General features: G+C 30.7%; 3 protein-coding genes across 3 annotated transcripts; 2 read left to right on the top strand and 1 right to left on the bottom strand.

The window, feature by feature from the left end:
• Positions 1 to 15,627: 15,627 nt before the first annotated feature.
• On the bottom strand, positions 15,628 to 17,259 carry LOC122849276 (chymotrypsin-1-like). The gene is made up of 5 exons (XM_044147952.1): positions 17,090 to 17,259; positions 16,638 to 16,972; positions 16,300 to 16,548; positions 16,063 to 16,215; positions 15,628 to 15,688 (listed from the first exon to the last, which is right to left on the bottom strand). Exons 1-4 carry the CDS (start codon positions 17,154 to 17,156, stop codon positions 16,078 to 16,080), a joined length of 789 nt encoding a protein of 262 aa, XP_044003887.1. The 5' UTR covers positions 17,157 to 17,259; the 3' UTR covers positions 15,628 to 15,688; positions 16,063 to 16,077.
• A 4,889-nt stretch (positions 17,260 to 22,148) lies between these two features.
• Positions 22,149 to 38,764, top strand: LOC122850490. The gene is made up of 6 exons (XM_044149629.1): positions 22,149 to 22,548; positions 22,747 to 23,138; positions 23,415 to 24,135; positions 24,250 to 25,947; positions 26,125 to 27,031; positions 38,602 to 38,764. The coding sequence occupies exons 1-6, from the start codon at positions 22,149 to 22,151 to the stop codon at positions 38,762 to 38,764; spliced, it is 4,281 nt and encodes a 1,426-aa protein (XP_044005564.1).
• Positions 38,765 to 61,138: 22,374 nt separating this feature from the next.
• Positions 61,139 to 62,170, top strand: LOC122849278. The gene is made up of 2 exons (XM_044147953.1): positions 61,139 to 61,331; positions 61,432 to 62,170. Exon 2 carries the CDS (start codon positions 61,441 to 61,443, stop codon positions 61,780 to 61,782), a length of 342 nt encoding a protein of 113 aa, XP_044003888.1. The 5' UTR covers positions 61,139 to 61,331; positions 61,432 to 61,440; the 3' UTR covers positions 61,783 to 62,170.
• The last annotated feature ends 5,178 nt before the right edge of the window (positions 62,171 to 67,348 follow it).

Raw genomic sequence — 67,348 nt, 5'->3', positions numbered from 1 at the left:
TAGGGTTTACTGTTCTATACAATCCCTTGAGAAAACCCCCAACACCGTTTCCTCGCTGGTTATAAGTAATGTATTGACGTTGATGGGTTGTTACACCACCACCGACTTGATTATCATAATACTTTAAATACATTGACATAATTAATCAATTTTTTGAAAATAAACCATCATGGTCAAAGGGTCATCCCCAAATAAGACTATGTGGTCATTAGAATCTTTTATAATACATGATATTGTTTGAAAAAACTGTTGAATTACTGGTAAATAATAAGGTTGGAAATTCACATTATAATTCCCACCATACTTATACTAACTATATTTATTACTATCAAAAGATACAATTCTTAAAACTTTTTTATTTTTATCACTCATAATATATGGTGAACAAATATCACAATAAACATACAATAAGTTTGGCAATGCTCTTAACAAACTGCTGGTTTTTCACTTACACATAGAACAATTTTTTTGGAAAATAATAATCCACACTCTATGTAATTAAAGCCTAGAATATCTGCCAATTTTTTTGTTAATGTTATTGAATGTGAAGCACAGGTTTCTCCACAAATTTTTTTTATACTGGTAAAACGTGTGTGAGAATTAAATTTCAATTCAAAATGTTGATTCACTATTTTATCTCCATTCAAGGCATTAATTATTGCTTCAGTATTTTGATATACACCATGAGCTGAAAATATCGTAATACCCCCAGACTGTGTTACATCAGCACCTATACAACCTTCTTGAGGATATATATGTAAAAAACCGATAGGTATATTTATATCACAGAGGCCAACAACCCACTCACCCTTCAAATTGATTGCACGCGGTAGTTGTATACTCAATTCTGATGCATTATTATTAGGATAAAATTCAGTACTTTTGTTACTAACAAGTGTGAGGTAAAAATTTCAGTCGATATTCATTGTAGATTACTTGCAAGAATCCAGCTATCAAATTTCAATGGCCAATCCAGTCAGTGTACGAAATATTCTTTTCGCTTGCCTTTACCACGTGTTTTTAGAATTTTATTTGATTTTAAATACACTTTCTTTAATGTTTTTGTTAACTGGAGACAATTCAACTTCATAAAACATACCATCAATAAGTTCAGTTTGTTGAAATTTGTCAAGTCCAAAAAATGGGTGTATACTTAGTTAAAAAATTAGTTTTAATTGGTCAAAAATTAGTTCAAGAGAGGGTAAAAATCTATGTGTAGGTGGAGGGATTTTTAGATATAAAATTGGGCCTTGTGTGTTCCAAAGGGTGGCATAAAAGTACCTCGTGTAAACAAAAAATATAGATTTTACGACTGGAAAGTCCAAGACGTTTTCATGAATTTATTTTATTTTAAATAGTTATAAATTTACTTTTTTATTGTCGATTTTACGATCATTCTGTGTATCGAAAATACGTTAGTGCAGTTGCTTGATAGATGTTAGATTTTCTCTAATTCTTGACAAATAATATGTGTTAGAAAATATGTTATAATATTACCAAAGAGAAACTTGAGTTTATAGTTTTATTTGCTACGTGATTTTTACTCAAAAAATCTATGCATTAGCTGACCATGTGTGGGAATATTCGAGTTTGTTAAAAAGCTATTAAAAAAGTACATAAATTAAATCGTTGTTTAAAGTATTTTAGAAAAAATATAAAACAAAATTGTTAGTCACATGTTATTCTAAATTTTGTCGTTTCACGAAGTAGCCATAAAAAACCGAGTAATATTAAAAAATACTGAATTTTATTGTAGTTTTATTTAAAAATAAAAAGAAGTAAAATCTGGTCAGTCTGGGACTGACAGACATCTGTGGTTCGACCCGGAACAAAATAACTAACTAAAAAACTAACCAGAAACCAACTCTTTTGGGTCACCATTTATGGTTTACTCATACTTTATTTAGGGTTTGTTGGTGGTCGTTGGCGGTTATTTAAACTTAGTTTATTCGTAGATGGTTATCGGTTCATTAACGATAATTATCCGATTATATATTACAGTAAAAAAATGACTGTATAGACTCGTTGACTGTTAAGACTCTCTTAAGGTAGCCAATTGCCTCGTCATCTAATTAGTGACGCGCATGAATGGATTAACGAGATTCCCTCTGTCCCTATCTTTTCGCGGGAACATAATAGTCTCTTTATGCGATACTTATGGGGAGAGAGGAGTCATAAGCAGAAACGCACGAGCGAGTAGGCACTCTCTGATTCCTTGATCTATACACTGCGAGAATATAATTGTCTCATTATGCAGTACCGAGGAAATGGGGAAGGTTTATTCGACCGAGTCTTCGTTTTCGTTGACCGAGTCCGTTAGTTGAGCGCACGATTAGAATGGTGGGCTATCCTCTTCCTACAGAAACTCCGCGGGATCCGAAATGTCTCTATATGCGGTACCTCTGGAGGGAGAGGAGGGCTACAAAGATGTAAAATAATTGAAAACGTCCGCAGATAACCGCACGTGAGAGTTGGAAACTTAGGTCAAACCATTAGGGATTCCTAAGGCTAAAAGTCATATTTTACATCATGTCACTAAAAGAGAACAGCAAGAAAATCAATCTGTTCGAATTACTTGAAGTGACAGAGCATCATAACGCTTTGATGCAAATGCACCGTCATCGTATTAGTGACGAGCATAATATTATGACCAACGAGAATCCCTCTGTTCCTATTCCTCCGCGGGAATTTAATTGTCTCTTATGCGGTACTTATAGTGATAGAGGAACCATAACGGAGGTACACACGAACGAATGGGTGGCTTCCGCTCCTGGTTTTTACACCGCGGGAATTTAATTGTCTCTTGATGCGGTGACAAGGGGTGGCGGGAGAGACCAATTCGAGAAGGTGACTTCGATGACTGAGTCCGTTGGCCTGAGACTACCAACACTGGAAGTTCGTGAAAAGTAATGAAGTACTATAAACCTATAGTATATCATGACGAACACTCCAAGTGCCCGTGGGTAGCCTCTATTTCAATATATAAACACCTCTTGCACGGGCAAGAACAAAAATGTGACCATGCTATGCAGCGCTAGCTTGTGGACCTCTTTGAAAAAGTCCAAGAAACAAGTGAAAACGAGGCAAAATAACAACAAAATAGCATTGCTCACAAGAAAATGAAACTGTTTGCGTACATGCCTGTCATGGATCCTTAATTTAAGACCAAGACAGGTCATGTGTACTCTCGAAATATCACGAATCGGCTCATTAATTGCAATGAACACTGTTTACGCTCGGTTATTATGCACCTGTAAAACTTGATTATACCTACAATGCAGAACACAAATATACGTAAAGCCTCGGATTTGGTAACTCGGCACTTGAGAGTTATCGTAGCGGACTGTACCGCAGATCCCCAAGTGCACCTCGAATATATTAAAAAGGCTAGCCTACAGGACAACTCTTCACCTCAGCATTCTGGGTGGAAGAACCTAGGGCACGTAAACAGAAATCATAACCCAAAACCAAGTACCCTCCGCATTATGCAAATTAATGCTGGCAGGGGAAAAACGGCTATGGAGGAAATTAGAATGGAGCTTGATACTGGACGAGTGGATGTGGCCCTTATTCAAGAACCATACACACTCCGCGGAGAAGTCAAAGGGCTTGGCAATAATATGAGAGTCGTATCACATGGTGGAGGAGGAGAACCCTTCGCTGCCATCGCCATACGACGCAAGGATCTTGATATCCTTGCAATAGGCCAACTATGCTCGGAGAACTTCGCGTGCGCCAGTGTTACCGGTACTTTTGGCTCAATATATTTGATCAGTGCCTATTTTAGATGCTCAAAAGCAGATAAAAAGGAACTGATCGCTCCCCATCTAGACGAATTAGAAAACATTCTAAGGACGCTAGAAGGGAAAAAAGTACTGGTCGCCGCAGATGCCAATGCAAAATCCACCAAATGGTGGAGCAAAGCTACTGACAAACGTGGCGAAGCTCTAGAGGAAGCGATAGCGTCACACAATCTCGAAATTGTGAACAAACCTGGTCAACAGTATACCAGAGTTCACAATGGACAGAAGACGAATATTGATGTAACCCTGGTAACACAGGATCTCAGTAACAATATCGCTTCATGGATGGTTAAAGATGATATAGTGGACAGCGACCATAATGTTTTGGAAACTGTACTAAAATTTGAATCTAAAAAGCCATCCATCCGAAAAGTGCCAAGAAACAAGTCATTAACTCATTCAACCCCAGAAAGGTTTAACCTTGATAAGGCCAATTGGCGCAAGTTCCAACTGAAACTAGCTAATATTAAAGGACCTCTGAGCAATGCAAAAATTATGAGTGCCAAGGATGTGGAAACATATGCAAAGCAGCTCGAAAATATAATACTGCAAGCCGCTGAGAAGTCTATCCCGAGAAGGGGGCAAGTTATCAGAAGGGTACCCTGGTGGAACGTAGAACTCTCTAAACTCAAGAGAAAAACCTACAGAATGAGAAGAATGGCTCAAAACACGAGAGCTCATAACCACGAATCGTTGGAGATCAAGTATAGAGCGCAAAATGCTAACTATAAAAACTTGATCAGAAAAACTAAGCGTGAATGGCAGCAAAAGCTCGCCACGAAACTTGGTAACGAAAACCCGTGGGGAGAGATATACAAAGTTTCAACAAAAAAGGTGAAGACGCAGCAGGTCCTGAGTACAATCAAAAAAGGTGATGAAAGCTCCCTAGATTGGAAAGAGACCGCAAACATCTTATTGAACACTCTCATACCGGACGATTCGAACATGAACGAAACATCCACTCATGAAGCCACTAAAAGGAGAGCAGAGGCAAACATTTCGAATATATTGGCACCTTCTTTTACAGCAAAAGAAATCGCCACCACACTGTTTGACCTCAAAAATAATAAAGCTCCTGGCAGAGACAAGATTGAGACTGAGATGATAAAAAAGTCCTGGGGATGCTTGAGTAAAGAGTTTCACGACTTGTTCAACGGATGTTTAAAATACGCTACGTTTCCTGAAGTCTGGAAGACTGGTCTCCTGGTAGTTCTAAAGAAATCACCAGAAAAAGAGGCGAGTGATCCGAAATCATATCGGCCAATATGTCTCCTACCAATATTAGGAAAATGGCTCGAAAAATTGATTTCGAAGCGTCTCCGACCAGTCCTCGACGACGTCAGATACTCTTCACCAAGGCAGTACGGTTTTAAAGCCGAAAAATGTACTGATGATGCTATAGTTCACTTGAAAAATATAGTGAAAAATAGCAAGGACAAGTATGTCATGGCAATCGCATTTGATATATCAGGAGCGTTTGATAATGTCTGGTGGCCATCAATAATAGCCAACCTTAATATAAGAAAGTGCCCATTGAATATATTGAATCTCGTTAGGAGTTATCTTTCGGAGAGGAAAATCCAAATGCTGGCAAGCCATGGAATAGCCCAGAAGCAAGTCAGCAAAGGCTGCCCACAAGGATCCATACTTGGCCCGGAGTTCTGGGATCTCATATTTGATGAGATTCTCACAACACTGGAAGCCGAAAGTATAAAGTGTCTAGCGTATGCTGACGATCTAGTGATCCTTATAGGAGGCAACTCACGAAAAGCTCTCGAGGAACAAGGACACAAAGCGGTTGGAATATTATCAAATTGGTGTAAAGACCAAAAGATGAGCCTAGCAACACATAAAACAAACCTGATTTTATTAAAAGGCAAACTTGACAAAGAACGTCCGCCAAGAGTCTTCGTTGATAATATAAAAATTCAGTCCAGCACAACGATCCGCTACTTGGGTGTTAATATATCCGAAAAACTCAAAGTAAACGATCACGTGCAAATAACAACTGAGAAAGCCTTATCAATCTTCAAAGGAATCTCTAGAGTTGCAAAAGCTGATTGGGGACTAAAACAGAGGACATTGAATATTCTTTATAGAGGCCTCTACGTCCCCATAGTCACATACGCAGCTGCCAGCTGGCATGACTGCTTAGAATATAAAGACAAGCTAGCTCTCACGAAAAACCAAAGAGAAGTTTTGATATTTATCACCAAAGCATATAAAACGGTATCAACAGATGCCTTGCAGGTGATAGCAGGCCAACTTCCAATTGATCTCCAAGTCACTAAAAAAGCACTCGAATATAATATTCGTAAGAATATAGCTTTTGAATATGAAAATACAATTTTCAATTCACTTAGTGACAAAAAAGATCAAGCCAAAGCCAAAAACATCCTTGAAAATATAGTATTAGATGTTTGGCAGAAGCAATGGGAGAAATCTCAGAACGGACGAATAACGTACAGCTATTTTCCATCTGTGAAAAGCAGGTACTTCTCTAAAGAAGAATATAACCACTATACTGTCCAATTTCTGAGCGGGCATGGAGACTTCCAATGGAAACTTCATAGCAGAGGCCAGACTAAGACAGCAACATGTGGTTGCGGATTTAGAGAAGAAACGCCTGATCACATTTTGAGAAACTGTACTCTATACAACGAAGAAAGAACAACTTTGATAGACAAAGCTCTAGAAAAGGGATTCACTTGGCCAGTACAGCCTTCAGACTTAGTATCTTCTAATCTATCAGGCGCGTTCAATATATTTACAAAAAGCGTCCTGAAAAAGAAACAGTTAGAGAAAAGTCAGAAACTTGGTATAATCTAACGTGAACAGATGGCAACGAACCGGCTCATGGATATTTCCACAGAATAGGCAACGATTTATCACTTGAAAACAGGAATGATTTCTGGAAACGTGATCTCTTAATTCTTTCACAAAACGCACCGCAATAAAATTGAATATTGATAATAAGAACCAAAACTTTAAATATGAATATAGATTATAAGAACCAAAACTTTAAATATGAATATGGATTATAAGAACCAAAACTTTAAATATGAATATGGATTATAAGAACCGAAACTTTAAATACGAATATGGATAAAAAGAACCAAAACTTTAAAATATGAATATGGATTACTGTCTTACACAACTGCAAAATGCAATCATGCAAAGTAGTTCTGTAAGACAGAAAAATACACACAATACCGCGGGAAAGTAATAGTCCCTCTATGCGGTAACCCCGACAAGTACGAGGCAACGAAGGAAGGAGGAGAAGAAGAGAAGCGGCCAGGTCAACAACAACAAGGACAACAGGTCAACAAGGAAGCGAGAGCGAACAGGACATCAACATCTAGGTCAACAGGTTCGGAGAAAATAAGTAAGAACTTATAACTAGAATTAAGCTATTAAACCCTATACTTTCATAAAACTGTGGTTGTAAGGCGTACAACCAAGAGTGTACCTCCCCGTGGTTCCCCGTGGGTGCAAAGTCAAAAAAGGCTTTGTAGCTAAATCACTCTTCCACAGCTCGAGCCAGTGGTCAGCGCTGGATTTTTGCAAGTCTGGGAACTTGGTATGGTTTGGTTAGAGAGACAGATTAACGTACTTGTACGTGCCAATTAAGAACTGGCTTAGTCGCAACTTTGTTGCAGCTTGTAAGGGCCCTTTGTGGCCTAGGTAAAGCACAAAACGACTATCTTCTACTGTATAGACTCGTTTACATTGAAAATAATTTGAAACTATGCATAAATAACAAGGTTTCAATGATAATTTATTGTTTTAGTCATATGAATATGGTCACAACATACAATATTGTATAGAGACGATACAAATAAAAAATACATAGAAAGAACAGAAAAAAATTGAGCAATTGTAAAATTCTATAATTATGGATGTATATATTCAGAATCTCCAGAATCTATTTCAGAATCTTCCATAGATTGATTTCTCAAAGGTTCTTCTTCTTTCCGTCCGCTTCTAACTGGTGATTTACTCACTAGAACTACTTACATGTGGATAACATAAACTTATTCAACTACATGCTGATGTTTTTGACGTTATCTAATCACTAAATGTCAAGCGTTGTACCAATGGAACAAAATGATCTTCAAGATATGCTGGATGGTGTTGACTTGCAATATTACGCGACAATTCAACTGCTTTGTCACGTACAACTAATCCTTCAACAGCTTCCAATGTTTCAAGTGGTAGCTAAAATTTATTATTGGAGTGAAACTTCTTTTCGCAGGGTAGTGAAAAAAAAGTCAGGGTGTCGGCCATGTAACGCTCGAAGCAAGCGACCGCTCGGCGCAAGCGAACGCTCGGACCGAGCAAGCATTTGCCCATATAACTAATAAGAGTGAGTGAGTGAGTGGCTACGAGCGAGAAAAGAGATATGCTTTGAATGAATGTGTGTGTGCGTTGCCAATAGTGTACACTCAGAGAAGGATAAGTTAACAGTTAACATACCAATATGTTTACATTAAACATACAAAAGTTTAATGTTAAGATATATATATTAACAATAAACATAGATATCTTAACTGTTAACATACGTATGTTTATAGTTAACATACGTATCTTTATGCGGCCAAATATTTTGATGCGCCAGTCTACTTCTTGTCATCTTTTTTTTTTGACATTATATTGTGATACTATTCTAATTGTAATATAATATAATATGTACTTGTTTTGTTATAAATTTATTTAAATTTAGTTTTTTTGTAAATTCATTCTTAATTTTACATTCAATTTTCATATTTACATACGTAAATGTCTTCAACTATCAGCCTAACCTTCAAATTGTGTCAATTACGGATATCTTAATAGTTAACATACGCATATTAACTATTAAAATACGTATGTTTAATGTTAATACATATATCTTTGATGTAAACTTATCAGCCACCACCCATTTTAACATGGCATATGTTAACATTAAACAGGATATGTTAACTGTTAACATATCCTTCTCTGTGTGTAGCTGATCGGTTCGCAGCGCTTATGAAAATAATGAATCAAAAAATTATAAATGAATACATATACTCAATTGAAAATTATTATTAGTATATTTATGTTATTGATATTATTATTATAATTATTATTTTATTATTAATATCGATATTATTATTATGGATATAATGAATACCAATGATATTATTACTATTATTAAATTGATATTATTATTCTTCATAATATTATTGAAATTATTATTATTTATAATAATATTATTGATATCTATAACGATAGTATAAATAAAAATAACAACAATAATTTCAATAATATCATTGATATTATTATTATAAATATCATATTGATATCATCATTTATACTATAATAGGGTTCTTTGATTCTTAGAAAAAGAATCGATCTTCAAGAATCGAATTTGCAAGAATCAGGTAGCCGATATATCGCCACAAAAAGTACTCGATTCATAAAGAATCGATTAAAAAATCGTGTTTTTATAATTATTTTTTTATTAATTTTTTTAATCATACATTATTTTTTATGTATACACAATATTAATAGAAAAAATTAGCGTGTTGCGAGTACGCGCGGGGTAAGTGAAACTTCTTTCAGAGTAGTTTTATGTCACGCTGAATATTAATAATAATAATAATAATATTAATCCTGACAATAATATTCGAATATAAATATTATTAGTTAATAATAATTATTAGTATTTATATTTCAAATATTATTATTATAAATTTTATTATTTATATCGTCACATTAATGGAAGAAGGGCGTAAGTGCCATTTTTAGGAATTTTTTTTTTCTAAAAGAAAAAGGGCGTGAGTGCGAATTTATAAATTTTCGGGCTTTGCATCTAATTTTAAGGCTTAAAGAAAAAAAAAAAGTGCGTATGTTCAGGGACTTACGCCTTTTTTCCATTCTCAAAATCATTTTTAATAAAAGATGAAGATTTGTAATTATTTTTATATTTTTTGTATTGATAATAAATTATGTATAATTATCAGTATACAATCAATAATTTAAAAAATCCTGCCATTAAATAAATTTCAAATAAAATTGAAAATATGCCTTTCATCTTTTATCAAAAATTATTTTGATAACGGGAAAAAAGGCGTAAATCCTTGGACATACGCCCTTTATCCTTTATCAAAGGTTGTTACGCCTATTTTCCCTTTTTTTTAAGTATTAAAATTAGATGAATAACCCGAAAATTTATAAATTTGCACTTACGCCCTTTTTCCTTTAAAATTGACGTTTCTGGCACTTCATTCTTTAATGCGACAATATAATTGATACCATCGATATTATTACTAATATTATATTGATATTATTGTAAACATAATATTATTGGAGTTATTATTATTTATAATAATATTATTCATATAGAACCATAGTATCAATGAAATAATAATTTCAAAAATATCATCGATAATAATAATATCAATATAATATTAGTAATAATAACACTAATATTATCGATTTATAATAATATCAGTGATATGATTAGTATAAATAATAACATTGACAATAACATTCATATATAAATATTGATAATTATTAGTATTTATATTCAAAATATTATTATTATAGATATTATTATTAATATCAATACTATTGGTAATATTATCAAAATTATTGTTGTTATAATTATCATTTAAATATATTTATAATCATTTTATTGTTATTATAATAATGATTCTTTAAACCCGCGAGATAACTATTGCTTGATACGTTCAAATGAATTTTTTTCGAAAATCAATTATTTAAGTATTAAACTCAGTTGAACTGTTTAATAATATTTAAATAAATAAACAAACAAAAAGTCGCACACGCATACACACATAGCAGCTGACGCTCCGAGTTTATACGCTATATATAGTGCATGTATAATGCTTGCCGGTATAGCAGAGAGTATAGTAGAAAGTATACGGGAGAGTAAACGCGAGAATAAACGCCAGAGTAAACGCCAAAATAAACGCCAGAATATACGCCAGAGTATACGCGAGCGCGTAACGCTAGCAGGGCCTCAAATTTTTTTGCTACCCTCCGTAAAGAAGTTTCACTTCAAAAAAACGAATGAAATTGAATGAGAAATATGATGTTAAAAAAGAGAATATTACAAATATTAATAATAAATAATCAAATATTATTGTTATTCATTAAATATCAAATATTAAATAATATTCATATTTATATTAATATTTATTATTTAATATTAATATTTATTATTTATATGAGAACTGTCAGAAGCCAATCCCCGATCATCAAGTGTCAACGAACTTTGTTGTTTCTTTCTAATTTTTTTTCTTTTTTTATTTTATATTAAAAAATTATATTTTATATTGTATTGTATTGTATTGTATTGTATTGTATTGTATTGTATTGTATTGTATTGTATTGTATTGTATTGTATTGTATTGTATTGTATTGTATTGTATTGTATTGTATTGTATTGTATTGTATTGTATTGTATTGTATTGTATTGTATTGTATTGTATTGTATTGTATTGTATTGTATTGTATTGTATTGTATTGTATTGTATTGTATTGTATTGTATTGTATTGTATTGTATTGTATTGTGATGTATTGTATTGTATTGTATTGTATTGTATTGTATTGTATTGTGATGTATTATGTATTATATTATGTGTATTATATTATATTATGTGTATTATGTGTATTATGTGTATTATATTATATTATGTATGTGTATTATGTGTAATATATTGTATTATGTGTATTATAATGTATTGTATTATATATTATGTGTATTATATTATATTATATTATATTATTATATTATATTATATGTGTATTGTATTATATTATATTATATTTAATTGTATTATATTATATTATATTATATTATATTATGTGTATTATATTGTATATATTATATTATGTGTATTATGTGTATTATATTATATTATGTATATTATGTGTGTGTATTATTATGTGTATTGTGTGTATATGTGTATTATGTATTGTGTTGTATTATTATATATTATGTGTGTATTGTATATTATGTGTATATTATGTGTATTATATTATGTGTGTGTATTGTATGTGTATTATATTATATTATATTATGTGTATTATATTATGTGTGTATTATGTGTATTATGTATTATGTGTATTATATTATATATTATATTATATTATATTATATTATATTATATTATATTATATTATATATTATGTATATTATATTATATTATATGTATTATATTATATTATATTATATTATATTATATTATATTATATTATATTATATTATATTATATTATTATGTGTATTATATTATATTATGTGTATTATGTATGTGTATTGTATTGTATTGTATTGTATTGTATTGTATTGTATTGTATTGTATTGTATTATGTGTATTGTATTATGTGTATTGTATTGTATTATGTGTATTGTATTGTATTGTATTATGTGTATTATGTGTATTATGTGTATATTATGTGTATTATTGTATTATGTGTATTGTATTATGTGTATGTATGTGTGTATTATGTGTGTGTAATGTATGTGTATTATGTGTATTGTATTGTATTGTATTGTATTATGTGTATTGTATTGTATTGTATTGTATTGTATTGTATTGTATTATGTGTATTATGTATTGTATGTGTGTATTGTATTGTATTGTGTATGTGTATTATGTATTGTATTGTATTGTATTGTATTGTATTATATTGTATTGTATTGTATTGTATTGTATTGTATTGTATTGTATTTATGTGTATTGTATTATATTATGTGTATTGTATTATGTGTATTATGTGTATTATGTGTATTATATGTATATATTATATTATGTGTATTATGTGTATTATGTATTATATTATGTGTATTATATTATATTATATTATATTATATTATATTATTATGTGTATTATATTATATTATATTATATTATATTATGTGTATTATATTGTATTATGTGTATTATATTATATTATGTGTATTATATTATATTATGTGTATTATATTATGTGTATTATATTATGTGTATTATATTATATTATGTGTATTATGTATTATATTATGTGTATTATGTGTATTGTTTTGTATTGTATTGTATTGTATTGTATTGTATTGTATTGTATTGTATTGTATTGTATTGTATTGTATTGTATTGTATTGTATTGTATTGTATTGTATTGTATTGTATTGTATTGTATTGTATTGTATTGTATTGTATTGTATTGTATTGTATTGTATTGTATTGTATTGTATTGTATTTACATCAATCGTAATTGAAAAAAATTTGTGTGTGTTAGCAGTACGCGCGAGGGAAGTGAAACTTCTTTCGCAGTTCGTCAAGATATTTGTAACGACTTCAATACTATTGACAATCAATTAATTAATGATATTATTGTAATTAATGATATTATATTATAATACAATACAATACAATACAATTCAATACAATACAATACAATACAATACAATACAATACAATACAATACAATACAATACAATACAATACAATACAATACAATACAATACAATACAATACAATACAATACAATACAATACAATACAATACAATACAATAATTTAGGCTCAAAAAATGCGTCTTCAAAAACTCTATCGCCCGCATAATGGACTTTTTCTGCTACAAGCAATAGTTTTTGAACCAAAAAAAAAAAACCTCAAAATTAAAAAAAAAAAAAAGATCTTTTTTTTTTTTTTCTCAAAAAGTATGCATCATAGAGCAAACATTTTTTGAAAAGCACTAGATCTTTCGAAGGAGCTACTTTTGAGCCTAATACAAAGTCTCTATGATGATAATAACTCCAAATATGGTGGTCCGAAAAAAAATGAAAAACGGCGCCAACAATAACTCGTTAAAAAATCAAAATAGAGATTTCCTTTTTAGGCTTAAAAAATGCGTTTTTGCAAACTCTATCGCCCGCAACATGGACTTTTCCTTCTCTGAACAATAGTTTTTGTAGCAGAAAATAAAAACCTTGAAATTAGAAAAAAAAAAAGATTTATAAAAGATATATAATAAAAGATATATATACGACCAATGGCTGAAAAAAATATGTGACTGACCTGTAAATTTCTTTGGCTACATTAATTGCTCAGAAATCAACAGGTAAAACACACCGATTTCTTAGCCATTCGCCAGCAGTAATAACTTTCAATTGAGCCTAATACAATGTTTCTATCTTCAGTATCCTGAAAGTTATAGCATTTTTAATCAATTTTGAAAAATTAGGCAATAAATAACTCAACGTAGAATTGGATTAAAAACTTCGTAATCGTCTCTTATTTTGCGTCTCAAAAAACTCTATCGCTATAAACTTATCAATAAACATAAAAATTTATTTTTGAATAATTTTATTATCAATAAACCATAAAATTATTTAAAAACCATAATTTTATTATATCTGAAAAATTAAGATAACCATGGCCCTAGCCGGAGTATTGAAAATTTTTAATTTTCAACGGGTAACGCGGGCAACACGCCCCAACAAACGTTACCAGGTCTTTTTTTTATTTGTTTTTCTATTAAAAATATAAAAAATTTCGTCAATTTTTTATAAAATTAATACACACAGAAAACAGAATAAGTTTATAAAATTTTGTATAAATCCCGAGTGGAAATTTAATCCGGATTGGCCGGATCCTGATCTGAGTCGGATCCAGTATGGCTAAGGTAATCCGGATCCGGGTTTACTGACCCTTTCCGGATCCGTTATGGCTAAGGCTAACCTGATTCAGCTTTCCTTACTCTTTCCTGATCCGAATCGGATCCGGATTGCCGGACTTTAATTGGACTTTATTTTTTTTTTCAAAGTTATCTCCGGGTTCAGTCAGGTTTGGCTGAGGCTAACTGGATCCGGCTTTCCTTACTCTTTCCTGATCCGGATCGGATCCGGAATGCCGGACTTTAATTGAAGTTTGTTTTTTTTTTCCAAGTTAACCTCGGCTTGGCTAAGGTAAGCTGGATCCGGTTTCCCTGATTTGAAACGGATCCAACTTAGAATTATTTGAAAAAAAAAAAAATTTCAGAATGTCATTTTATTTTTTGCTAATATTAAATACATTGTTGGATATATATTGTATTAATTATATCAAGTTTTTCTATTGTAATTTTTAAATAACTTTCTACGCTTGTAAAGGACTTTTGATTTCAGCGATTCCATGTACGCCACCGTGGTCAATTAGATAGAGTTGCCGACTTTGAACAGAATAGCCCAGAGATCGATCCCCGCAATTTCCGGAATTTTAGTTTAGTTTAGGTTGAATTGTCCAAGATAGAATTATATTTAATAATGATTGTTAAAAAAAATAATTAAAAAAAGCATATATTTTTTTTTTTGAATCAACATTTTTTTAAAACAAAATTCGGATCTGGTTTAAATATAAATTTGGATCCAGTTTAAGTATACATTCGGATTTAGTTTATGCATAAAATCGGATCTGGTTCAGATGTAAAATCGGGTCCGGTTTGGATGTAAAATCGAATCCGATCTAAATGTAATTTCGGATACATAATTTGGTATCCGATTTAGCCACGGTGTCCTTATTGTAACCGGACCCGGTTTGCCGGATCCGATCCGGAGCGTAGATGGCGTTACATTTTCAGTCCGAATCGGATCAGGCTGGCCGGATCTGATTCGGATATGTGATCAGGTATACCGGATCCGACCTGGATCCGAATCGGACCAAAATTTCCACTCGGGATTTTGCAAGAACTTGTTAAATTTCTTGCAAAATTTTAATAAAATTTTTCCGTTGAGAATTTTATGATCGTTACACAATTTTTATGAAATATTTCCGTGTGTGATTAATTTGAAAAAAAAATTACATATAAAACAATTCATTCCGTCATTAAACGAAAAAAATCTTCCATCCAACTTGTTTAGCTTCTTTTAATCTGAAAAATGTAAATATACTACACATTAGGGAGGTCACCAAGGCAAGGACATAACACAGTTGCAGCTGTCTCCATAGCTGTAATGAAATTAATTAACTCGAAATAATTTGAATATTTGTATAACCGAAAAAATTTTAATTAATTAATTTTATTTTGAAGTTAATATTTGAATCATCAGAATATTATATCAGAATCAGAATATACCTACTAAGGAAAAATATGAATTGTATCATCCATGGTATTTATTCAATGACTCAATTGTGATAATCTGACAATTTTCAATAATTTCAAATCAATTGTTATAAGTCAAACGAATATTGAAATTGATTTATTATTTATTCTTAACAATAACATAATATTATAAACAGTCTTACATGATGAATTAATGATTATATTCTATTACGAATCCAGTCAATGTATGAGTATACTCTTGTGTAAATATCGGGATGACCTTTACCACAATCAATTGACATTGATACAATACCAATGACTTCACCATTCGACATTAAGGGCCCACCACTGTCACCCTAGAATTATTTAAAGATGTATTGCGTTGAAGTAAAGTTAAAGTTGCGTTCAATATATTGAATGAAGAAAATATTTTAACTTACATCACAGAATCCAACGCCACGCTTATAAATTGCACACAAATGTCCAGATATAATTTTATCGTTTATTTCTGATCGACATTGTGCATTTGATATTACTAACATTGGTGCTTTTTTTAGTAATGGCGATGCTTGTCCATATTCACGTTCTGATCCCCAACCAGCAACGAATGCACTTGCACCAATTTCAGCGTCTCTTTGGGGTAGGGAGATTACTTTTTGAGTTGAATCTTCTACAATGTTTTCCATAAGCTATATAAATAAAATCTGTTAGTTGTTTGACACTAAAAAATTTGATTCGTTTCCACTTATTCACTGATTTAGCTATGCATTGAACTTACTGTAATGATGGCGATGTCACAAGCATTTTCTTCCATATCACCTGTGTAACCATCATGGATATCGAGTTTTTTTACCCTATAAATATTTTTCATTTCTGTGGAAATTTTATTCCCAGTACCAACGGTTATTAATTCAACTGGAGTAATTGTTAATTGGCCAGTCTTTTTGTTTTCATTTGTTAAACAATGTGCTGCTGTTAAAATTTTATTTTTGCTTATTATTGCACCTCCACATATATGGGATTTTTTATATTTTATAGAAGCCATTGCTGGAAATTCTGTTATTTCAGCTTCGAATCCACCAGTAATTTTGTTGGGTGGTTTTGCAACAACATCTAAATTTATCAATAATTGTTATTCATTATTTATACATCATAATATTTTTATTAATTTTCTTTTTCGTACTTGGAAGAAAGCTTTTTTTTTTCAGTAAGAAAACAAAAAAAAATTACCTTTGATATTATTGGTGGTGATAGTAAGTATTACAGATACAACAAACAAAGCAGTTTTGAATGCCATGTCGATTAACACTCATAAGAACACTCAATAAGTGATTATTGTAACAAATTCATTCTTATATATACGACAATATTATTATAATATTACAGTACAGCTGTGTTCATTCTGGTGGATATCCGTTTTCGAGCTGATTTGTTATCGTATATTGGAAAAACAATCCAAACATTCGATTATTGTAATTTTTTTTTGTTTTTTTTTTTGTTTTTTCAATTTTGTAAACAAAGTGAATATATTGTATATTTATCATAAGAAAGTCAATATCATCCGCAATGTCGTGTCGTATTATCAATATATTATGCAAATATGTGTTTTTCGAAAAACTCAATTACCACACATTTCGTTGAATAACATCGATAATCATTCAAGAATTTATTGTTACGAAAATTATTAAATTGAATAGTATAATAACTTGAAAAACTATATTAAATTCTTGTTTTTTTTTTTAGTATGAGAATGTCTGAGATTATTGAGAGCAGGCTGTATAACTGTTCTGAAAAAAGCTGGAGGTAATTGAAAATTATTTGGGGCAATAAGCTGTCTGAACCTCTAATTTCCTCGAAGCGGATGCTTAATCATTCAACGAATCGACTGATCGTTAGTTTTTCCGCGAATAAGAACGATACCACGCCTCTGTAGCTCAAGTCCATTCTCCTTTTTTTCCGTCCTAGGGAGCGTTCGATAGCTGACCGAAGCCAAAAATCTGGCCAAATTTTCATAATGGTTTATTTCAAAGTTCGTAGTGTCTAGAGATGCACACGCCCACACGGAAAAAAAATATATAATTTATATATAAAATTATATATAATAATTATATATAACAATTATATATATATATCTTATAAAATTGGGCGATAACGTGTATATAATTTATATAAAATTTATATATAACGATTATGTATGAGAAATGGTCATACGTTCTGCACTATTCACATGAAAGTATATATACACGAAACTTGTCAATACATATATAAAAGCGATAATCATCGAATAATTCCTGTGATCACTTGTTCTTTTAGTTTGTTTTTGATGAATATCGAGACGGAGTCGATGCAAACAGTAAAAATGCATTAGCAAAATGTGTAAAATTAGATTGGGCAACGAATCCATTTGATATATTGAAAGTAAAACACATTTGTCCTATGGAAACGTGAAAAGTCATTGAAATACTCGATTGAGCATGAATCGGTATTTTCGGTGAAAGTCATCAAAAATGCCAATCGATGCTATACCGGGGAGTTCGGTGACCGAAATAAATATGTAGAGTGGTTATTTTGATAACTTTTATATATCAAATCAAAAAAATATGAGAACCGGTGGTATTGGTGACTGGTCATCAAAATTTTCACTTTATCCTTATTTTCAAATTTTAGATATACTGACTTATACGAATACTAAAACTAAAACTCGAATGAATACATCGTTTTAAAAAAAAAAAATTATGAGTGTTGCGAGTACGCGCGGGGGAAGTGAAACTTCTTTTGGAGTGATTGCGGTGATAAAACTATAAGTTTCTTTCATTGATTTTTCTGTTGGTATTGTCTATTCATATTACGGTCGGTATTCATGCTATTGTTCATTTTATATTAACTAATAAAATTTATATATTAAAATAATGCGGTAATTATGTCAGGAATTCAAGATATTCTTTGTGATAAGTAATTTCTTTATATTATTTTAAATTATACAATAATGAAAAATGAGTATAAAATTCTGTATTTTTATATATTTTTTTGTTATAAATTATTGTTGCCTAGAACGATATTGCTATGAACGTTCAGTACTTCAAACAGGTGAAGATTTTTAAGCTAATAGAGCATCAGGATTTTCCTGTAATTTTTTTGGTTACACTATTAAGAAAACTACCCCGCATCGATTTTAGTTCATTAAGATGACGGTTCTGACATAATAGGAATCAGTGTGTCGATCAAGAAATACACACGTTCTTTGAGACTAATAAACAGTGTGTGAATTTCCAAAATAATGTGTAAATCTTAAATCATCGATAATACAGGGCCCTAAATCTAGTGCTATTGGATGGAAAAAGGAAAAAGTATGGTGAATAGTTTATGTATGTGTATTAGACCTGTCCAAAAAAAAAGAATTTTTTTTTTTGTACCCTCCTGAGGTCTAAATTTGTTCTTTATGATGACACAAAAAAAAAAATGAAAAAATATTTTTTTTAGGATTTTTTTTGAGCCTGCTCATCGGGTTTTTGTATTTCCCATTTGATTAACACGCGCGCGTATGGCTGTATATCTTTGACTTTGCATAACTCAGTCAGCTTTAATCCTAGAAAGTTGATATTAGTTTAATTTTGTTGCTTATGAAAATACCTTCAAATTGTCACTATACATTTTTTTTGTACTGTTTTTTTTTTTCGTCTCAAAAAAAGCTTGAAAATCATGATTTGCAATTTAAGTGCTAAACATATTTTATTTAACATAAAAATTTTTTTCTTTATCAAGCTCAACAATTTTATACTTTCGGATAATAATACTTATCCTACTAATAATATTAATAAAATACGTTTACAAGTTAAATTGCATATACCTATAAAGTCATGGTTTTTGAGGTTTTCTTGAAACAAAACTTTTAACAGTACAAAAAAAATGTACAGTGACAATTTAAAGTTATTTTCATGAGCTAAAAAATGAGACTAATATCAACTCTCTAGGATCAAAACTGACTGAGTTATGCAAAGTCAAAGATATACAACCCAATCAAATGGAAATAAAAACCCGATGAGCAGGCTCAAAAAAATCCCAAAAAAACAATGTCTAAAGATAAATTTAACCTCAGGGAAGAAACCTAAAATTCTTTAAGAGTCTAATGTGTATGCTATTTATATGTGGCTGTGTGTTTTTGACAGCTTATTTATTTATTTCGTGTTGTTCAGTGTTGTTATTCTACTATCACATGATAAATATAAAAACAATATATAGATAATACTCGATTAATAAAGATTAAAAAAGCTTTGAAAACTTCATATATCTTTTACCTAGAAAGTTATAATTAATGTGTACGTTTTTTTTTTTAAATTGTGTTTTCCATTGTTTGTCAGTCGTCATTGATTATTGATTTCAATTTAATTTAATTTGATTTTATATATTGATTATTAATTGAATTAATTTTTTGTTTTTTACGATTTGACTTGTATACTGTTTTATTTTTTATTAAATCAAGTTTAATAATTTATTTTATTATTTTTATTTGTTTTATTATTATTTTTGAAGTGAAACTTCTTTACGGAGGGTAGCAACAAAATTCGAGGCCCTGCTAGTGTAACGCGCTCCCGTATACGCTGACGTATACTCTCGCCTATACTCTCTCGTATACACTCCGTTATACGCTCTACGCTCTACGCTCGGAAAGCCGGCAAGCATTCTACATGTACTATATATAGCGTATAAACTCGGAGCGTCAGATGCTTTGTGTGTATGCGTGTGCGACTTTTTTTTTTTTATTTCACTATTATTAAACAGTTCAACTGAGTTTAATACTTACATAATTGATTTTTAAAAAAAATTAATTTAAACGTAGTAAGCAATAGTTATCTCGCGGATTTAAAGAATCATTATTACTATAAATATATATAAACGATGATAATTATAACAACAATAATTTCGATAATATTATCATTTATCAATTATTCATGATAGTATTGATATTGATAATAATATCTATAATAATAATATTTTGAATATAAATACTAATATTTATCAATATTTATATATGAATGTTATTGTCAATATTATTATTAATATTATGAATATCACTGATATTATTATAAATCGATAATATTATTGTTATTATTATTATCGATGATATATTTTGTTCCGGGTCGAACCACATGTCTGTCGGTCCCAGACTGACCAGATTTTTATTCTTTTTATTTTTTAAACAAAATACAATAAGTTGATAAGTTTTAAACATTACTCTGTTTTTTATGGCTAGATCACGAGATCATACAATTTCAAATAACATATGACTAACAATTTTGGTTTATATTTTTTCTAAAATATTTTAAACAACGATTTAATTTATGTACTTTTTAATAGCTTTTTACAAACTCGAATATTCCCACACATGGTCAACTCATGCATAGATTTTTGAGTAAAAATCACGTAACAAATAAAACCATAAACTCAAGTTTCTCTTTGGTACTATTATAACATATTTTTTAAAACATTATTTGTCAAGAATTAGAGAAAATCTCACATCTGTCAAACAACTGCACTAACGTATTTTCGATACACAGAATGATCGTAAAATCGACAATAAAAAGTAAATTTATAACTTTTTAAAATAAACTAAATTCATGAAAACGTCTTGGACTTTCCGGTCGTAAAATCTATATTTTTTGTTTACACATGGTATTTTTTATGTCACCCTTTGGACCACACAAGGCCCAATTTTATGTCTAAAAATCCCACCACCTACACCTAGTTTTTTACCCTCTCTTGAACTAATTTTTGACCAATTAAAACTAATTTTTTAACTAAGGATACACCCATTTTTGGACTTAACAATTTTCAACAAACTGAGAAATCAGTTGCTCTTCAACACTCGTTTACGTAACATCTCTAATTAATATTGATTCGCGTACAACAGAATTTCTTTATACTTACAATATAAAATAGTAGTGTCTGTCCATGACAACACTTTTTAGAGTCAACTCAATAAACAATATATAATACAATTAATTATAATTTTAGTGAAATAATAAAGTGAATATTAATAGAATTTAAGCCACAGTGTTTGGATTTATTTAAAGTGTTATTCCTATTATTTCAAGTTACAACCTATCCTCCACATCCTTTGATAGCCCTGTATCAAACATAAGGCCTTACAACCCTTGTGAAATTATCGTGGTATATTTGGATACGTGGTGCGATACATTTTTTGGTCCTTCGAGCCGGATTCACCAAGTGAATATTTACCAGTGACTTTAGTGAAGTTAAGTATAGTGAGAGTCACAGCACTCTATTTACAATGGTTGAAACAAGTGACAAAGCGTTACAAGACAAAGTTAAAAATCTTCACAGACAACGTGGGATGTTTAAAAAATCAATTACAGACTTTACAAAAAGAATGGATAGAATCAAACTTAATCAAGATCGATTTGATCCAGACGAGTTTGAAGTAGTGCTCAAAACACTTCGAGAACGTTTTTATGTTTTCGAGGATATACAAGATCAATTAGAAGAAATTGATGAAGAAACAGAAGCTCCAGAGAAGCTTACAATTCAAAACTCGTATTTTTCAGCTGTTGCTGAAGCAACAAAATTGTTACGCAATACTAGCATTGCAAATAATACAAGTTCGACAAATACAAATAATAACATTAACACAATGTTTCCAGTTCCACAAATACATATTCCAAAGTTTGATGGTACACAAGATAAGTTTGACGCATTTTTTAGTTTATTTAAAAATGTAATTCACAACAATAATTCATTGTCCAAGACATTGAAATTATATCACTTGACAAATGTTCTTACAGGCAAGGCCTTAGAACTTATAAAACATTTAGAAATCAATGATAATAATTATGATGCAGCATTGTTAATATTAAAAAACAAATATGAAGATAAACGTCTTTTGACTCACAGACATTGGTCAATAATACGAGATTATCCAAAGTTGAAAAAAGATACACCTGCAGCTCTTGGTGAGTTAGTAGATACATTTAGACAACGTATTAAAGCATTAGAAAATTTACAAGTTAAACATAATGCATGGGACATAGCACTAGTTGATTTTATGTTATTAAAATTAAATCAAGATACAATTTTTGCATGGGAAATGACTCATAATTCTCATGAAATACCAAAATATTCCGACTTGTTAGAATTTTTGGAACAACGAGCAAGATGTGCTAATTTTGCTTTGAAAGAAGAAACAAATACAAATGAAAATAAAAAGGGTGAAAAACCCCAAGTTAAAAAAGGTGGAATATCATTGACAACAACTACTACACGTGTCTGTCCAATATGTTCCGAGACACACTCTGTATATAGTTGTGAGATATTCAAAAAGTTTACACAAGAAGAAAGATATAAGGCTGCAATCAAGGCCTCATTATGCTTGAATTGCCTGAAAAAAGGGCACGGGGTCAAAGATTGCAAGTCAACAGGGTGTCGTACCTGCGACAAAAAACACCATACATTTTTGCATCGGCCAACGACCATTGAGTCTGACCAGGCCAACACAACATCTGTTCCAGTAGCAGATGTAAACAAACAAATATGACTACAGCATAGTAGTATACATCCAGGACGACCTATAGCATTTGTAGTCAACTCAACAACAAGTGTATTAGTCGTCTCAGCACTCATCAATGTATTCAATATTGACGGAGAAAAAATACAATGTCGATGTCTTCTTGATACGTGCTCAACTGCAAATTTTATGACTGAAAGTATGGCAAGTAAACTTAAATTAAATAAAAAGAAATGTTCAATCTCAATTGGTGCATTGAACACAGCTTCAACAATTTCTAAACATGTTGTAAGTACCACAATTCAATCTTGTCACACAAAATATGAAAGAACATTAAGTTTTCTGACAGTTCCAAGAATTTCGGAAAATATACCTGATCAAATAATTAATAAAGATAATATTAAAATTCCTAATACAATGAAATTAGCAGACCCTAATTTTCATCAACCTGCTCCAGTTGATATTTTATTGGGAGCAGGTGTTACCATGTCATTATTTACACAAGGACAAATAGATTTGTCTAAATCTGGTGGCCCTGATTTATTTTTACAAAAGACAAAATTAGGATGGGTCATCGGAGGTAGTGCACCTACAAACAAAGCAACAAAGCAAGTGTCTTGTCACCTGGCATCAGACACACAATTCAATTTAGCTAAGTTCTGGGAAATTGAAGAAATACCAGAAACAAGTCATCTCACAGTAGATGAACAAGCATGTGAAGAACATTTTCTACAACATGTTACAAGAAACAAAGAAGGCCGATACGTCGTCGCCTTACCATTCAAACAATCTGTCGATCAACTTGGAGAGACACGAATTACAGCAATAAAAAGGCTTAATTCAATTGAAAGAAAATTACAAAATAATGTAGAACTAAAAATACAATACAACGCTGTACTACAAGAATACCTAGACTTAGGTCACATGTCTGAAGTACCAGATAAACAATTACAAGAAGATGGTTTTTATTTACCTCATCATGCAGTGATAAAAGAAGAAAGCCAAACAACAAAAGTACGAGTCGTGTTCGACGGCTCAGCCAAGGGTTCCAAGGGTCATTCGCTCAATGAATTGCTACATGTTGGTCCAACAATACAGACAGACATTTTCTCATTACTACTTCGATTTAGATTACACCAGTACGTACTGACTGGTGACATTGAGAAAATGTACAGACAATTTTTAGTACGTCCACAAGATAGAAAATATCAACGTATTTTATGGAGAAATACGTCTGGTATTATCAAAACATATGAATTAAATACTGTAACATTTGGTCTTGCTCCATCACCATTCCTAGCTATACGATGTCTACATAAATTAGCTGATGATGAACAAGAAAATTTTCCTATAGCATCAGAAATACTCAAGAGAGATCTATATGTCGATGATCTTTTAACTGGTACACAAACACTTGAAGAAGCAATTAAATTGAGGGATGAATTAATTCCTTTATTACAACAAGGTATGTTAAATATACGCAAATGGGCTTCCAATGAGCCTAGACTATTAGAAGGCCTTCCAGAGGCTAACAAAAATTTACAATTACAATTTAATGACTCCAGTGCAATAAAAACACTCGGTGTTTACTGGAGATCTACTACAGATACAATTGTTTACACAGTTAAAACAATTACGTTTGACGAAATTACAAAACGCAAAATTTTTTCTGAAATTGAAAAAATCTTTGATCCTCTTGGACTTCTTGGTCCAGTTGTTATGACAGCAAAAATAGTTATGCAACAATTATGGAGTATAAACATTGACTGGGATGAACCTGTCCCATCACCAATTAAAGATGAATGGTTAACATTTTATAACCAATTACAACTTTTAAATGATTTATCTTTTAAAAGACATACAATATTAAATGATACAACAAGTATACAATTACATGGCTTTTGTGATGCCAGTGAAAAAGCATATGGGGCTTGTATTTATCTCAGGTCCATTGATAAAAAAGGTAAAGTTTACACACAACTTTTGTGTGCCAAAGGGCGCATAGCTCCTCTCAAGACACTATCAATCCCTAGATTGGAATTATGTGGAGCATTATTACTTGCTTCGCTTTATACAACAATAATTAAAGCAATACACATAACAATAGATGACACATATTTGTGGTCAGATTCTACAATTGTTTTACACTGGCTAAGAAAAGAGCCAAGTGTTATGAAAACATTCGTGGCAAACAGAATTGCCAAAATACAAGAAAAAACAAAAACAACACAATGGTGCCATGTGCGTACACATGACAATCCTGCTGACCTGATTTCTAGAGGTCAACTACCTGAAGAATTCATCAAAACAACAACATGGCAACATGGGCCGTCTTGGCTGTGTGAAGATCCAGATGGCTGGCCGAAATTCGAGATGACCGAGGGTTGCAGTCTACCTGAGCTCAAGGTCAACACATGTCTCAACACAATTACAACAAGTGCAGCACAAACACAAGTAAATATAAACAATAAAAATGATTACAATATTTTAACTCGTTATTCATCTTGGAATAAATTACAAAATGTTATTGCATATTGTCTGCGAATGAAAACAAACAACAAGAATACTGGTTATTTAAAAATCAATGAAATTGAATATGCTACTAATACAATAATTAAACTAGTACAGAAAGAAATATTTTTTGATGAATTAAAAATTCTAGAAAATCAAAGACAATTAAATCAAAAAAGTAAATTAATTAAACTCACTCCATTTATTGATAAAAATGGATTATTGCGAGTAGGAGGGCGATTACAAAATGCCTCTATTCCATACAATCAAAAGTATCCAATCATTTTACCTAAAAATCATCATGTAACTTCATTAATAATTAAACATGAACATAAAGTACACTTGCATACTGGTACTCAAGCCACATTATATGCTGTAAGACAACAATATTGGCCGATTGATGGTCGCAATCAAGTGAGTAAAATAATACGCACTTGTACAACATGTCTACGAGCACAGCCTCGTACAATTGATTATCTGATGGGTAATTTACCAAAAGCAAGAGTTAATGAAGCAATTCCATTTACAATAGTTGGGGTTGACTTTTGTGGACCTTTTTTAGTCAAAGAAAAGAAAGAAAGAAATAGAATAAAGGTAAAAATATACGTAGCAGTCTTTGTATGTCTCGTCATCAAAGCTGTACATCTAGAAATGGTCAGTGATTTAACTACAGATTGTTTTATTGCTGCTTTAAAAAGATTTGTAGCAAGACGTGGTTACCCGACTGATATTTATTCAGACAATGGTTTAAATTTCATAGGGGCCAACAATGAATTAATTAGATTACAAGATCAATTAAAATCAAACGATGCACAAAATAAATTACAAGAATTTTTTAACACAAGAAAAATTCAATGGCATTTTACGCCACCACTTTCTCCACATTTTGGCGGACTCTGGGAAGCCGCAGTAAAGTCATTTAAACATCATTTTAAAAGGGTTATTAAACCAGATATTTTATTATCACAAGAAGAATTTAATACACTAATTATTGAAGTTGAAGCAATTTTAAATTCTCGTCCATTAACGCCTATATCAAGTGATCCAAACGATCTCACAGCGTTATCACCTGGACATTTTTTAATTGGACATGCTCTTACAACTATAAGAGATCATGACTACAACAACATACCCATGAACAGGTTGTCTAGATGGCAACTGATCGAACAAATAAAACAAGAATTTTGGCAACGTTGGCACAATGAATATCTCAACGAGATGATCAACCGCAGTAAGTGGAACAAAGACAACAACAATATAGAAATAGGCGATGTAGTCTTATTGAAGGAAGACAACATTCCACCTATGCATTGGGCATTGGGTCGAATCATCGAGACGCATCCTGGGACGGATGGTATTGTCCGTACGGTCACCATCAAAACAGCAAAGTCTACCTACAAACGCAACGTCAAGAAAATAGCACCCCTGGTTCCTTGTGACCCAGAATGACAACATTAGAATAAATTAATTTTACATTTACTAACACTTTTATTCTGTTCTAGATATTAAGTTGATCGGCCGACCTCTCAACGGGGGGAGAATGTTCCGGGTCGAACCACATGTCTGTCGGTCCCAGACTGACCAGATTTTTATTCTTTTTATTTTTTAAACAAAATACAATAAGTTGATAAGTTTTAAACATTACTCTGTTTTTTTTATGGCTAGATCACGAGATCATACAATTTCAAATAACATATGACTAACAATTTTGGTTTATATTTTTTCTAAAATATTTTAAACAACGATTCAATTCATGTACTTTTTAATAGCTTTTTACAAACTCGAATATTCCCACACATGGTCAACTCATGCATAGATTTTTGAGTAAAAATCACGTAACAAATAAAACCATAAACTCAAGTTTCTCTTTGGTATTATTATAACATATTTTTTAAAACATTATTTGTCAAGAATTAGAGAAAATCTCACATCTGTCAAACAACTGCACTAACGTATTTTCGATACACAGAATGATCGTAAAATCGACAATAAAAAAGTAAATTTATAACTTTTTAAAAATAAACTAAATTCATGAAAACGTCTTGGACTTTCCGGTCGTAAAATCTATATTTTTTGTTTACACATGGTATTTTTTATGTCACCCTTTGGACCACACAAGGCCCAATTTTATGTCTAAAAATCCCACCACCTACACCTAGTTTTTTACCCTCTCTTGAACTAATTTTTGACCAATTAAAACTAATTTTTTAACTAAGGATACACCCATTTTTGGACTTAACAATTTTCAACAAACTGAGAAATCAGTTGCTCTTCAACACTCGTTTACGTAACATCTCTAATTAATATTGATTCGCGTACAACAGAATTTCTTTATACTTACAATATAAAATAGTAGTGTCTGTCCATGACAACACTTTTTAGAGTCAACTCAATAAACAATATATAATACAATTAATTATAATTTTAGTGAAATAATAAAGTGAATATTAATAGAATTTAAGCCACAGTGTTTGGATTTATTTAAAGTGTTATTCCTATTATTTCAAGTTACAACCTATCCTCCACATCCTTTGATAGCCCTGTATCAAACATAAGGCCTTACAACCCTTGTGAAATTATCGTGGTATATTTGGATACGTGGTGCGAAACATATTTGAAACAACTATTTTATTCATACTATGGTTATATATGAATATTATTATTATAAATAATAATAACTCCAATAATATTATGATTAACAATAATATCAATATAATATTAGTAATAATGTCGATGGTATTAATTATATCGTCGCATTAAAGGATAAAGGGCGTAATGTCCAAGGATTTACGCTTTTTTTCCGTTATCAAAATAATTTTTGATAAAAGATGAAGGGCGTATTTTCAATTTTATTTGAAATTTATTTAATGGCAGAATTTTTTAAATTATTGATTGTTTACTGATAATTATAAATAATTTATTATTAATAAGAAAAACATAAAAATAATTACAAATCTTCATCTTTTATTAAAAATGATTTTGAGAATGGAAAAAGGGCATAAGTCCCTGAACGGACGTAGGTAAATTCAAGGCAATTGCCGAGTTCGCTCCCAAGCCCAAAAAATAAGCGGATTAAATTTTTCGGGCAAACTGGTACATTCGAGTTCGCTTCCGTTTTAAAAGAATGAAGAATCCGAGTTCGCTCCATACGCTTCCCCTACCGTTCCCCCTCCACTTTTCTAGCTCGCTATTTCCCATTGTTATACTCAAGATCAAGCTTTAATTATAGCCAAACAATCAATATCTACATTATTTTACTTAGCTAGATTTTTTTCTTAGCTAGATTGTTTACTTAGCTAGATTTTTTTCTTAGCTGTAATTGTAGCCAAACAATCAATATCTACATTATTTTACTCAGCTAGATTTTTTACTTAGCCTTAATGTGAAGGGAAATGTAAAAGGAGGGGGTACCTAAAACGAAAGTAGGGTAATATTAGAAAGAGAGCGATGGGAGCGAACTCGTAAGCCAAAATATCGCGTTTCGGAGCGAACTCGGATTTTTTTTAGGCCTTAATCCGGCTTGGGAGCGAACTCGGTAACAGCCAAATTCAGATTAAACCTTCACAATTTACTCATGAATTTGGATAGTAAAATGAGCTAGATATTGATTGTTTGGCTACAATTACAGCTATAAGTAAAAAATCTAGCTAAGTAGAAAATTAAGCTGGTAAAATTATGTAGATATTGTGTGTTTGGCTATAATTAAAACTAAGGAAAAGATGTAGCTGAAGGAAAAATTAAGCTGGTGAAATTATGTAGATATTGTGTGTTTGGCTATAATTAAAGCTAAGTAAAAGATGTAGCTTAGTAAAAAATCTAGCTAAGGAAAAGATGCAACTGAAGGAAAAATTGAGCTGGTAAAATTATGTAGATATTGTGTGTTTCGCTATAATTAAAGCTAAGTAAAAGATGTAGCTAAGTGAAAAATGTAGCTAAGTATAAAATCTAGCTACGGAAAAGATGCAACTGAAGGAAAAATTGAGCTATTAAAATTATGTAGATATTGTGAGTTTGGCTATAATTAAAGCTAAGTAAAAGATGTAGCTAAGTAAAAAATCTAGCTAAGAAAAAGATGTGGCTAAAGAAAAAATTAAGCTGGTAAAATTATGTAGATATTGTGTGTTTGGCTGTAATTGAAGCTAAGTAAAAAATCTAGCTAAGTAAAAAATCTAGCTAAGAAAAAGATGTGGCTAAAGAAAAAATTAAGCTGGTAAAATTATGTAGATATTGTGTGTTTGGCTGTAATTGAAGCTAAGTAAAAAATCTAGCTAAGTAAAGAATCTAGCTAAGGAAAAGATGTAGCTGAGGGAAAAATTAATCTGTGTTTGGCTATAATTGAAGCTAAGTAAAAAATCTAGCTAAGGAAAAAATCTAGCTTATTATTAATTAAAAAGTAAAAATTATTCTAAGTCCCTTATTTTACTTTTTTTTGACTTGGCAAAACTAGCCAAAACGAGAAAGCTAAAACTGAATCTACCGAAGAGCAATAGAATGGCATAATCCAAGATAGGGCATGACCCTCATCGCTGGGTGCCAAGAATCTGAATTTACCGATTCCCCCCTGAACATATGCCCTTTTTTTTTTCTTTAAGTCTTAAAATTAGATGCAAAGTCCGAAAATTTATAAATTTGCACTTACGCCTTTTTTCTTTTAGAAAAAAAAAAAATTCCCTAAAATGGCACTTACGCATCTCTTCCATTAATGTGACGATATAAATAATAAAATTTATAATAATAATATTCGAAATATAAATACTAATAATTATTATTAACTAATAATATTTATATTTGAATATTATTGTCAGTATTAATATTATTATTATTATTATTATTATTCAGCGTGACATGCGACTACTCCGAAAGAAGTTTCACTTCCCCCGCGCGTACTCGCAACACGCTAATTTTTTTTTACATATTTTGACCATTTAATTCTTATTTTATTTGAGTCATATTAAATTTATTATTTTCAAATTTCGTTTTGGAGTTTTTTTTTCAGTTATGCGCATTCCTTTTTTTTGTTCTTTCTCTCAAACTATACTATACTGTGTTGCATGCAACGTTTCATGTGGCGTTGCCTATGCTATACGTATACTGTGTTGCTACAACGTTTAATGTGGCGTTGCCTATACTATATGTATACTGTGTTGCATGCACTGTTTCATGTGGCGTTGTAAAATAAACGATCTCTGCTTACGATACAGCAAGACGTTTGGGGTTTTTCTACTAGATTTGATGAAATATGATTGGTACTTTGTTGAACAATGAATCGAGTAATGTTTTAATTATACCGACCTTACCAGGAGTTTTTTGTTCGATGAGAATCGTAATACTCAGTAATTTCAATTAATAGAATATAAAACTGATTGTTATGTTTAGTATTCCGAAGTATAAAAACCGTTTGTTTGGAATAATAACTTATTCCTTCTTGAAGAGAGTTACAAACTGTTAAAAGTTTTTTCGGTCTTAAACATTTTTCAACTTACGTACCTACTGGAAACAGGCAATTTATCACTTCCCTCCGATGACGTTGAGCGAACTCTGAAATTTTCTTGACGAATAGCAATATATTTTTTTCATACTGCTGCATCGAAGCCTGTTAGAATGAAAACATCTCAAACATTAATTAAAACCTTGTTTCTAACAACTCGTTGTTTTTCTTAACAGTGCCAATAACTCGTGAGTTTTGATGACCTGTGTCATCAGAATGACCGATTCGTCATCAATAATGCATGACCGTTATGAGAATTTCTTAATTGTTGATTATATAGGAAACATAGATCTTACAAAAATATGAGAGAGAAGCAACTCCCATCAAAAAAAGTTACTTTTCCGTTCCTAAATAGAGGTCGTATTTATTGCAAGCTTTTCTAATCTCAAACTTTCTCAACATACGCACACAAGTTCGTACTAAAAACGAACTATTTATCAAAAGTACCTTACTTCGAAAAAATTCAGCACATTTTAACAATCTTCTTAACTAAATGCAATGTATACTGTTTATACACCTGTACCAAAGCCTTATGGAAAAAAAACTTAAACATTAATTCAAACCTTGTTTTTAACAACGAATTATTTTTCTTAACAGTACCGATGAATCGTGAGTTTTGATGACCCTTGTCATAAACTGACCGATTGGTCGACAACGATGTATGTTTGTTATATGGAATTTTCGATTAAGAATTATATAAGAAACATAGATTTTACAACAATATGTCTATGAACACTTCAAGTTTCGTAGAATTATCAACAATGATAAATTAAAGGCTATCACATACGACGCCTAGAAATAGAAAAAAAGCAGTCAACTTTACGAGGAATCGAGTATTTCAGTGACCAGTGTCATCAAAATGACCGATTCTCAAGAAATATTCAAAAACACGTTTAGTTTTTCTTTGGTCAGATTTGATAAAATTTGATGGGTGTTTCATCCAACAATAGATCAAGTAACGTTTTGATTGTGTCGACCTGACTAGGAATTTTTCGTCTGATAGACAGTAATATTTAGTCATTTGAAAAATCAAAACGAGAGACTATAGCTCTGTTTTACTATACAAATTCTCACAATTTTTTGTATTTATTGTAGAAGATGAACGACTTCCTTCTGAAATAGTCACTCAAAGTTTGTAACTATTATAGGTTCTTTTGATCTCAAACTTTTTTTAACATAGTTACAATAGTTTTATAAGTTCGTACTTAAAACAGACTTTTTATCAAGATTATAGCACATTACTACGATAACGATGAGCAATTTCTGACAGTCTTCTTGACTTATGAAATATATTTTTTTTACACTTCTTTATTCAAGTCTGATAAAAATACGTTTTAACAATTAAACACTCCAAAATTTCTGTTTAAATTTCTAAAATTAAATACAATTAGTATTAGTGGCCTCTACGTTCTTAAATAAAGTTTTATTTATTTTAAGTCTCCTCAAAACTTATTTACTAAAAGTTATTTTGAAAACATTCTGAGTTCGACGTGAAAGTTTCTTGACGAGACGGAATCGTCAGAAGCAATTGAAAAAATCATCACTAGTACGAAGAGAGTCACAGTATCAAGAGGCAAAAAAAATTAACGTAAATAAAACAAACATTCTATAAAAAATTGAATTATTATTATTTTTTTTTTTTATCTTATAAAATGTTTGTTTCATTCACGTTAATTTTTTTTATATTATCAGATTTTTTCTTATAAAAAGGAGAATGAAGCCTCTCTTTGAACTATTCGATTGGCTGTTTATAATAATCCATTTATTTTTGTTTAATTAATTAATTTTTTATTTTGTTTATCTGTTGCTATGTGTACCCGTTGTTATTTTATTTTTTGCAACATTAAAAAAAAAAAACAAATTGGAATTAATTACAATAATTAAATTTTTTTTTTATTTATTCAATTATTCAATCCTTTTTTTCTTGTTAAAAAACAATAATGTCTTGAAGCAAGAAACTTTTTGTCATAATCCAAGAAGGATACTTCTAAAATCATAACATAAATGTTCTTGGATTATGACAATATTGCCTTGAAGCAAGAAACTTTTTGTCATAATCCAATAAGGATACTTTTAAAATCATAACATAAATATTCTTGGAATATGACAATATTGCCTTGAACCAAGAAACTTTTCGTCATAATTCAAGAAGGATACTTCTAAAATTCCGACAAATGTTTCATGGAACAAGACGTACATGTCATGGATTATGACATAGACCTCTCGATTCGAGAAATTTTTTTTTCTCAAAATAAGAAATATTCTTCACGAATCAAGAACGTTTTGTTTATGATTCAAGAAAATTATTTGCAAGAAGGAAACTTCTATTTTGCAGAATTTTTTTTTTTATTGTAATCTTTTAGAAATTCATTTAAAATATGATAGAGTTGAATGAGGTTGCTGAGGTTTGGTAATGTTCACATAAATCGATGTCGGGCTTTTTTCTAGAAGAAAAATCAGATTTTTTCGTTGCAGTAATATCTATTTGAAACATAATTGACATTTACGGTCTTTGCGTTTTTATCAAATCGACCAGATTTCTTCCGTTCAGTAGGTAAAACTTTACAATTACTTCTCTTCTCTTTCTTGCGACCTCTCTTTTTTTTAATGTTTATATTTTGGCTGCACTGCAGTATGTTATTATTTGTTTGTATTCACGAAATAACCTCCAAACTACTTTAACAGCATAAATAAATAAATTTTTTACTTTACAAAAAGATGTGATATCTCAACAAACAAAAAAACAAAGTGGTTCGACCCGGAACATAAATGTCTTTTTTACAAATCTGGCTTTGCTCGGGCTTTGCTCTGGCTTTTGTCTGGTTTTACTCTGGCTTTCCTCTGGCTTTCCTCTGGCTTTTGTATTGCCACAGATTGATGTGTTTTTTTTTTTTTTTTCCGTGAAAAATTAATTTTAACAATAAAAAAGTCTCTAAAATTCATTGAAATTCATTGATTTATTTTTAATTATTAATCATTATTGCAATTGATATAAATAAATAACTTTTTTATAAGTCTGGCTTTGCTCTGGCTTTGCTCTGGCTTTTGTCTGGTTTTACTCTGGCTTTCCTCTGGCTTTTGTATTGCCACAGATTGATGTGTTTTTAGGGAATTTTAATTTCCTATTGTTTTCGCTTTTCTTCTGGACCCCCCAACCATGGTAGACACCCCCCCCCCCTAAAAAATTTTCTAAGTCCCTTAATCTTAACCAATACGATATATATGGAAAATAAAAGTAAATATAAAGAATAATATAGAAAAGTCACTGAATATAAAGAAAAGAAAGATAAATATGGAAAATATCAGTAAATATAAATGAAAATATTGGAAAATATTAAAAAAAAGATCGTTAAATATAAAGGAAAATATAGAAAAGTGACTGAATATACAGAAAAAAACGATAAATATGGGAAAATATCAGTAAATATAAAGAAAAATATAGAAAAATATCAAAGAAAAATCACTGAATATAAAGAAAAATACGATAATTATAGGAAAATATTAGGATTAAATTCAAAGACGATGAGGAAAATGAAAATACACTAAAAATTAATTTCGAGTTTAAAAAAATACAAGAAATCGTACATCTACCAATTAATTCATTTGCAGGTAAAATTATTTTAGCAAAAAACAAAAAAAAAAAAAAGAAAATTATTCAGTAGTAATAATGACATTATTTAGATATCATCGCAATCATAATAGCAGTAAATGAAGTAGAATTTATGTATGCAATGTCAGGACGGTTATTAAAATAAAGAACAATAAAATTAGCAGACGACAGTAATTATGAAGTAAAATAAAATTTAAATGAAAAAAAGTTTGATTAAACTGAATAATGATATTAAATTTACCAAAGAAAATATATTTCAGATTGAACTAATCCTATGGATGAAGAGGCAGAAAATTTCGAGGGAAAAAAGGGTGATGTGATAGCATTAAAGGAATTGAAAATAAATGAATATAAAAAAATTAAAAATATAACGACGACTTCAGCAACAACTAAAACGTTAAATCCTGATTCAACCGAGGGAAAAAAGTAAATAAAATGAATACAATCGAACTTGACAATTTTGTAATAAATATTTAACATTGACAGGCTAAAATCATGGTACAACAAAATGACTAAAAACAGAGAGTTTAAAAGGTTAGAAGAAAGCGATTCTGGACATGAAGATGACCCATTAGAAGGAACAAGCAAAATGAATGAAAACTTAATAAATTTTAGTTGTAACAATAATCATTGTAACGATGGAGAATGAAATAAATTTGTAGTCACGAATTTCGATATATATTACATAAAAAATTAAAATTCCCCCCGCAGGGAAGGCACAGTTGCTTCAGCAACTGTATGATCATTTTATTTTTTTTTTTTTTCGCGAAAAATTCATTTTAATAATAAAAAAGTCTCTAAAAGTCATTAATTTATTTTTATTTATCAATAATCATTGCTATTGTTATAAATAAATGTCTTTTTTACAAGTCTGGCTTTGCTCTGGCTTTCCTCTGGCTTTTGTATTGCCACAGATTGATGTGTTTTTTTTTTTTTTTTTTCCACGAAAAATTAATTTTAACAATAAAAAAGTCTCTAAAATTCATTGAAATTCATTAATTTATTTTTATTTATTAATAATTATTGCTATTGTCATTAATAAATGTCTTTTTTACAAGTCTGGCTTTACTCTGGAAAAGGTCTGGATTTACTATTGCTTCCCGCTAGGGATTTTTGTGTTTAGCCGATTGAAGTCAACCTCAAAACGTCAAAATCTGTCAACTTTTACATTACTTGTTCCACTTATATTTATCTTTCTACATCAATATTATTGCTTAAAATAAGTTAACTAATAATTCAATTCGAATAATATATCCATAAAAAGCACAAATTTACTTTTAACATCATTAATATTCTGTATTTATTATCTGTGGCTTTGCTCTGGTTTTGCTCTGGCTTTGGCGACAAAAGCGATATAGTTTTCCTCTGGCTTCTCGCTCACCATTTCCGCCAGGGTATTTCTTTAAAACCTTACCGCACTCTGACAAACATTCTAAAACCGAATCAGATCGAAGCATTATGGCTCCCAAGTCCAGAGCAATTCGACAAACTTATAAAATAAAATTGAGCAATAATAGTAGAATAGTGTGAAAGAACCTATATTTATATGAGTACAGTATTCAATATCGGATCAATGGTGCTACAGTATTTAATATCGCAGCGATGGTGCGCGTGCCATATGTCGTTGGGATATGGGCGCAAATCCTGCTCATCAGCACCCGTATTCACGGGGCAAAATTGTTCTCATTAGGGCTTTTTTTTCTGCTGATGGCGCTTGACAAAATTTTTTTTATATAGATTTCATATAGAAAGGCTTCACAAACGCCACCATCGGAAAAAAAACGCCCTAATGAGAACATCCTCTGAATACGGGTGCTGGTGTTTAATGTACTAATATCAAAAGGCACGGTAGTGCCTCGCGTCAAGTATGAGAAAAAAAAAAAGAAAGTGGGGAAACGAGATAACTACCGTGCCTATTATACACGGCATAGAGCTAACCCTAACCCTCCAATTCCTTGAGAATTTATTTTAAAATATGATTGAGATTAGATAAAAATATTTTGTCTTCTGATCATCCTATAAATCAATACAAGCTTTTTAATAAAAAAAAAACAGATTTTTTAGATGTATACTTTTTTTTTAAACTTCAAAATCATTATCAGAAATTGCGTTTTTCTTGAAATTCTTTAAAACCTTACCGCACTCTGACAAACATTATAAAACCAAATCAGATCAAAGTATTATGGCTTTCAAGTCCAGAGCAATTCGACAACATTATAAAATAAAATTGAGCAAAAATAGTAGAATGGTATGGAAGAACCTTTATTTATACCAGTACAGTATTCAATATCGCATCGATGGTGTGCGCGCCATATGTCGTTAAGATAGAGGCGCGAATCCTGCTCATCAGGTGTGCTAATGTTACTAATATCAAGAGGCACGGTAGTGCCTCGCGTCAAGTATGAAAAAAAAAGTCGAGGAAACGAGAACTACCGTGCCTATATATTATCGGCATAGAGCTAACCCTAACCCTCCAATTCCTTGGGAACTTATTTTAAAATATGATTGATCAGATAAAATTATTTTGTCTTCTGATCATTCTATTAAATCAATATCAAACTTTTTAATAAAAAAAAACAGATTTTTTAGATGTATACTTTTTTTTTAAACTTTAAAATCAATTTCAAAAAAATTGCGTTTTCCTTGATATTTCTTTCAAGAGTCAGCACCCGTATTCTCGGGGCAAAATTGTTCTCATTAGGGCTTTTTTTCCGCTGATGGCGCTTGAAAAAATTTTTTTTATATAGATTTCATATAGAAAAGCTTCACAAACGCCACAATCGGAAAAAAAACGCCCTAATGAGATCATCCTCTGAATACGGGTGCTCTATCAAACATTAGAAATCAAAATTAAATCAAAGCAATATGGCTTCCAAGTCCAGAGCAATTTGACAACATTTTAAAATAAAATTGAGCAAGAATAGTAGAATGGTGTGAAAGAACCTTCATATCAGGACAGTATTCAATATTGCATCGATGGTGCGCGCGCTATATGTTGTTGGGATTATTGCAGTTCCAGAAATTGCGTTTTTCCTGAAATTTCTCTCAAAAGTTAGGGCATTCTGATAAACATTATAAAATGAAATCAAATCGAAGCAACACAAAGCATAATTGCTTCCAGGTCCAGAGCGATTCATAATAAAAATAAAATGGAGCAAGAATAGTAAATGTTGTTAAAAAACTTTTAGGTATATTTACAGTATTCAATATCGCATCGATGGCGCGAATTGAATAATGATTTTTTAAGCTGCTTTAAGCTATAATTCCAAGTCACATGCTGTTGTTATTGTTCATTTTCCTTTTCATCAAGTTTAATGAGTTTTTATTTTATATTGAGTTATATGTAGAAGGATTTATTTTTGAATATCTAAATCAGCTGCCAGATGCATCTGTCTATAGAGCAGAAAAGCTATCATATTTTTAAATACTATTTTTGACTTGTTCATCTTTTTGTGATGCAAAACTATTAAGTAAGTTTTTACAAATATTAATAATCATAAAATGTCAGATAAAGTGAATAATATTCAAAACAATGATGACCAAGACATCATTATCAACGAATCTCTCGATGGTAAAATTGATATATCACATGTTAATTTTGATGACAATGAAAGATGGTTGCTGTCAGTGAGTGACAGAATATCATCAAATGTCGAAGATCTGCAAGCTTGGTTAAGAAAAGATTTATCAGTAAGTTCACTTAATGATTTGGCAAATGATACAACAAAAACAATTGATATAAGAACTTTTGAGAGACCCAAAAAAATGGAAGAATGAATTTGGAATTAATAATGGAAATAACATTACCAACGAGTAATAATGTTTGGAAATTAAATTATCGACAATAATCATCAATAAAAATAAATAATGAAAATGATAATAGAAATCAAAAAGACAAAGAACATGTGTCAGCAATGTTGAGACCATGAGTGTCAGGCACGTTATTAATATTATCGTCATTATCAAATGGTCAAAAAAGTCTTGTTCCATTTTTAAATATGTCACAATCAAATAGTATTAATTCTTCTATCAATTTAACACCTGATTCTGAGGTTGCAACAATTATGAACACATTAAGACCATTTTTTTTTAGATACATCAACAACAGATATTGATAAAATTGATGAAAACGAAATGAACAATAATAAATTTACAATGGATTGAAATATTCACAATGACATTAGTGATTGTTTAACAATGGCTTTTTATCAAATTTTAACTGAATCAATGATGCAAATAAGTATGTTTAGTGATGTTCCTGGAAGTAATCCATCTTCAAAAGATTATTTGGATAATTCAAATGGTAAAATTGACTATAGTTTTCACAGTAAAACTCTTACTAATACAAATATTACTTTTCCGTCCAAATCGTTAAATGTATTGGGCAAAAAAAAAATAATAATACCTTTTCTGAATCATTGAATGTTGTTAAAGGAAAAAATTTGAGACTTTAACTTCATTTAAAAAAACAAATAATGCAACATTCACTGAACAAGTTGATGTTATATCAACAAAATATAACAAAATTGTTGATACATGTTTATCAAATAATATGTCAATAGAAAATAATTGAAGAATCAAACTTCGCCCGCCTTCGGCGGGCGAAGTTTGATCATAACTATATGTAACGTCTTGTTCGAAGATGATTTGATAATTGGTAGTAGCGTTTGTCTGCTACACTCCACAATGTTTAGCTTATGTTTTTTAAAATTTTCCCCCGCTCCGTTGGTAACTTACCCATTACCTACATTGCGGCTTCCGGTTATGATATTGTCATATTTTTAGAGATTTCTCTGTAACAAGGAAGCAAGGAAAATTTTTTCCTAGACCAGGTTTTTTATTGATGATGATGATGATCCCGGGTGGGAATTTCTGGGTGGGATTGGATCATCTTCGAACGAGACGTTACATATAATTATGATCAAACTTCGCCCGCCTTCGGCGGGCTCGTTTGATTCTTCAATTATATTGTACGTCTCGTTCTCGATGATTTGATAATTGGTAGATTTTTAGAGCATAAAATAAAAAACTTGGTGACACAAAAAATTTTTTTTTTTTTTTATTATTATTATTATTATTATTTAAGATTGATAAGACACATGCTCATTTATTATTTATTTTTTACTTAAAACTGATAAGGCAAATGATTTTGACGTTGGCTTGATTGGTCTATTATAAAAGGTTGCAAATGTACTTGAATGTTCTGACCAACCAGCGGTGCGACGAATAGTGTCTATGTCAACACCACTTGCATATGCTGATGATACAGCTGGTGCTGTATGCTGAAAATTTTTCAGTATCAATTCCAGCTCTTGTTAAAGATGATTTAATCCAATGGCCAATTTTTTGAGGACCAACATCTTTGTGTGGTTTCATAGTTGAGATAAGTAGTCTCTCATTGTCTTTATTTCTCATTGGTTTTGTGTATTCTAAATAATCTATAACTGTTGTTGCTACACATAGTTGTGGTTTATCTTTAAAAAATGGTAGCACAAGTTCTGGTTGATATGAACCTGGTTTTGATGTTTTGATTTTATCAGGTATTTTTATACGTATGCCTGATTCTTTTGATATCATTATATTTTTAACTCTGATTAAGGATAGAGTTTGCAGTCTATGAGCAGTTGTTAATGCTAATAGAGTTGCAACTTTTTCAGCTACCACCTTGTGGTTGTGGTCTTTCAAAGAGTGAATTGTTTCAAGATATTTTAATACTGGTGTTGTATCCCATGTAGTTGAGTACTTTGGTTTACTTGGTCTTTTATTATACACCCCTTTCAAGAATCTTGAGATTAGCTGGTTTTTTCCAACATTATTATTTGATATTAATGAGATTGCTGACCTAGTTGAATTTAAGGTGCCATAGCTTGCACCATCCTTGAAACGTTCATCCAAAAATTTTATAATTTCTGGTACTGTTGGTGAAAAGACATTTATTTTATTTTTTATTGTATAATCATTCCAAAATTTTAAAGAGCTGCAGTATTGTTTTAACGTAGTGGGTGCTATTGAACTTATCATGGTGTCAGTTGTTGATTCATCAAAACCTTGATTTAGAAAAGTTGTCCTGATAAGTTCCCTACTATCAGAGATAGTCGGGGTGCCAGTGGGTGTGTCTTGGTCCTGCAAGGTGATAATAAATTATTTTCTTTTGGTTGAATAATCAATGGTGTTTGTTTTAAGAGTGACTGAAACAGAGGGTACCATGGTTCCAAAGTGGCACTACCAACACACCCTCAGCTTTGTCGATTATTATTTTATTGATGGTTCTCAAGATGAGTGAAAATGGGGGGAAACTATAAAATTTTTCTTTTTCCCATGAAATGGCAAAAGCATCTACTGCCAGAACATCTGGTTGAGGGAATCTGGAGCAATAACGAGTGCACTTTTTGTTTAAATTAGAAGCAAAAAGATCTATTGTAAAATTACCAAACTTTTTAACTATTTCTTTAAAAATTTTGTTATTTAATTCCCACTCAGTATCAATATTGGTGATTCTTGATGCTGTGTCTGCCTCAATATTATCAACAGATGCTATGTATGAGGCGAACAACCAAAGTTTTCTTTCCTCACACCATTTCCATATTTTTCGTGATAACTCACTTAAATGTGGAAACTGTACTCCACCAGCTCTGTTAATATATGAGATGGCTGACGTGTTATCAATTCTCAATAATAATTCACATTCTTTTAATTGTGATGCAAATATTTTTATTGCAATAAAAGCTGCCATCAACTCTAGATAATTAATACTATATTTTTTTTCCTCATTACTCCAAAAACCCTGTGTACTTTTACCATTACAACTGACTCCCCATCCAGTTAGAGAGGCATCAGAAAATATTTCCAATTTAAATTCATTTGTTCTTATTGGATTTGATCCCATTTTTACATTTCTTTTCCACCATTCTAAATCTTCTACTGTCGTTTTTGTAATTTTTATATTTCACTCATAATTATTATCATTAGATATTAGAGCTAAGAACTTTTGTCTTTCGAGTCTTTTACAAAATGTTCGGCTGTATGCAACTGCAGGAGATGCTGCAGTTAATACTCCCAACAATATAGCAAAGTTTCTGATTTTGTATTGATGACCCTCTTTAAACTGGGTCGTCATTTTGGTTATTTGTGATCTTTTTCGGTTAGTTAATTCTAGTGAATAATCAATTGAATTTAAAATAAAACCCAAATATTTACATTTATTGTTGGGAATCAAAGAACTTTTCTTATAATTAATTAACATACCCAAATGTTCCAGCAGATTGATAGTTTTAAAGACATCTTGTTCACATGATTTGTAATTTTTATTTATTATTAAAATATCATCAATGTATATGATCATTAAGATGCCTTTACTTCTCAGATTATTGATAACTGGCTTCATGATTTTTGTGTATACATATGGACTTGTGGACAACCCAAATGGTAAGCACGTGAATTGATACAGTTTGTTTTTAAATTTGAATTTAAGAAATTTTTGGTGTTCCTTATCGACCGGAATCAAAAAGTATGCATCCTTCAAGTCCACAGTACACATGAAACCATGTTTCATTAACAAGCTTTTGGCTGACCAAATGTTTTCCATTTTGAAGTGTTTTGTATCAACGAATTTATTTAGTTTCTTTAAATTAATGATAAATCTGCTGGAACCATCTGGTTTAGGTACTAAAAAATACGACGAGATAAACTGTCCATCAGTATCCATACATTCAACAATGGCTTTTTTATTTAATAAGTTATTGATTTCTTTCTCCATTTTTATAAATTCTTCTCTTGTCCAACATGATTCAGTTGGACTAACTTGTTGACAAGGTATCGTTTTGAATGGAATTTTATAACTTGTTAAACACTGGAGGATATATTTATCTCGTGTAATTTTTGCCCACTTATCTATAAAATTCTTTAATCGACCAGCTGAATAGTTTACCATTATTACTTCTTGGTTGTTTGACTCGTCACCTGTGTTGATGCTCGAGGAGTGTATTGCCTTGGTTTGGATTTGAATTTTATTGGTTGATGTTTGTACTGGTTCCCCATCTGTCTTTGTTTGACAGATGGGTATTTCAAGTTTCCCTGGTTTTTTGATACAGTTGGTCTTGATGATGATGATGATGGTTTATCATCTTTTTTAAATACAGCACAAGCTTTGTCGACTGACTTAGCTTCTTTTACTTGTTCCACAAAATCTTTACCATATAACCATTCATCTGATTTTGTTGCATCCAGAGTGCCTTTCATTTTTTTATTTAATAAAGGTGTAATGCAAGATTTTCTGGCGACTGAGTGTTGATGAAACACGTCTGTCATGAACTTACCAGCATCACACATAAATGTGAGTAGAGTTTGCTGGTCAACACCATCTTCTGGATTGTCCATTAATAAAGATATACCAGCACCTAAAGCTGATAGTGCTGATCCAACACAACTTTGAGTCTCTTCAAAATGTTTATCACGTTTCTTGGCAATGTCAGTCATTCTCTTTTCAATCTGCTGATTGATTTTTGGTGCCTCTGTATAAAACTCTCCTTTTTTAGGATATTTTTTAATAACGTCTTTTTTCTTTTCGTCTGGAAAACCATTTCTCATCCACACTATCCACCTCTTTTTGAGAGAATCATTAAATTCAATTAATGATTCTTTATTTAGTGTTGGATCATCACCTAATATTTCCAGTATTTCTGGATCCAATGAGGTGTTTAATATTTCTTCAACATCTTGTTGGATAATTTCATTGTTGTCCTCAGGCACTACTACTTGTAGAGGCTCTTCCTTGTTGGTTGAGACCTCTGGATCAACATCAGCCTCTAAAATTACAAATATATATTTGTGTTAAATGTTTTTTATATATATATGTAATGTATATATTTTGATATATGTATGAATACTACGCTTATTGCTACAAAATACACGTGTGGTGTCTTTTGTTAGGTACGCATTTTGCGACAAAGAATACACGTATGGTGTCTTTGTTAATTAAGTTTGTTAATCTCTTATTGAGATATATTTAAGTACGACTTAACTGGTGTTTTTTAAGTGTCATTTTTCGGTGGTGTGATACTTGATTTTTCTTGTTGCTTGTTCAACAACGCCTTAATTATAACTGAGGTTAGGTTGTCAATTTGTTTTTCCATATTTTTTAATCTCAAATCAGTATCATCCCTTTCTCTATGACGCTCACGAGATCTTGAATGTGATCTCTTACGTTTTCTTTCTTTGGGCATTGTTTAATTTCTTTAAAATTAATGCCAATTTTGTTGATTAATAATTTTTTCGCTAAGCACGATGTGAAGTGTTTTGCACAACAAAACAATATGACAATATCATAACCGGAAGCCGCAATGTAGGTAATGGGTAAGTTACCAACGGAGCGGGGGAAAATTTTAAAAAACATAAGCTAAACATTGTGGAGTGTAGCAGACAAACGCTACTACCAATTATCAAATCATCGAGAACGAGACGTACAATATAATGAGACATTCACGGAATCATTAGATAGTTTGTCAAAAAAAAAAAAATAATAATGAAACATTTACATCAAGTGAATTAAAAAGTGCATTATTAACACCATCAGTTAAAAAATTATTAATTGCTAATGCTACATATGATACTGATTTGCTCAATCATTTGAGCTATGTATTGTAACAACAGATTCAGACTCATATTATTATTTAGAAGAAAATCAAAATATTAATGACAGTATTTATTTACAACTATCTTCAAACTCAACATTCAACTGTCCTAAAAATCAAGATGATGATGATTGTGATGATAAAAATACAAAATTTAGATTTTCCAGATGTTACATCAATAAATCGTTAACATTTAGCCTAAATTTTAATAGAAAATTGAAATGATTATGGATTGACAATTAAAAAAATAATTTAAACTTAAAAATTAAAATTAATCAATGAATTAATTCAACTATAATTAATTGTATATATCTATATAAACGGAAAAGAAAAAAAAAACTCATTGAACTTGATGGAAAAAAAATAAACAAAAACAACATGTAACTTTGTGCTTACTAGCGCCGTTACTGATGATAATATGCACTGGTTTGCTCCGATTGCTCCACTCCGCGAGCTTCAACAAAAGCTTATACAGTTTAAAATTTTGTCAACAGTTAAGACTTAATTATATGCATTGAAAATATATTTAATTTTTGACTTTTTTTGGTACATCTTTTTGTATTAAAAAAATTAAATAGCTAAACGATTTCGAATACTTGACGCTTCTTTTTGTAAAAAAACTAAGTTTTTTTTCTTGTTATGATTAACGTACAACGCTAGCAAAATTTTTGGGGCGAGGCCTAAATCCAGTTCCTATCCTTTAACACAGGAAATATTCATGCTTGACCCCAAAAAAATAAAAAAAAATATTTTCAATTAGTTTTTTTTGTATGAAATCAATCATTATTTATATATATTTTAATCAGTATAATTATTTTATAGCATAAAGAATCATTTTTCCATAAAAAAAAATTTTATAATCGTATTTAAAAAAAAAACACTGAATTGTGTTCATTATGTTGTCAGACTGATGGTGATGAACAGTAAAAAATCTGATGAAATTCCATTTTTTTGTGGATATTTTTTATAATTACAGAAAATCTAATACGGGTTGCCACAATAATATTGGTATCAAAAAAAACTTGATATTTTTTTTTATAATTAGTAGTTTTTGGGAAATCTGTAACTCCATTTGACCACATTTGTTTATGTTCGAAATTATTTTGTTACATTTGCTCCCATAAGAGCCACGTATAACCTCTCTAAAACAGGCCGACTTTAAGAATTGATATAAAAAAAACGAATACCAGTACCTATAATTCTAAGGGCACATTAAGATGCATTAATATTTTATTTATCTAATCTCAAAATTTCATAACATCCTCATTCCATCAAGTTTACTAGCGTTGTACGTTAAGTATACATTGATAATTCTGTATTTTTAGGGAGAATTCAGAAGAAATTACGGACTAAACTTAGGTACCTGATTCTCACTATTTTTTCTATTTTTCCATTCAATTCTTCGATTTTCGAGTCGTTAATAATTTCTTGTATTAGTGGAATATAAAGCATTGAGCGTTTTGTTGAGTATTTTTTTGTACGCACACTACTAAGCGGTTCTTTCAGTAGCCGTTCATATATATAATTATATATAAAAAATATATCAATCGTTAACTTTGATGACTTGTATATGCATATATACAAAAAAATTTCATGATTAGGTCACTTTGGTGACTATATATATCATATATATAAGTCACCAAAATCAACGTTTCTCATATTTCCGATGTTATCGAACTGACTGATCCGTACTTAATGTTGAATATCTTCAAAAATACTAATTAAAAAACAAAAATTCTATGGAACAATTATTTGAATCATTATTACAGAGCGTTTGAAAATATAAAAAAAAAGTGTCATCAGAATAACCGATTGTCATACATATATATATATATATCATAGTTTATATAATTATATATATATTTTTTATATAAATTCTATCACATCTCCCCCCCCCCTCCTCTCCCTTTCCGATGAATTGTTTTAATTTAAAAATTTTCTTAAATTTTAATAGACAAAAATCAAAAACAATTCTTCCATCAGGATTCGAACCCAGGACCTTCTGGTTGGGAGGCAAGTACTTTACCTCGAAGCCTCAATTTTTTTACTTTTTGGTTTTAATACCGATTTTTTTTTCAGAAAAATATAAACGAAGAGATGTTAAAATTAAAATTTTATATATTTGAATAAAAGTCAGTAATAGAACTGTGCTTAAAACAGCAAAGTAAAAAAATTTAGAATTGTCATATTCTTATGTAAATTTTTATAGAAATCTATCATAAGATTTGCGGCTTCGAGGTAAAGTACTTGCCTCCCAACCAGAAGGGTCCCCGTTTGAATCCTGATGGAAGATTTGTTTTTGATTTTTGTTTATCAAAATTTAAGAAAATTGAGTGGGGGGGAATGTGATAAAATTTATATAAAAAATATATATATATTTGTATAAACTATTATATATCTGTCTAGTGGCTACTTTGGTGACGATTTTGGGAGTCAAGTGGCTACTTTGGTGACTCTTGGCTAGATTGGTGACCGTCACCAATCTAACATCGTACGATTTGTCTACTTTGGTGACTGTCACGAAAAGAGTTACTTTATCAGAAATAGTGAGAAACCTCAATAATTGTGTAGTTAATGAACTACAAACATTCAAGATGACTTTTATAGTTTATTTAACCGATAACGATTATAATTAAAGAAGTTAGAAATATTGAAAATGAATATAAAGACACAATAATGGTAAAAAAGCTGAAAGATTTAGTAATTTGAGATAAAAGATCATATTGGAACAATATAACGTCATTTAAATCGATCGGAAACATTATCAAGAAGTATTATATATCGGAAGATACTATGTAGACATCATATCTATGAATTATTCACTGTTAATAAGGTAAGTCACGAAACTGTACACTTCGTGACCAATTGTACTGTTTGGTGACAGTTACGAAACCAGCCAGTATATACCGTCCGGCTAGTTTGGTAACATTTAATTACTGATGTGTGTATTAAATGGTAACAATGATTTTCGTGATGAGAGAAACATTATGACAGTCCCGGTAATCACCAAAAAAACGAAGAATACACGACATTTGTTGCCTGGTACTCAAGATTTTCTGTCAAACTTAACCAGCTTTATCGGAATACAACTTTTCTAGAAGCTTTCTGTTTTTTGAACATTATCGGTAAGTTTTTTTTTTCAGTTTGTCTAACCGAAATTCGAAAATCCCATGAGTTGTATAGATTGGTGACAGTAAAAAAACAGAAATCACGTAAATCGGCTTTGAAACTGCGAAGATTTGTTTTTGGACACTGGTTTTAAGATTTTTTGACACTAACCCGAGCAATAATTGAAAAAAAAGTCAAAAACTATGAAAATCTGAAGTTTCGGATATTCGTACGTTACTATGAAAAACTTACAACAAAAACTGAGAATAAACGACGTTCGTTGACTAGAACTAGATGTTTTCTTTCATATATTATACGACAGATCCGAATATAATTTGCCTGGAAGCATTAAGTTCCTTAGACCGTTAGTTATTAGGGAGTTTCTGTTTCACAGTTTGACTAGACGAAACTTAGAAATCCTGTCAAGTGGCTACATTGGTGACAGTGAAAATATAGAAATCGCGTCAATCAGCTTAGAAACTGCTGAGATTCTTTCTAAGTCACTGGTCTTAACATTTCTTGACCCCGACCTGAGCAATAATTAAGAAAAAATTCAGAAACTATGGAAAATTAACGTTTTGGAAATTCGTACTCTACTACGGACAACATACGACAATAACAAAGAATAAACGACGTTCATTGACTAGAACTAGACATTTTCTGTCATATTCCATGACCCGTTCCTAATATAACTTTTCTGGAAGCTTTAATTTTCTTAGACAGTTAGTTATTAGGGAGTTTCTGTTTCACAGTTTGAATGGACGAAACTTAAAAATCCTGTCAAGTGGCTGGATTGGTGACAGCGAAAAAACAGGAATCGCGTCAATCAGCTTAAAAACTGCTGAGATTCTTTCTAAGTCACTGGTCTCAACATTTCTTGACCCTGACCTGACCAATAATTGAGAAAAAAATTCAGGAACTATAGAAAATTGACGTTTCGGAAATTCGTATGTCACTATGGAAAACATACGACGAGAACAAAGAATACAAGACGTTAATTGACTAGAATTATTTATCTTATGTCTGATTCCATACGCCTGATCCGAAAACAACTTGTCTAGAAGCTTTACGTTACTTGGACAGTTAGTAATCAGGTGGTTTCTGTTTTTTAGTTCGACTGGACGAAACTTAAAAATCCTGTCAAGTGGCTGGATTGGTGACAGTAAAAAAACAGGAATCGCGTCAATCAGCTTAAAAACTGCTGAGATTCTTTCTAAGTCACTGGTCTTAACATTTCTTGACCCTGACCTGACCAATAATTGAGAAAAAAATTCAGAAACTATGGAAAATTGACGTTTCGGAAATTCATACGTTACTATGGAAAACATACGACGAGAACAAAGAATACAATACGTTCATTGACTAGAATTAGATGTTTGCTTTCATATTTCATACGACAGATCCGTATATAACTTACTTGGAAGCATTAAGTTTTTGAGACCGTTAGTTCTTAGGAAGCTTCTGTTTTACAGATTGACTTGACGAAACTTAAAAATCCTGTCAAGTGGCTAGATTGGTGACAGTGAAAAAACAGGAATCACGTCAATCAGCTTAAAAACTGCTTAGATTCTTTCTAAGTCACTGGTCTTAACATTTCTTGACCGTGACCTGCGCAATAATTGAGAAAAAAAATCAGAAACTATGAAAAAATAACGTTTCAGAAATTCGTACGTTACTATAAAAAACTTACGACAAAAACGAAGACTACACGACATTTATTGACTCGAATTATATATTCTCTGTCATATTCCATACGCTCGATTCGAATGTAACCTGTCTGGAATCTCCAAGTCTCTTGGACAGTTAGTTATGAGAAAGTTTCTATTTTTCAGTTTGACGAGACGAAACTCAAAATTCCTGTCAAGTGGATAGATTGGTGACAGTAGAAAAACTAAAATCACATGAATAAGCTTCAAAACTGCTGAGATTTGTTCCGAGACATTGGTTTTAACATTATCTGACCCTGACCCATGCAATAATTGAGAAAAAAAGTAAAAAACCATAGAAAATAGATGTTCGGAAACTCTTACGTTACTACGGAAAACATACGACAAATACAAGACAAAATTTGAAGATGATACATATTTTTCGTCAAACACTAGTTTTAACGTTTTTCAAATCAATACTAGTAAAATTCATTCACCTAAACTTTAATTATATAAATCTGAACATAATTTCGTGGACTTTGATGTTTTGTATAAAAAAAGTCACGAATCTAGACAATTAATATATTTATTCGTATAAACTCATTATTATATAACATGTGGCTTCTTTCGTGACATCATTATGTATATGTAATAGGAGAATTGGCTTGATTGGTGACATAGAAAATGTTACCAAAGTAGCCACACCACTTACTGACTAGTGTCACCAAAGTAGACACATTATGCTTCATTGCCCGTATCTCTAGAAAAAATGAGTATATTTAATTTTTTTCGAAAAGACACTATTCATTGTGATGTCCTTCATTGATTTCAGAAAAAAAAAAAAGATGTCACCAAAGTAGCCATTCAACATATATATATATTATATATATATTCGTTATATATAAATTTTACATAAATTATATACACGTTTTCGCCTAATCTTATATATAATTGTTATATATACTTTTATATATAAATTATATATTTTTTTTTCGTGTGGGCGAGACGAGACCAGTCTCGGCACTTTCTTGTCTCGTCTCGCGAACGAGACCGAGACGATACTAGCTTTAGTCCGAGACTTCTCGCGAGAGTCTCGCCGTGTCATCAATAATATCAAATTTGGTTTTCTTAATTTTTTTTTTTTTTTTTTTTGTGGTGTCTTTTTTAGTATCAAGTTCTTATACATTTTGCATCTATATGATAACCATAAACAAACAAAAAAATATATAAAATGAATAAAAATTAAATTGAAACCTAGCTCAATTTAAAAAAATAATGGTAAATTATATTTTGATTTAGACGTACGAAATAAATAAAGAACATCTTCATTATATATGTTAAATCAAAGTATAAATAAGCATTTTTTTTTAATTTAAACTTGATTTATTTATTATTAATTTATATTTATTTTATATAGTTTTTTGTTTGTTGTTCAGTACAATCGATACGTACTTTTTGAGTCAAGATAAATGCAATATTCATTGTTAATTAATAATTGAAAAAAAACTAATAAAATATTCATACGTTATAAAAGAGTAAAAAAGAAAAAAAAATATTTTACTCGCATATATTACACGAATCTAAATACTTAAAAATGTTGTATTGATAATAAAAAAAAAAAGTTTACTTTATTTTTTTTACTCGAGACGATACTGAGACTGTTGTTTTAGTCATTTTTCGAGACCGGGACGAGACTCGATCAAATCTCGTCTCGTCTCGTCTCGTGGGCATCTCTAGTAGTGTCAGCACTGCTACATTATAACTTCAAATATTTAAATAAGTTTTTCTCATAGCGAGTTTTTAATTTATCAAGTTGTAATCCTGTTGGCCCATGGCAATCGAACGCTCTCCTATGCCTTCTATAGAAGAAAGTTTCAGGCTTTTTTCAGTGTCTACTCTAAATGTCATTTCCCAGGCTTAGAACTGGCAGTAAAAAGTAGTGACATGTAGCTGAGAAAGGAAGTAAAGAGAAGTCAACTAAGTAATTAATTGCAGCTGAGGATAAGATGTAGTCAAGAAATTAATTCCGATATGATACAAATTGCAACAGTGCGACATTTTTTAGTTTGCCAAAGTTAGCTATTCTATAAAGACGTTACGAGAAAAGTTAATACTAAATACAAAGCATACACAGAAAAAATTATCTGGAGATTGCCACTATAACAAGCTCAGTTACAGCAGTATGGTTGCAGGCACTATATGTATAGTGATTGCAACCGTTTGTTCAGCTGTGACAACCAAACTTATTTCAAGTAATCGAGTTTACCTACCACAACCAGACTATAGTGCACTGAGAAAAATACCCTGCAATTTTTACACGGATCATTGTAAAATTTGGGACCGATATCTGTGAAAGTTACGATACTTTTTTTTAGTCCTTATATAAAAAGGACAGTTGTCATCGATCTTCCGGACATTTGATTGGTCATTGTCTTTTTCTATTATTTTTTTATTTATTTCGCTCGGTCGATCACAAGTCCGTATATGTTACCGATTGTTTATTATTGTTATAAAAAAATGAATCAGTAGAATTTCAAAAAAAAATATATTTAGTTTCTTCATAGTGTCCGTTATTCATCGGATTTTTTAGAAATACTGTGCAACAAATATTTATCGTAAAAAAAAATATTGAAAATAAAAAGACCAGTGGAAAATTATAAAGTTCAAATTTTTTAAAAGTTTAAACAATTTTTTTTACAATAAATAATTGTTGCACAGTATTTCTAAAGAAATGCATTAAATAAAGAACATTATGAAGAAGTAAAATATATTTTTTTGTGAATTTCTACTGATGCATTTGTTTATAACTATGATAAACAATTAACATTTTAGAAATCATTGATACAGGCGCGCGTAGCACGCTAATGGGCTCGTTTTTACATAAATAAGAGAGATTTTACGGTATCTGATGAATCCCATTAAATTTACATTGATTTATAGTGAGATTCGTAGTCTAAATTAATTAATTAATTAATTCCTGAGCCATTTGGCACAATAATTTTAATTCAATATAGAAAATATTGCTGAGGAAATAATCTAGACTAAGCATTAATTTATTTGGTTACACGGATAGATTTTTTCTTTTTTTTTATTGAAAAAACATCGCGATTTTACTATGGCCCACACCAATCCGGAAACATGGGGGAAATGTATTAGAATTCGATATAGGCCATAGCACTTTTTCTCGATGAGCGCCACTTAACGGCAATTTTAATTTTTGGCCTTGTACCATAGCAATTTCTGAAATGGCCATATGAAAAATTTATAAAGCCAATACTGAATATTGAAAATTGACGGGTTAAATTTTGAAAAAGTGAATATTAATATTTAATAAGGCAAACAGTAAATTTTGCAATAGTTATAAATTTTTTTCCCCGCACCGTGCTTTCTCCTCTCTTCATGGAGGGGGCACAGTGCAGGGTAAATAGATAGTAGTTATAATGGAATAAAAATCGAATGAATGCACCGACAACTTTTAGGCAATAATTTGATAACAGCAACAGCAATAATAATAATAATAATAATCATATTTTTACATGAACTCATTTTGAAAAAACTTAACCTCAATACTTGCAAAGAATAGATTAAAAAAAAAAAATTGCAAGTTAAATAAGTTACATATATCATTAAGTTTTTTTTTTTTTTTATCAAAATTTTACTTGTAAATTAAAATAAATTTACTTTTTAAATCCCATGAAAACTTCACTGGAAGTACAACATTACTGACTTTGAATGAAACACATTAAACATTTCGCAGTTGAAATTTATTTAACCACGTCTGACAGAAAAAGTCGATTATCGACTAAGGCAGACAACAAAAAACATCTGGACTTTCCGACCCGCAGTCATTTGATTTTTTTTTTACTATGGCCCATTTGAATTTTCACTGAACACATTTGAATATGGACTTTTGAATATTGCAGTCGGTAACAACGAGCATCGCGACAAGTAGCAAATAAAAAATTGCTATGGTGCATTGTATTTTTTAAATGAAGACATTTGAATTTTTTCAACATAACTATTGTACACTGTAAAAAAAAAATAATTAGTTTCACTATAAAAAAAGAATTATTTTTACCATTTTTTCTGGTACTCGGGGACGTTTTCGAAAAAATAATAACATGTACTATGCACATAGTAAAATTTTTTTATCCTAGTATAGTTTACAATGTTTCAATTGGAAAAGATACGATGTATCTTTTTAAGAAGTACTATGTTGCATAGTCAAGTCTAGCGTTCGTTAAATCTACTATGTTGCATGGTGAGATTTACGATGTTCGATAGTACATTTCATTATATTCTATTTGTATTTTCGATAAAAAAAAACAGAATTATTTGTTTATTTAAAAAATAACTTTAAATTATTTATAATAATTATTATTATGTTTATACATGTTTTTCAACTTGGCTATTTCTTGACCGAACTCGGGATTCGAACCCGGGTTTTTGGATTTAAACTCCGATGGTTTACCGAAATAGCCATTCAGGTATAAAACAGTAGAAGAATCGAAAATGTCTATATATATTTATTCCCTTTTATTCCCTTCTTCTTCCATGCTAACATAGTTGTTGGAGATACAAAGTCTGATAACACGTCCCTGACTAAATATATTTACAACTGCTACACTACCGGACACAAATCTTAACTTACAGGCTGACACTAAACAAACATACACAACCATACACTACACACACACTATATGCACCCCTATATAATATACTCATTCCAGTTCCGGCCGCCGTGCACTTTACACTCTTGCCTCGCATTATATATTCTCTGACTGCTAATTAAATAAACGTAACCAATAATATTAAATTGTACTTGTTATTATTTATGATCCACCCCCACATAACCAACAGGTTATGGGCCCATGCATTTAGCCTAAAATTAAATAACGAGCATTTAAATAAATTTTCTCGTTTAACGTACAACGCGTCTAGTGAAAACGTGTAGCGTCTATTGCATCAGAAACCGCGTGTGAACAGTGAGTGCTTATATATATAAAAATTAGTGACAATGGCGAAATCCCACGTTATCTCAATTGATCCATTAAAACATGATAATTATGAAATATGGAAGGTCCGGATGGAATCATATTTATATAAATTGGATCTCTGGGATATCGTATCAGGCGTTGAAACAAAACCTCCAACAGAATGTGATGATTGGATTCAAAAAGATAAACTGGCCAGATGTAAAATAATCCTAGCCGTTTCAGCTAGCGAATTACAAAGTATTAATTCTACAAATACGTCCAAAGAATTATGGGACAAAATTAAAAATGAGCATCAGTCAAGTGCACCAATAAATAGAGTGACTTTACTTGCCATGCTTACTCGTTTTAAAATGGATAGCGCAAAAAGCATCCGAGATAATATTGATGAATACTTTGATCTTGTTAATAAATCCAAACAAATAAAATTGGAAGTAACTGATGAAATATTGGCCATGTTTTTATTAAATAGTTTGCCTGAAGAATTTGAAAATTTTAGAATGATAATTATGATTAGAGAGACTTTTCCATCATTGCAAGATCTGCGCTCGAAACTTCTAGAAGAGTCAGATGCAAGAAAATCTATTACAGAAAGTAGTGGAAACAGTCAAGGTCAGAGAGCCATGTACGCTAAATTTTCGTTTGGCCGAAAAGGCCCGAGCAATCGAAACTCGTTTTCTCGAGGTGGAAAACGACCTGCACATAAACCGCCGTCACACACAGAAACAGATGACCGGTATAACAATAACAACAGAGGTGGGGGAACGAATGGACAGAGAAGATGGACCCCACACAACAACAATAACAAAGGTTTTGACAGAAAGTCAAGCAATACAATACGCTGTGCAAGGTGCAATGGTTACAATCACCATGCAAACGATTGCTATTTGAAAAATATTTATAAACATGCAAATTTTGCAGAAGAAGAAGAAGAAGAAGATGAATACGAAGAAAATATTAAACTCGCTGCAAGTGCTCAAACAAATGAAGAAATCGCATTAATGAATTATGTAAACAATGCTAACAAATCAAACGATAAAAATCTATGGTGCTTAGATAGTGGCAGTACATCACATATCACAGCAAACAATAAGCTATTTAAACAAATTGAAAAAGCAAATTTAAAATTAAGCCTTGCCAATAATGATTCAACAAAAATAAGTGGTGTTGGTGAAATTAAAATAAATATTAATGATGGTAATAAACAAAAGACAGTGAAATTAGATCGTGTTTTATATGTAAATGATTTAAGAACTAATTTACTGTCAGTGTCAAAAATGACAGATAAAAATTATAAAATCCTCTTTGAAAAAGAAAAAGCGACAATATCTGACATAAATGATAATGTACTGATAACAGCAAAGCGAATTGGCAATCTATACTATATCCAAGAGAGCCAAAACGCTGCAAATCTTGCCGAATTTAATTCTAAAAATGACTTTAAAAAATGGCATCAACGTCTAGGCCATGTCAACGAAAAAGATATAAAGCTCATGTGTAAACAAGGAATACTAAATATACCAAAATCACCTCAAGAAATTAAAAACTGTGAAGTATGCGCTCAAGAAAAAGCTGTCAATCAACCATTTCCGAAATCCAATGACGGGAGGACAACAGATTGACTAGAAATAGTCCACAGTGACGTAAGCGGTCCAGTTCGACGCCCTTCTCACAGTGGACACAGATTCTTCATCACCTTCATAGATGATTACTCAAGATGGGGTGAAGTATACTTTTTGAAACATAAAAATGAAGCGTTAGAAAAATTTAAAATATATAAATCTATGGTTGAATATTTTACTGGCAAGAAAATTAAAATGTTACAGACAGATAATGGTCGAGAATACTGCAATTCAAACTTTGATAAATTCCTACAAGAAAATGGAATCAAGAGGAGGTTAACTGTACCATATACACCACAACAAAAAGGCGTAGCTGAAAGAAAAAATAGAACCCCGGATGAAATGGCAAAGTGCATGATGCGACATGCTGAAATACCAGGTATATTTTGGGCTGAAGCAATCAATACAGCCAATTATATTCGTAACAGATGTCCAACAAAACCTTTAAATGGCAAAACGCCTCATGAGCTGTGGACAAATAAAATTCCAAACGTTGACCATTTTCAAATTTTTGGGACAACAGTATATGCCTTAGATAACAAAATAAACAAAGGCAAATTTGATTCACGAGCACACAAATGTGTATTTGTTGGATATTCAGATACATCAAAAGCATACAGAGTCTGGAATCCAGAAACTCGAAAAATAATAATATGCCGCAGTGCAAAATTCATGAATGATAAGTATTATAATAATATGTATGAAGAAATTCTAGGTGAAGGTGGGGACATGGTGAACCAAAATCCACCATCGAATTCCCTCAAAATAATTAATAATGAACCATCAATTAATAATGAATATGTTTCAGACAATGAATCCATTGATGATTTCCAACTAGCTCCAGAAACACCTATTAGAGAAAATCTACCAGATAGACCAAATAATACATCAATAAGAGGTCGTGGTAGACCAACTATATTGAGAACAAGTGGTAAAGGTAGACCTAGAAAAATATATCAACAAATAAGAAACAATACAATAGAAATTGTAGATGACTCTGAAGATGAGCACATTTTAAAGGTTTCCATAGTACGGTTCATTTTTCCAAATGTACCCTTACGGTCAATCGGTCATGGTTAATTTAAACACACAACATAGTAAAAAGTAACAAGTCTATGGTTGTTCGTATCATTGGTATAGTGAACCCTGGTAGAAATAATCTCTCCGGATTTGCCACGTAATTGAGACTTCCGGAGATATGTACGGAGTAATCTCCAGACTATTTCTATAATATCTCCGGATTTTTTCCGGAATTTTGATCTAAAAAAACAAACACAAAAAAATGGAAAAATTAATAAGAAAAAGTAGAAATAAGAGTTTACATACGAAAAATAAAGAAGAAATTTTTTCTGAAAAAATCCGGAGAAAATCCGGAGAAAACCCGAAAAAACTCCGGAATCATATCTCCGGAAGTCTCAATTGCGTAGAAAATCCAGAGAAATCCGGAGACGATCCGGAGAAAGTCAGGAGACAATCCGGAGAAATCCGGAAAAAATCCAGAGAAATTCGGAGATAATCCGGAGAAATCCGGAGAAAATCCGGAGAGATTATTTCTACCAGGGAAGACTATCTATTGAACAAGTAAAGTCTACTAAAACCATAATAAAAACCGGTTTTACCTCAGCAGAGTAATTTTAACTATGTTACTATCGTAGAATTTAAAATGCACATCGTAAAAAAAATTATAAAAAATAATATGTTAAACCATATTTCCGAAAACGTCCCTCAGTACTATAGTAACATAGTGAAACTAATTATTTTTCTTTTACAGTGTAAAAACTACATTATGCACAGCAAGTTTGATGATGTGCTAAAGCAAAAATTAGAAACTTATAAAAATTGCTATGGTACATTGTAGTATTTGAAAAGATGCATAATAATTTTTTCAACTGAAATTTGTAAAGATTTTCATGTTACGTTGAAGTTTTTATTTTATACAAAGTAAAAAATCAAAATCTCAAACATTGCGATGGTCCATTGCAATTTTTTGATGACAGCATTGTTTTTTTTTCTTAATATTTACTGTAAAAAATGTATTAGTTGACCGATGTTTCTTGAATACTGTGGGACCATAGTAAAATCTACGGTAAATTTTTTTCCGTGTACATCCTTTCATTAGCAACATTTGCCAATAGCTTTTCTATTGATTAATTATGGCGAAAATAGTTAAGAAAAGGATGTAATCAAATAAATTAATACCTAATCTAAATTAATTCTTCAGCAATATTTTTTTCAATAAATTCAAATGTGCAATTCAAATTCGCGCGCCTTCGTCTTTTTAAGCCATGTTGCCTAATTTTCAAGTCAATTCATAGAAATTCCATGAAGCAAGGTCTGAAGATTAATCGACGGCTGGGATAAGGTCGTCGCGCGGGCATCAAACATGGCCGACTGAGGGTTGTGCTGGACGATTATAGAAAGGATGGATACAATTCATACACATTCATTTCAACGTAATATTAGTATACTATTATTGTTGCTATCTATTTAGAATAGGGTTGACGGAATTAGAATAATCTGTGTTCCGGGTCAAAACTCAGCTGTCTGTTGGTCCCCTGACTAGCCAGATTTTTGTTTCATTTATTTTTTAAATCAATTACATTCAATTTATATTTTTTCCTACATTCGAACATTAAATATATTTTTTGGTTAATTCATGAAAAATAAGACTAACATGTGACTACAAATTGAAGTTTACATTTTTTACAGTAGTATACATAGGAGAGTTCTGGACCAGCCCCCTGCTGTGCTCCCCTTCCCTCCGCGAAACCCGCGACCCCCCACTGTGATGCGCGGGTGATTTCGCGGAATGCGCGAGGGCCCACCCCAGGGGTCCGCGAATTAATTAATTAATTAGAGCATCGTCATCATGGGGGGTCCCGATTTAATTTCGTAAGATTGCATAATGGATTTCTATTATTATTATTATTTTTATTATTATTATATTATTTATTTATTTTTATTATTATTATATTATTTATTTATTTATTTATTTTATTTATTTATTTATTTATTTTTTTTCATGGGAGGCCATCTTGAATTTTTAAATTTTTAAATGCCCGCGGAATATGTCGGTAAAATAGTTTTGAATTATTATTTTTTTTTCATAGGAGGCCATCTTGAATTTTTTAATTTTGAATTTTTAAATGCCTGCGGGATATGTCGGTAAAATAGTTCTTATTATAGAAAAAAAAAATATTTTCCCCAACCGGGATTTGAACTCGGACCCTTGGCATGAGAGTTTACACGCTATCCTCTGAAACAAACATGAGATTATGCTATATCCTATCGGTAAAAGAATCCTCCTTCATATATTATACAATGAAGAACTAAATTGCCTTCGATAGCTCAGTTGGTAGAAGCAATGGACTGTAATTAGTTTGATTAAAATATAAGAGATATCCAGAGGTCGCTGGTTCGAATCCGGCTCGAAGGAATATTTTTTTTTTTTTTCTATTTCATATTGATATATAAAAACAATGTTGATGAAATTAAAAAAAAATTTGTCTTGATGATGCTTCGAACTGAGGACCAATCATTTTATAGGTTGGAACCTTAGCTCTTGCATCATCAAGACAAATTACAGAAAGTATCGTAAGTAGTTTCATTATTTTATCAACTATTTGATGTTTGTAAAATAAGTTGTAGAGGGGGTAAAAAAAATGGTAGGGGTAAATAGGAAGTGGAAGGGATAAAAAAAAGAGGGGAGTGGTTATTCAGAGGTATAAAAGAAATTTTATCAGTTCAGAACTGGTCACTATTCAGTTGAGTTGAGTTGAGTTGAGTTGAATAGATATATCTTGAAACAAAATGTCAGCATTCATTGATTTCCAAGGATTTCAAGAACCTCAAGGTTTATTTGTTGTAAAAGAGTTGGTTATCCAACCTATAAATTCAAGATCTTCACCAACTATAAAAATATTCAAACCACCTTGTGAAAAATCACATCTAACAGAAGAATATAAAAACACTGTGAATAATTGTGAAAAAAATTATCATGGGATATCTTGGGAAGCTGGTCATGATCAATATAATAACGTATCAACAATAATCATTGAAGAATTAGTTGGAAAGTTTAATTATTTATTTGTCAAAGGTGAAGATAGAAAAAAATGGTTAACATTTATTTTACGTTTTAATCCGTTTTAATGACAATTTTTAATTTGGAAGACTTGGGATGTCCAGATATAAAAATATTAGAGATGGAACGTCCAGCAATACGACATATGAATTCACATCCTTTATGCAGTTCTTACAAATGTGCATATGAAAATGCACAGAGATACAAATACTGGTATATTAAAAAATTTTCAACAAGAGCCAACATGAAAAAATCCATTTTACATTTTTGTGCAGTTGAAAATATAACTGACTTGACACAAAAAGATATTGCTGCACTTCCAGTGATGGCTATTATAAAATTTGCATCACATCAAATTGATGAAATTTGGGAAAAATTATCAGTAGAACAACGTTCAAATCCAACAATTTCAAAATTAAAACGATGTAAAAAACATCCAATACAAAATAATTGTGAAGATGATGTTGGAATATCTTATTATGTACTAGAAAAAGATTGTTAAAAATGTAAAGAAGGAACTGACAATGGAGAATTGAATTTTATTAATGAATAAATGATGCAAAACCGAATTTTTAAAAGTTGTTAATTTTTTTAGAATTATCCTTCCTTCCTTTAAATATAAGATATAAAAAAAAATAAAGATTTAGTTTGTATAATAAAATAATAGAAACAAGTTTCAACAAGTTTTAACATGTTTGAACAAGTTTTAACATGTTTGAACAGAAAAAGAAAAAAATTCTATCTAGATTTCATTGTTATAAAAATTGATGAATCATCTGACGACAATGGATTAAAAGATTAAATTTTAGAAAATATACTGAAACATGTTCAAACAGGAATTATTAGCTTTTTCTCAAAAAAATATTTTTTTACATCTATTGTTATAAATTCCATGAAGAAGATTATAGGACTAAAAGATTAAAAGATTAGAATAATAGAAAGTAAAAACTATTTTCTAAGAAGAAAAATTTTTATTCGGGATAAGCATCACCTGATTTTTCCTTCTCCCACAAAATTTAAACCAATCACAACGTTCCCCCACTCTTAAAAAATTTATAGTAGGGATAAGCATAACCTGTTTTTCCCTTCTCCCACAAAATATTAACCAATCACAACGTTCCCCCACTCTTAGTGAAAAGAGGAAAGGGAACTTTTTCGTTGGTGGGGGACCTGAGATTTAGTATATATTCTCGTGCACAGAGACTAAGCATCACTCATCGTTCAGTCCATCAGCTGTAGTGCGCCCAGTCTTAGAAACCAACAAGTAAGTTTTATCATATATTTATAAATTTTTATTAACTTATTGATATTATCATTGTTTTTTAATTATTTTTTTAACTAAAAAATAACTTTTCCATTTACAGATATTAAAAATGGGTTTTGCAAAAGCAAAAAAACTTCAAAAAGCTAACGAACGCAAATCATTAAAAGATTTTAAGAGAAAAGTAGTTTATAAAATTACTAAAGTAGCGAGATTTCCAACATCAAAGTATGGTCCAGCACTAACAGTTGAAATCAACAATGAAAATTATGCATATCTACCAAAAAGATTTGCTACACATTTTAATCAAGATGATCAAGAATTTAAGGAGCTAGAAAATGCTGTCAAGAAAGGAACACTAACCATGGTTCTTGATGGTGAAAATAACCAAGATGTAATATTAGATGATAGTACATATGATCTACGTGATTTCGATGATGATGAGGAAATGTGAATAAATAAATAAATAAATAAATACACTAAATCAAATTATTTTCGTTTGTTTTTATTTAATTAAAACCATAGGTTACAATTAATTTATGTTAACTTATGTACTATTCCACTTATTGGTCTATATTCAATTATTTTATCATGTAAAATTAAGCAATATGCTGTCGTTCCTTGAGGAAAATTTTCTTTTGATTCAAATTCCAAGCGTACATCTACAGCACCAGTCTTTAAAAACTCATTTTGTTTACTACAATCAATAACAATTAATGGAGATTTTTTAATAAAATTATCTTTTGTTACTAAATCTATTTTTGAGCCATAGTAAGACTCTGCAAAATTAGCATACATATCATATAATAAAGCAAATTGATTTTTTTCAATATCAAGATTCAAATTCCCATATGGAAAAATATGAGAATTAAGATAAAGTTTAACATTTGTTATTTTACAATGATCAAAATGTGTTACATCATTTTGCCAATCATTTTTTCTATTTGATTGAAAACCAAGAATAACATAACGTGGCTTTTCCAGTTGAGTTGCAGTTTTCACTGTCCATATATGATGAGTTGTTTGTGGCAGCAATGGATACTCATATAAGTCTCACGATCTAAATCCAATAGAAATGACAGGATCTTTTTGTATATATTTCATTATATTAATTTTATTTTTGTTTGATAACATTATATACGGTACAAGCCATTCAATTTTTGTAAGTTTTAAATCAAATTCTGGCATATTAGGAACTCTCTCATTATCTAGTACGATCGCATTCAAATTTGAACGTGATCGTATCATAATGAGTTCATGTTTCGCATTGACAATTATTTTTTGATAATCTTCAGCAAAGCCAAAAATTATATTTAATGGAACGCATATATCAAAATATCCATCATCATTTATCAATTTCATACCATTTTGATTTATCCACCCTGCATTTTCATAATTCATTTTTGAACTTAATGACAAATAATTTTTCATTGTAGATGTTATACCAACATTCTTTGATTTATCAATTAAAACTCCATTTAATTCATAACGCATTTCATCAAACAAAAAACACATAGCATTATTTACTAACGTTAAAGGATAAATATCAGCAAGTGGATCTTTTGCATTTACAGCAACATGTTCTTGCGTTAATTTTCCACTCATACGTATGTAGCTTTTTGATGGTAGAACAAACAAATCTTGATTCTGTATTGATATTCTTATTTCATCACTATTATCGAAGCTCGTTGATCCAAATGACTGATGAGCATGTAGCTCATAGTTGGATATTTCATTGTTAAATTGAACTGGCGCGTTTATATCGAAAATATTTTCATCACTCATTTTGACGTGTAAAACAATTAAGACAAGTTATATTTATCCAATTAAAGTTCCAAAATTTTTTTTTACTTTTAGACCTAGACTCTGCAGGTAATTTATATTCTGAGATGTCAACTTCTTGACTGCTGCTGGACTGACTGGAGGTGTCCATGATGTGCTGCTTTTATACGATGCCCACGTTTTATAACGCGTGAATTGAAGCAAATTCCCATTCCTATGATTTTACGTGTAACGTAATGGTTATTGTTTCACCACGGAAATTCACTAATTTTCCGTTTTGATCAACAATTTTAATTGTAAATGATCAATGGTTTTAACAGTAATTGGTAAATAGATTGGATGAGCTGGTACTTCAATTATTTTATAACCAGGTGGTACAGCAGGAAAAAAGTATATATTGTATGAACTTTTGTTGTTGATTCACGTAAGCTCCTGTTGTAATGTTGCACTCGATTCTCAATGTATTCACTTTTAAAATATTAATCGGGTAGTTTGATTCATATTTTGTTTTAGAACTCAATATTCTCGGTGTAAATCCTAGTAAACGTGCTGGTGATTTTGGTTTTACAAAATCAATGTCTCTTTCACTTGTAATATATGAATGTAGAGTATTTTTATTATATGTAATTTTGATATTATATTTTTCTAAGTAAGCAGCTAGATCATCTATTTCATAACTTCCAGTTGGTATTTCAATTGTATCATAACTGTTCAAATATGTAATCATATTATTTTCATGATCGATATTTGGTAATGAATTAAATGATAAAAATGAAATAAGTGCTAATGAATAATTTTTTTCACTTGATAATTGTATGGGTGGAAAGTAATCAGTTTCTAAGACTGAAGATTTACCGGTGAGTTAAAAAAAGTAAACGTATCGTTCATTGTCAAGGTTGATAAATAACTGATTGGAAATTTTCTTTTCTTCTGCTTTTATAGTTTTCCTGTGAGAAATGCGAGACATAAATGTCCACAATTATACGTATTCCAATCTTGATAACGTTTATGATTATAATTGATGCTACCAACATTAAGATAACTGACAAGATCTTTCGGTGGCTGTAAGTTGCCAAAACTATCAAAGTATATTGCTGAATTTTTATTGAGTTTTTTATATGCTACCCAATGTGTTCCAGGATTCCTTTCATCATCTAAATTAATGATTCCACACTCTTGTTTCCAAGGTCCATCTTTTGGCATATCATTTCGCATAAAAACTCCACGGAAATTAGCAATTTTTGATTGTTTAGCAAATTTTAATAAATCACCGTCAGTTAAAGCTCTTTGTGGTAGCATCAGTTGAAGTTTTTTGGAGAGAGATAAAGTCCCATACCGCTTTTATGTGGTGTTAAATAAAGTCCTTTTCCTATTGCAATTGATTCCATCATTTTATTGTGTCGCTTATTTTCATTTAATTGTTCTTTACTTGTCTTTACTGCATTGATAGCTTTGACAACACCAGATGCTCCACCAACTAATCCACCCAATGCTGATATAGCTGAGAAAATCAGGATTAAAAGTGGTAGTGCACCACCGATATGTTTAGCAACTGGTAAAACTCTAGGTACTGTAATAGCTTTCTTGCCACCATGCTGATTTAATTGCAACTGATGAATTATTTGATCCCTTCATTGCTTGTTTTGCTGCTTGTACGATTTATGAAAATGATATTTTCTTTTTTGTTATTTTCTTTTTTTTAACTGCACGTTATTTTTTATTTTTTATTAATTTTCCTCCAGTCTTTTTTTTTATTTTTCTATTTTTCAACGAAGATAATGGTTTTTTTTTTTTTCTCGTACATTTCTTTTTCTTTTTTTCATTACAACCCATACCAAATTTTGATTTTACTTTCATTGCTCCTGTAACGAATGTAGCTGCTGCTCTCTCACTTAAACTAGCGTCTTTCGAAAAAATACGTTTAGCTGCTTCACGAGCGAAAATATCATCAGCTGCGTTTCTTGCCTTGATGTCGTTGCGATTTTTCGAATATGCAATATCGTGATTTTTACAGGCTGCGTCCAAAGGATTAATTCCCGGATCTCCTCTTGCTAAACGTTTTTCTAACTTGGTACCTGGTCCACAATATGAATAACCAGGCAGATGAAGTTTAAATGGTAACTTGTTAATTATTTTATTTAGTATTCCTTTTCCACAACGTTTTTTGTTCTTTTTCTTTTTTGATGTATGCTCAATCATAGCTTATAACAGACTGATTTGCTTTGGTATAAAACGGTTGAATTTATATGATTTGAGCTCAGTGTTCATCACGATGGAATACCAGAAACAAGCTCTAAAATTACCAGTTATAAACTTTGATATAATTACATCGAAAAGTGGTAATGGTTTAAAAGAAAAACGACATGGTGATTTACTACCAAATACAATAAGATGTGCGATAATTGGAGGAAATTGTGGTAAAAACGAACGTTTAATTGTTGATCCAAATGGTTTACGATTTGCAAATATTTATATTTATAGTAAATTATTATACCAACTAAAATACCAATATTTAGAAAAGTTACTAGAACCAGAAATTAAATAAATTATTATAAATTTTCAGACAACGATCAAGTTGTACCAGTTGATGAAGCAAAACCAAATTCTTTGTTTATATTTGACGACGTTGCAACTGAAAAGCAGGACCATATTAAAGCATTTTTTTGTATGGGAAGACATAAAGCTGTTGATTCATTTTATTTATGTCAATCATATGCGCGAATACCTAAACACTTGATACGTGATAATATTAATTTTTTGATTATCTTTCCACAAGATGATACGAATTTAAAGCATATACATCACGATCATGTTAACATTGATATGGAGTATAGCAAATTCCGGCAGATGTGTGTGGATCGTTGGAAAGAAAAATATTGCTTCCTGTGTATCGATAAAGATTGAGATATAGATAAAGGAAGATATAGAAAAAATTTTGACTGCTTTATAACTATAAATAACAAAACAATTTGTTAAATTTTCTCAGTTAATTGTAAAATCGCAAAGGATCAACATGCCTCTTTGTGAGCAAGAACTAGTTGATGAAACAAAATTTTTAAGTGAAATTGAAAAAGTACAAGACGTTATTCGGAAAAAATATCAATTGATAAAATTAGGGAAAGAAAATATATCAGATGCTGCAAATGAATATCTTAAACCTGTTGTCACACCGCTCAACAAATTAGCTGCACAACTGCCAACAACAACGGTTAGCAAAAAATCATTAATTGATGATGATAAATCATTTCCAGATGAAAAAAATACGAATGATAAAAAAAAAAATAATTCAACACATGAGGACAATTTTAGTACTTCTGATATTGAAGAATCAGTTTATGAACAAGAAGCTGAATATGATACTGCTGATGAAGGCGAGGAAACATTTGTGGAAGAATCAAATAAAGATTTAATAGATGATTACTTAGGAAAAATCAATAGTATACAGTGGGATAAAGATTATGGTGTAAAAAAAGTAAAATCTGACTACAAAATTGGAAATGCGAAAATTTTCTTTAACGATGATGAATTAAATATTTTTGATGGACCATACAAAATAACACCTGGATTAATGGAATTATTATTTATGAAATCACCAGACAGAAGAACTATTACTGATATTGATGAAAAAAATTATAATGAAATTATTAATAATACAAATGCACATCATCAATATCATAGATCTAATATGCCAATAAAAAATTCAGCATCTCGGAAATACATTGATTTTATTGCACCTCATAAGAATGATAATAATGAGCATTATGGTACTGGATTATTACCAACGGTTATGACTCTTAGAAAAAATAATCCAACTAGAGTCAATTATATCTATTGGGACGATCCGAATGAACTTGTTGATCGATTACGATTATTAGTAGCATCAAGAACAGCTGGTAATCCGAATCATGATAATGAGATCATGTCAATTATTGAAGAGTTGATAGAATGTGGATTAATATATTAATATATTAATATAAAAAAAATCAGTCTGTATACATCCGTCAGTGAACTATGACTGATTATAAAAGAGACGTTGTGCGTGAGTTACACGCTCCAGCAAGAAAAATTTTTTTACGACGTAAAGTTGATATTCGTGATAAGGATGAAACGTGGCAAGCTGATCTTGTTGAAATGATTGAACATTCAAAGATCAATTCTGGATATAATTATATTTTAATAGTCATTGATATTTTCTCAAAATTCAGCTGGGCTGTTGGACTCAAAAATAAAACGTTCAA

Source organism: Aphidius gifuensis, linkage group LG2, assembly GCF_014905175.1.
Source record: "Aphidius gifuensis isolate YNYX2018 linkage group LG2, ASM1490517v1, whole genome shotgun sequence".
NCBI lineage: Eukaryota > Metazoa > Arthropoda > Insecta > Hymenoptera > Braconidae > Aphidius > Aphidius gifuensis.
The sequence above is the reverse complement of the archived record's forward strand: the minus strand, read 5'-3'. Positions and strand labels throughout refer to the sequence as shown.

Coding starts and splice junctions, on each gene's coding strand:
- LOC122850490 (XM_044149629.1), top strand. CDS start 22,149: ATGGTTGAAACAAGTGACAAAGCGTTACAAGACAAAGTTAAAAATCTT. Junction 23,139..23,414: donor TGACAACAACTACTACACGT/GTCTGTCCAATA, acceptor ATATGACTACAG/CATAGTAGTATACATCCAGG. Junction 27,032..38,601: donor AACAACATACCCATGAACAG/GTTGTCTAGATG, acceptor TGACAATGAAAG/ATGGTTGCTGTCAGTGAGTG.
- LOC122849278 (XM_044147953.1), top strand. CDS start 61,441: ATGGGTTTTGCAAAAGCAAAAAAACTTCAAAAAGCTAACGAACGCAAA.
- LOC122849276 (XM_044147952.1), bottom strand. CDS start 17,156: ATGGCATTCAAAACTGCTTTGTTTGTTGTATCTGTAATACTTACTATC. Junction 16,549..16,637: donor GTGACATCGCCATCATTACA/GTAAGTTCAATG, acceptor TTATTTATATAG/CTTATGGAAAACATTGTAGA. Junction 16,216..16,299: donor GTGGCGTTGGATTCTGTGAT/GTAAGTTAAAAT, acceptor AAATAATTCTAG/GGTGACAGTGGTGGGCCCTT.